The sequence below is a fragment of the Haliotis asinina genome, chromosome 9, assembly GCF_037392515.1.
Source record: "Haliotis asinina isolate JCU_RB_2024 chromosome 9, JCU_Hal_asi_v2, whole genome shotgun sequence".
NCBI lineage: Eukaryota > Metazoa > Mollusca > Gastropoda > Lepetellida > Haliotidae > Haliotis > Haliotis asinina.
In genome coordinates, this window is record NC_090288.1 from 58,931,311 (window position 1) to 58,997,750 (window position 66,440).

At 41.0% G+C, this 66,440-nt stretch overlaps 1 protein-coding gene across 2 annotated transcripts; it reads right to left on the reverse strand.

The window, feature by feature from the left end:
• Positions 1–607: 607 nt before the first annotated feature.
• LOC137296692 (sugar phosphate exchanger 3-like) lies at positions 608–37,915 on the reverse strand. Of its 2 annotated transcripts, none has more exons than XM_067828514.1 (17): positions 37,612–37,915; positions 35,532–35,646; positions 34,085–34,177; positions 33,298–33,329; positions 32,493–32,544; positions 31,686–31,831; positions 28,036–28,132; positions 27,665–27,749; positions 22,518–22,571; positions 15,824–15,948; positions 14,663–14,804; positions 12,353–12,378; positions 12,094–12,169; positions 9,606–9,710; positions 6,165–6,259; positions 4,653–4,718; positions 608–3,624 (listed from the first exon to the last, which is right to left on the reverse strand). In XM_067828514.1, the coding sequence occupies exons 1-17, from the start codon at positions 37,719–37,721 to the stop codon at positions 3,484–3,486; spliced, it is 1,560 nt and encodes a 519-aa protein (XP_067684615.1). In that variant the 5' UTR covers positions 37,722–37,915; the 3' UTR covers positions 608–3,483. The 2 variants fall into 2 exon arrangements, with proteins under 2 accessions (XP_067684615.1, XP_067684614.1); XM_067828513.1 differs by having other exon boundaries at positions 615–3,624; positions 22,452–22,571; positions 37,612–37,900.
• Positions 37,916–66,440: the final 28,525 nt, after the last annotated feature.

Consider the following 66,440-nt stretch of genomic DNA (forward strand, 5'->3'; position numbering starts at 1 on the left):
TTCTGATTGGCTAAACTGGTATTACACACACATTTCTTTGCAGTAAAAGAAAAAAAAATATGGGGAAAAAGTAAGACTGCAAAGGTGCCATCGGTAAAATTGCTTCTATATTGAACATTTGTAAACACCATTTTGTAGGAAGCCCAGGTACTTGTGGTGTAGTCCATACTTAATGATTCTTTTCGTAAATGTTAATTATTTTTTGTTTTCAGTAAAGCCAAGTGTTTTATATACTTCTTGCTGTACCCCCGTATTGAAACCGGAAGTGGATGTTGATTGTCGTGTGTAGGAGTAAAGACTGCATGGTCCAGTTAAACTATCTGGTTCCAGCTAGCCCACCAGACTGATGTGTCACATAGGCTAAAGTTTCAGCCCACTTAGAGTGTTAGAGGTGAACAAAATACAGAGGCTGACACTTCAAAATTTCAGTGGAAAGTCAGACCATTATGATTTGCACAACACTGGTGTTGATTTGTGATTGCTGTAATTTGTCTAGTCATCAGCATTTGTCATCAGTTGTCTCCCCATGACTGTGTTGTCTAGCAACTGATTGTCTCAAAAGTTCACACAATTCATTGATTCACACAACAAAGGAGGAACAGAAAAGTTAACAAACCTGAAACACACATTTTAATGAACATAATATATTATTCACCCATCAATAGGATGTGGTGTTACAGTATTTATTTGGTCAGAGACAAGTGAGTTAAATATAGTTCTTAGGGATTGTTTCAGCAACAAAATAACAGCCACACAACACAAACATGTGGCCACCATTGACATTAATATTTGGTGCATAAATACAGACAGATGTATTAAAACATAAAAATATACACACAACATAAATGTCATCATCAGAAGTATAAAAGTCACAGTTTAGCTTCCTCAGTATGGTAAGTTAAGTTTACTGAGGCAAAGGTTAAGAACATGAAAAAATACACAAAGGAACCCGAGAACCACTAAATTTCATAACATTTTAAAAGTTTCACCCTCAGCTATATTCCAGCGACAAGATGGCAGTCTGTAAATAACAGCCTGGAACAGAAACTCCAGTGATCAACAGCATGAGCATCAATTAATCTACACAAGAGAGATACGATAACACCCAAGCCAGACAGTCTGACCATCCTCTCCTGTTAGTTACCTCTTACTACAAGCACAAGTTACGGAAAACCAGTTCCAACATCAATATTCATGGGTACTTTGAAACATTAGTGGTGGCCTTTGGAAGTTTTCACAGTGATTGAAGTGTTAGTCCTGTTAGTCCCCTCTTATGACAAGAAAGAGTATCTGAAAACCAATTCTAACTGAAATCTTCATGGGTAAGCTATAAACTTTTCTCAGTTCAGATTGATTGAATTAGAATCTTGCTTGAGATGTTTTTCTCTCTCAGAGGTCACTGATTAAATGTATGAAACCGTGATCCAGAGTAGAGAGGATTCGGTCGCTGGATACTGCCAGAAAGATGGTCAACAACAACCAGCAATGTAATTATTTTATTGAATGGAGGGTGATGAGGGAAAGAGAATGATTCCCAGTAACAGGTACACACTCAATATTAATCAAATTTAACAACATCTGCACAAAACATTTCGCAATGTGGCCAACATAAATATCTAGTGACAGTATGTCAATATAGATATTGCATTAGCTATTTAACAGTACAGTACTGTAAATGTGCCAAGTATGTCTTATGCTATGGAACAACTGTCACGGCTGACATCAAGCACATGGACATAGTCGTTTATTTCAACTTGTAACAGATTAAAATAACTGGTGTTTTGAATGAAATATTGAAAGAGTTGACTCATCTGTATAGAAAGAGAATGACTCCCAGCGAGGGACAGGTACACATTGGGAGACAATGTACAGGTGAGCAACAGGAGCAGCCAGGAATACAATTGTTTGGTATTAAGAAGCCAATCAGTGGCAGGTAAATAATAAAAAGGAAGTGGATATGGAGATGAAAAAGAAGAATTTAAGTGATTTTGTAAAAGATGAAAATTAGAAAATCCAAGATGGTGGCCAGTGTTAATAAACCAACCAGACAAAGACATGACATAATATGGTTCTATTCCTGAACTCAACAGGCACCCAAGGTAATTTAATATTTCAAAAATTATATTGTGTATGTTTTGCTGGTTTTTATTTTGTTTTGTTATGTACTAAAATATGCATGAAGTGAGATTTGCCAGCAATGTAAAAAAAATACCACACTTTTATGTTTTTTCAACAGGGTGAAAACAACACACGGCTACAGGTACATGTGATAATAATACACATTATTTGTGTCTTGTGATAATTGCATTAATATAACCTAAAAGTAAATCCCAGTCTTGCCTGCATCAGAAATAATTAAGCTGTTGTGACCAACCAAATCACAACCATCTGATATTGCTTGATAATATTCCCCACAAACACAAGCAAATTGTGTGACTCAAAAATATAAGAACATCAACAGTGTTTGTCGACTGGTATTAAAAGTCAGATAAAATCGTCTGTAAGTTAATGCAGCCATTTCATGCATAGTCGGAAAAACTAAAAACAAAAGCTGTAAAATACTTATAATAAACAGGCTGTGACAATCCCGTGAGGAGACATTGTTATATACATGCTGAAATGGAAGAAGGGGAATTGACATGTCTAGAAAAGTGTAAAGTAATTTCAAAACACTGAAATAGGACATGACAGTTACATTTGATGGATGACTTGATGTCAAAACCTGAAAGCTCAATGGTAAATGTACTCTCAAACAACTCTCTCTCTCTCACCCTAACTCTCCCTCTCTCTCTATTGCACATTTTTCAAACAGAAAATACCATACAACTGTCCCGCAATAACACTGCTCGTTATTCCACTTCCTCACTGTAATATACCATTAAGAAAGCAGGTGATGTGGGATTTACAAACTTGATAAAAGGCAAATGATGAAGCAAGGAGGAAACAGATGATGAAGAGAAATGAAGGGAAGATGTGACACGTAATTCCACTCCTTTGGAAGGGTTTCATTTGTATATGTGTACATAATATATTACTCTTTCTCACATGCATTTTCATTGGCTAGTGGTATGCTCGTTAATTGAAGTATCGCTTACTTTTTTAATGGTACACTCTCTTGTAATGACCTACTATACTTATCATCAGATCATACTTTGGCACCATCAAACATTTCCTGATTTTACAGGATGTATGCTGGAATGGCAAATGCATTGATCCAATACTAATTCCCAGAATACTTCTCTGATCTGAGACAATGCTGGGAGGGAAAGGAATGCTGTTTTCATTATGCTAAACTCTGTGTTATAAAAATAATCTCTGGGTCTTGACACAGACCTGACTATCACAAAGTTGCATCTATGGAATATCGACTGGTGCTAGCCCTTCATGAGGTACTGTAAACGTGATATTCCTGAAATATCTCAATGCCAAGGCTAAAAATGGATTTGTCATCAAATTTGTTCACATTGAGGGTCTTCCACTGTATCACTCCCATGCTGCTTGTTCTCCCTGAAGGGAATGTGAACGTCGTTGTAGTCCCCTGTGCCAGGAGTAATGGTAGTTTCTACAGACGTCTTTCACTTCCCGTACAAACAGTGGGAAGATGCACATCCCCGTCAAAAAGGTCTGTGGAAATACAAACACAGGTAAACCTAGGCAGGCTTATGGGGGGAAAAATAACATTATTACGACCAAAGTTGAGAATTTCTTATATGTTCAATGGGGTTCAGAGGTACTTGAATTTTGCTTTCATATTCCATTGAAGGCAAAATGAAATAACAACATTTTCATTATATCAAATGATATGTCCAATTTCATATCTTTAGGCTTCAATTCAAAATCACAGTTTTCCAACTGTGTCTCCCACTTGTCATGAAACTATTGGAGTTGGTTTTGATCCTTTACATACAATTCATTATGTAAGTAAAAGATAATGCCACGCCCACAAAATAGGATGAGTTTATCATGATACTGCTGCAAATTTCACATATTTGGGTTTCATTTTCAACTGTGTCTCCTAGTTGCCAGGAAACTAATTTTGATATCTGGTAATAGACTCTGTGATGTGAAAAAGATGCTGCCTCCCTTAAACATTTGTTCTGATTTGAAATACTGCATTTTTCCTTCTCATACCTAGCTTTCACTGATGGTGCAGCAAAAGTAGCCAAGTGGCTAATATGTTCATTTCTAATGCCAAAGGTCTGAGTTTGATTCCCCACATGGCTACAATGTATGAAGTATATTTTTGGTATTCTCCACCATGATAATGCTGATGTAGTGCTGAAGTGGAGCAAAACCTCACTCACTCACTCACTCACTCACTCACTCACTCACCAAACTTTGGACAATGAACAGCTGCTTGGCTACTGATTCATAAATTTGCACAATAGGTTTTCATATTTCAATGAATCGAACGATAAAATACAATATTAAGCATGTGATGTAAATCTAAGCACTACAGCCTGTTCCTCTACTATTGTACTGCTAATGAATATACAATGATTTTCATTTGCTGCCGACTTGTGGCAAAATGTTGACCTTTTACTATTTTTATTTAAAACCTTGTCCTACTCATTCACCGCTCTACTTTGTCTAGCTGTGTGAGTTAACAGCTGTGTGAGTTAACATAGCTAGAAAAGGATGGTGCAACTTACAGAAATCATGAAGAGATAGAAGACAGCTTGCCAGCCGAGAGCTTTCTGTATCACCGGCACCAGAATCTGGAGCAGAGGATAAAATCAGTAACACAGGTTCCAAACTGGAATAGCCCCATAACCAGCAGGATCACATCAAATTCCTTCAACATATACAATGCAGTGTACAAACCTGGAAAGACAATATCAACTTTCAGTAGAAGAGCAGATGAAAAGTTGCTTTAGAGATATTACTCATCAATCATCATGATGTGTAAATTTATTCATCGCCTAACACCAGGGCATGGATAACAAGTGAATTATTCAGTGACTGGTTGTGCTGAAACTTGAAACCAAGAAAGTACGCATCTATCTCAGACTTTTTAATGAAATAATGTGGTAGATGTGACATGGAGATATCGAGTCAAGTAAGATGTATGTTATATGTTATGAGTCACTCTTTTCACTGCTGACTATTGATTTATTGACATAAGTGGAAGCTGTCTAAATCGGCACTCATCGGAATGAAGAAAGGTTTACACAATTTGATGGATGGTAGAGCGAATTGATAATGTACAAGACATGGACGGGACTGAGATTTTATGCCATTGATGACAATGTGCCAGATTTTGACAGCGTCCATTGTACAAGCATGAATAAATTTTCAATATACATCGTCAGTTTGCTTGTTTGATCCAGTCAACTGGATGCCTTGCTATCCATATGATTTCATAATGTGAGCAAAATGTCTGGATCAAAGGGGTTCAACTGTATGCATATGTATATGTACATGCATGTATAAAAATTGGGCTGTTCACTCAAAATCTGTGTGAAAGTATGTCTTAAACAACCATTTTATTCCTTCATGTATTACGAGGACAAAGGTTTATGTAATACAGGTTTTAATACAAGCACACATATATATCTGTGTTGTGTTATTTCAGAAACTACTTGTTATATATCTACAACTGTATGCTCGGTATTCTCATCTTTCTTTACATATATATATATATATATATTTTATAACCTGTATTATATCACCCTTTGTCCTCGTAATACATGAAGGAAAAAAAGGTTGATTAAGACATACTTTCACACAGATTTTGAGTAAACAGCCCAATTTTCCATTTAGTACTGAAGACTTGCAGCCAAGTTCATCATTGTTTCAGTCAGTATGCACAGTCAAAACAAGGCATCACATTGATAAATGGAGAAAGCAGGTCTGTAGGCAACTTTATTTGCATATTTCCATATCATGATATCAATTTCTAGTTTATCTGACTTGGATAAGCAAATGAAAACATATCCCTTTATGTCATGAAATGCATGATTGTTGCTCTTTTATTTTAACTTTTTATTAGAATGACAAATCTATCCTACCTCCTCAAATGCAAATACTTGATGATCAAATAATGAAAATAGAAAACACAAGCAGGAATATTGTCAGAAAGAGGAACATGATTGAGAGTTAATCGTAAACATACTTCAGACAGATGCACTTGAGACCATTATGCCACTGTCCATACTGCCTACCTGCCCAATGGCTGCCCCAAGACTTCCTGTTCCATCTATGATACCAGTGACGGTTGCCAGGGCCTCAGTGTTGCCCTGTATTGGGCCCTGGTTGCCTGCAGTGCAGGAAATATTGAATTATTAACACACAACATACCCACATGGCACCTGTATGACATTAAAGGGGCACTGATGCAGAGCAATTTCCGTGGACTGGTTGTTCCTTTTGTTATTGTTTTTCTCCCGTGAGTACCCGGATGATATCCCAGAATTCGTGACTGGTTCGTGACCTCTGCTGCACAGCCGTAAGTACAATTGAGAGTTTAATTATAGACAGATCAAGTAAGGTGAAGTCACTTTACATTTTACATTTTAACAAATGTATTATGAAAACAAATGAAACACTTTGAAGGTTAACCAGGACGGAAAAATAACGAAGCCAATGTACGTCTTCATATTTTGTCTCATAACCCTATTTAGTTTATTGTCATCCTTGTATGATTTTGAAAATTAATTAAAGAACACAGGGTCTGCTTATATGTATAGTAAATTTCTAACGTGACTGTAACATTTAAACATTTTATAGACTGCCAATGTGCATCTATTTCACACACGCCCTACATGCGAGCTAGTGTGTATTTTCTGTCATATAGATTCTGCTGAATGCTACAACAAATAAATCAAAACAAAATGCAAATAAGGAATTTAGAACAGACTAATGTTATAGCAACAATGTCAGGCTACTACCTTGTTCAGGATCGTATCCATCAATATCAACATAAAAGAATGATATTCCATTCATGTGCAGCTGGTAAATAATCCTGCTCTGTGTTGTGTGTCTTACAACAGTTAAATTTTCAAAAAAGTGACACATCGTTTCAGGTCTTTCACATTGGTGAAAACCTGATAAACCTCTCACTGGTCACCCAAGATAGCACACCTGGCAACTAATTGTATGATGTCCGCCATTCTATGTAATTTAGTTAACCAATAATGAGCAATCAATCAATCAACGCAATGGTGGTTAATTCTTTGAAGGGAGGATATTGTTTTCACAGTTGCACTTTACGACAGGGTGTAGTCACTATAGATTAGTAAATCTACACGCATGAACACTGCCTTTTTGACAAATCTGCTGTGGAAGTAATTAAACAATCAGTGTGTTATCAGTTAATCCTTTGATCGATGTTTGTTTTTGTAACTCAGCTGATAAACCCTCTTGCGTCACTAACATGCACATATTACATAACATACAATACATTTGCCGCTACAGACCTTTATTTATAATGTTGAGTATTTACTCCAGACAGGAGAAATACCAAATGGGAACCTTTGTTGAGTAATCTGAGAGGCATAACCACTAATTATACCTGTTATAAATTCATTAATCCTCTCAATGCTGCAGTGGAACCCATTCGACAGGAGTGCAGGATAATGACATCTCCAAATAAAACTTGCAATAATTATTCAACAAGTTGGATTTACATGTCATATGAATTATGTATGGAATGCACTAATTCTCAGCTTTATAAATATATAATCTTCAAAATGTATATGTACCTTAAAACGAAATGCCTGCAACTTAAAAATGTGATCGTCAAATTTCTTGGCAAGCAGTCGAAAATAACGGCCATTGTTGACTTTCAATCACACCACATCGAGTGGTACCCAGTCTAACATTTTCTTCATAACAAAATATTTTTTGATAGTTTAATCAATAGTTTTGTTCTTTGACGAAGAGAAAGCTCACAAGTTTCCCATTTTCTAAAAATTGGTAACTTTTGGCTTAAATAATTATAAACAAAACCAATCTCAATGTTACATCATCGATTGGACGAACAGGAACGAACATGGCAATGGCGGTAAACAAACAAGTCCACATGCATCGTGATGCCGAAGAAAATGTTCCATCCTTTTGATATATCCAACTATTTCATCTGGAATTAATTACATGGTGTGAATAGGTAAATGGTATTGCCTCTGCACAGAAATTGCCATATTTAGCGAGTTTATTTTGATTTTGTTTGATAAACCTTCAAGTGAATGATGACAAATAACATGTGTAGGTTTACACCATCGCTTGCAGCCTGAAAACACTCATGGGCCGAAACTATTTTCAGGGTACCAACGGAACTTCATTGTTACATAAGAAATACACACAGGCATTTGCTGTGTACTTGGATAAATTGGTGTAATCAATTTGTTTGATGTAAGAACATTTTCAGATTTCTCTACCAATGGCAAAGTCGATTTGTTTTTTACGAATTCAAATGAATTAAATGGTGTTTTTATTATCACAGATAATAAACCAGGATAGCTACCATAGCTACCACAATTTACGTATGATTTTTGCTGGGCCAAACCTCAAAACTATCTAAATATAAAACTTTGCAATCTTTCAGACACATATGAAACAAATGGCTTGCTACGTGCCTGTAGACATCATATTTTCACATGACATGATTAAACATAGAGGTAAAAAACACAGAAATAGGATCAAATTGGATCAGTCACTGTACCACCCAGGCATCAGAAAAAACCTACACTACAGGGATATTTTGTTACAATCAGACAAGGAATACCATGGATATTTTTAAATAATGGTATATGATGGGCATCCGGCCTCCTCACTTTTTAGGGTGAAAAAAGTCTGCTAATGTGGACAGGAGCCCAGTCCCTTTGTCCATCACTGTTGAGGGAGTGGGTGCTGACCAATTTGCAGCTTGGTTTCGAAATTAGACCGCTGGTGAGAAACATTATTTGCTCCGCATCAGTGCCCCTTTAACAACAAAACTAACTGTCAAAATAATTGATAATTTAATTGATATCAATAAATGAATTTTTTGCCAGTTTCTTAGCCACTTCTTGCTTGTTTGATGTTTGATGTTAATGTAAAGTGTCAAATAACATATCACACTGCGATACCTCCAACTCGCACCTTCGTGTACAGTTTTAGCCAGTGTGTCTGCAAGATGTTTGCAATGTGGCCAAGTCGTGGTTAGATATCTTGTTATTGTTCATTGCCTGGTAGTCTCACCACTTGTGCCTTGTGGTCGGCCTAGGCCCGGGTTCAATTCCTCACATGGGTACAGTGTGAGAAGTCCCCTGCTGTGATATTGCTGGAATATTACTAAAAGCAGCATAAAACTTGACACACATATTTGTAATATTTTCAATTTCATCACAGCAGTTTCTACTGTTGCTAAGAAATGTTTGACAACACAGCAATATTCCAGTGATATGGCACCTGTCTGTAGATAATCAAGCATAGAAAGACAATCCAGTGATCAACACCATGAGCATCAATCTTTGCAATTGGGATATGACATTTGTCAACAAAGTCAGCTTGTCTGAGCACTGGATCCCATTAGTTGCTTCTTATGACACGAGTTGCTGAAGACCAAATCTAACCTGTATCTTCACAGGTGTGAAAAATGCAAAAGGTAAGAGTTGTTTTCCTACCTAGATCTGCAGCTACAGCAGCGCTGATGAGGTTGGCAACTCCGCTGATGAAAAATCCAGCTACTGACATCAGGAATGAATTGACTGTCAAATTGGCTGGAGAATCTGGGGAAATTAGTACCACTTGATACAGCAATTGGCAAACACACTTTTCTCCAACCAAGGCTTGACTAAGACTGTGTCAGTTAGAAGCCTGCTTCTATCAATATTATCAGACTTTAGATTTCTTGGTAACACATCAGCATATGTGGCATATTTACATGTCATTGCTGTCTTAACACTCAAACACTAAACACTGCAATGTTTGACTAACACTGTGTCAGTTAGAAGCCTGCTTCTATCAATATTATCAGACTTTAGATTTCTTGGTAACACATCAGCATATGTGGCATATTTACATGTCATTGCTGTCTTAACACTCAAACACTAAACACTGCAATGTTTGACTAACACTGTGTCAGTTAGAAGCCTGCTTCTATCAATATTATCAGACTTTAGACTTCTTGGTAACACATCAGCATATGTGGCATATTTACATGTCATTGCTGTCTTAACACGCAAACACTAAACACTGCAATGTTTGACTAAGACTGTGTCAGTTAGAAGCCTGCTTCTATCAATATTATCAGACTTTAGACTTCTTGGTAACACATCAGCATATGTGGCATATTTACATGTCATTGCTGTCTTAACACGCAAACACTAAACACTGCAATGTTTGACTAAGACTGTGTCAGTTAGAAGCCTGCTTCTATCAATATTATCAGACTTTAGACTTCTTGCTAACATATCAGCATATGTGGCATATTTACATGTCATTGCTGTCTTAACACTCAAACACTAAACACTGCAATGTTTGACTAAGACTGTGTCAGTTAGAAGCCTGCTTCTATCAATATTATCAGACTTTAGACTTCTTGCTAACATATCAGCATATGTGGCATATTTACATGTCATTGCTGTCTTAACACTCAAACACTAAACACTGCAATGTTTGACTAAGACTGTGTCAGTTAGAAGCCTGCTTCTATCAATATTATCAGACTTTAGACTTCTTGGTAACACATCAGCATATGTGGCATATTTACATGTCATTGCTGTCTTAACACTCAAACACTAAACACTGCAATGTTTGACTAAGACTGTGTCAGTTAGAAGCCTGCTTCTATCAATATTATCAGACTTTAGATTTCTTGCTAACACATCAGCATATGTGGCATATTTACATGTCATTGCTGTCTTAACACTCAAACACTAAACACTGCAATGTTTGACTAAGACTGTGTCAGTTAGAAGCCTGCTTCTATCAATATTATCAGACTTTAGACTTCTTGGTAACACATCAGCATATGTGGCATATTTACATGTCATTGCTGTCTTAACACGCAAACACTAAACACTGCAATGTTTGACTAACACTGTGTCAGTTAGAAGCCTGCTTCTATCAATATTATCAGACTTTAGATTTCTTGGTAACACATCAGCATATGTGGCATATTTACATGTCATTGCTGTCTTAACACTCAAACACTAAACACTGCAATGTTTGACTAAGACTGTCAGTTAGAAGCCTGCTTCTATCAATATTATCAGACTTTAGACTTCTTGGTAACACATCAGCATATGTGGCATATTTACATGTCATTGCTGTCTTAACACGCAAACACTAAACACTGCAATGTTTGACTAAGACTGTGTCAGTTAGAAGCCTGCTTCTATCAATATTATCAGACTTTAGACTTCTTGGTAACACATCAGCATATGTGGCATATTTACATGTCATTGCTGTCTTAACATGCAAACACTAAACACTGCAATGTTTGACTAAGACTGTGTCAGTTAGAAGCCTGCTTCTATCAATATTATCAGACTTTAGACTTCTTGGCAACACATCAGCATATGTGACATATTTACATGTCATTGCTGTCTTAACACGCAAACACTAAACACTGCAATGTTTGAGTGCATGAGTGAGTCAGTTTAGTTTAGGCCACACTCAGCAATATTCCTGCTATATGGCAGCTGTCTGTAAATAACTGGGTTTGGCGATCCATTGATCACCAGCATGAGCATCAGTCTGCACAATGGAGACCCAACGACATGTGTCAACCAAGTCAATGAGCCTGACCACCCAATCCCTTCAGTTGCTATTATGACATGCATGGTTGCCTTTTATGGCAAGCATGAGTTGCTGACGACCTATTCTACCCCTGATCTCCATGGGTCTGCAATGTTTGAAATCAAAACTTCTGAACACTGATGTGAATGTTCCCAACTTATTGAATGACAAATACAATGGTACACCAATACTGAATTCAGACCAATGATTCAACACTGCTAGTTGGTTTAAAATTCATCTTGTCAAATACAGTTGGGAACTGTGTCAAATATCAAAGGGGGGAAACTCTGTATCTGGATCAACAATGCTGAACTATAGTGCACACACTGGAGATAAATAAAAGTAGATACTTGCTAGTTTTATACTTACTACCATATATAAACAGTGATGGAATGGCAAGGCCTAGCATTGGAATAACAACTAGAGCTCTCCTCTGAAACCGGTCCTGTAATCAGAAACAGATATTAAGAAATTAGAAGCAAAATCATATAAACAAAGTGCAGGCATTTTGCCAGATTCTATAATCTTGGCACCATCAGAAATATTAGTCATACAAGTTGAAACGTATCAGTGACATTCATATCAATATTCAAGGGGGAATAACAGTTATCCTGTTATTTATACTTACTGATATAAAACCACCAATAGTTCCCCCTGTAACAGAAAGGTCAGTCTATTAATAGGGATAAGGTATCCAAATGATATTGTTCAGAATAGGATAGGCTGATTGTTAAATTAAAGAATGGGCTACATACGTTAGTTAATCATACACACTTAACGAGACGAGACGAGAGAGTGTTTGGCAAGACTAGAAAGAATGTAAGGTGAGACAGGAAAGTGTTTGGCAAGACTAGAGAAAATGTAAGGAGAGACTGGAGAGTGTTTGGCAAGACTAGAAAGAATGTAAGGAGAGACTGGAGAGTGTTTGGCAAGACAAGAGAGAATGTAAGGTGAGACTGGAGAGTGTTTGGCAAGACAAGAGAGAATGTAAAGAGAGACTGGAGAGTGTTTGGCAAGACTAGAGAGAATGTGGGGTGAGCCTGGAGAGTGTTTGGCAAGATTAGAAAGAATGTAAGGAGAGACAGGAGAGTCTTTGTGGACACTAAAGAGAATGTAAGGTGAGACTGAAGAGTGTTTGGCAAGACCACAAAGAATGTAAGGAGAGACAGGAGAGTGTTTGGCAAGACAAGAGAGAATGTAAGGTGAGACTGGAGAGTGTTTGGCAAGACAAGAGAGAATGTAAAGAGAGACTGGAGAGTGTTTGGCAAGACTAGAGAGAATGTGAGGTGAGCCTGGAGAGTGTTTGGCAAGACTAGAAAGAATGTAAGGTGAGACAGGAAAGTGTTTGGGAAGACTACAAAGAATGTAAAGAGAGACTTGAGAGTGTTTGGCAAGACAAGACAGAATGTAAGGTGAGACTGAAGAGTGTTTGGCAAGACTAGAAAGAATGTAAGGTGAGCCTGGAGAGTGTTTGGCAAGACTAGAAAGAATGTAAGGAGAGACTGGAGAGTGTTTGGCAAGACTACAGAGAATGTAAGGTGAGACAGGAAAGTGTTTGGCAAGACTAGAGAGAATGTAAGGAGAGACTGGAGAGTCTTTGTAGAGTTTAAAGAGAATGTAAGGTGAGACTGGAGAGTGTTTGGGAAGACTAGAGAGAATGTAAGGTGAGACTGGAGAGTGTTTGGCAAGACTAGAGGGAATGTAAGGTGAGACGGGAGAGTGTTTGGGAAGACTAGAGAGAATGTAAGGTGAGACGGGAGAGTGTTTGGCAAGACTAGAGGGAATGTAAGGTGAGACTGGAGAGTGTTTGGCAAGACTAGAAAGAATGTAAGGAGAGACTGGAGAGTGTTTGGCAAGACTACAGAGAATGTAAGGTGAGACAGGAAAGTGTTTGGGAAGACTAGAGAGAATGTAAGGAGAGACTGAAGAGTGTTTGGCAAGACTAGAGAGAATGTAAGGAGAGACTGGAGAGTGTTTGGCAAGACTAGAGAGAATGAAAGGAGAGACTGGAGAGTGTTTGGCAAGACTAGAGAGAATGTAAGGAGAGACTGGAGAGTGTTTGGCAAGACTAGAGGGAATGAAAGGAGAGACTGGAGAGTGTTTGTCAAGACAAGAGAGAATGTAAGGAGAGATTGGGGAGAATTGGGCATGACTAGAGTGAATGTAAGGTGAGACTGGAGAGTGTTTGGCAAGACTTGAGAGAATGTAAGGAGAGACTGGAGAGTGCTGGGCAAGACTAGAGAAAATTTAAGGTGAGACTGGAGAGTGTTTGGCAAGACTAGAGGGAATGTAAGGTGAGACTGGAGAGTGTTTGGCAAGACTAGAGAGAATGTAAGGTGAGACTGGAGAGTGTTTGGCAAGACTTGAGAGAATGAAAGGTGAGACTGGAGAGTGTTTGGTGAAGGTACACAGAACGTAAGGTGAGACTGGAGAGTGAGTGGTGAGACTTGAGAGTGAGTGGTGAGGCTAGAGAGAATGTAAGGTGAGACTGAAGAGTGTGGTCAAAATAGGGAGTAAGTGAGTGAGTAAGAGAGTGAGACTAGAGAGAGTGATAAGACTGGAGAGTGTGTCACGAGACTTGATAAAGTGTGGTGAGACTAGTGAGCATGTTGAGACAAGGGAGAGTGTAAAGTGAGGCAAAAGTGAGCTTAAGATGAGATCAGAGAGGATGTGGTGAGACAAGAGAGAATGTAAGGTAAGAATAGAGAGGGTGTGGTCAGACTATAGACAGTGTAAAGAGAGACTAGACAGCATAGTGAGGCTGGAGTGAACATAAGGTGACACCAGAGAAAAAGATTTTATATCTGCCCTATAATAAAGTGAGACTAGAGGTATTGTGGTGAGGCATGGGGCAGAGATGAAGAGCTAGGTGAGAAAGTCACAGACAACAGTATGTGTTGAGAATGTGTGTGGTGAGAACGTTTGTGATGGGACTGACCTACAATTCCGCCGACATCGTACCAGATGGAGATAGAGTCTGCGACTGTCTCCTTCCAGTGGTAGGCACTGGCTAGGTAGTATGGTAGCCAGAAGAAGAAGGAGTAGTTGACTAACTTCAGGAAGGCATAGGAAAGGGAGTACTGCAACACACATTGATCAGTCACTCATTAACTGATATGAGGAGATAGTGTATAACCCATCTAAACCAAAGTTTGCTGACAAATATAGATGAGAATAAGGTATTATTGTTGGCATGACACAAGTTTCATCATTAAGCTGGTGATGTGATGAATATTTTAAAAGTGTATTTCAACTCAACAAGTCATAGAGAGTGATATATTTACAAAATGACAACATGAAAATTCACAAGCCAGTCAGGGCAAGTGACTATGGAGATTTACTGACCTATCTCAATTTATACTAGTCACTGTCAAGAGGGTCAGTGGTCATTTTGCATATTGAACAGTATAACACCAGACAGGAGGAGATGGGGTGTAACTTACCAGTATCATACCAGGAAGGAGACGGGGGAGTAACTCACCAGTATGACACAAGACAGGAGGAGATGGGGTGTAACTCACCAGTATAACACCAGGAAGGAGACGAGGAGTAAATCACCAGTATGACACTAGACAGGAGGAGATGAGGTGTAACTTACCAGTATCATACCAGGAAGGAGACGGGGAGTAACTCACCAGTATGACACAAGAGAGGAGGAGATGGGGTGTAACTCACCAGTATAACACCAGGGAGACGAGGAGTAAATCTCCAGTATGACACAAGAGAGGAGGAGATGGGGTGTAACTCACCAGTATGATGCCAGACAGGAGGAAATAGGGTTTAACTCACCACTATGACACCAGGAAGGAGACGGGGTGTAACTCATCAGTATGACACCAGGCTGGAGGAGATAGGGTGTAACTCACCAGTATGACACCAGGCTGGAGGAGATAGGGTGTAACTCACCAGTATGACACCAGGCTGGAGGAGATAGGGTGTAACTCACCACTATGACACCAGACTGGAGGAGATGGGTGTAACTCACCAGTATGACACAAGGAAGGAGATGGGGTGTAACTCACCACTATGGCACCAGGGAAGAGGGGATGGGGTGTAACTCACCTGTTTCACACCAGGAAGAAGATGGGATATAACTCACCAGTATGACACCAGGCAGAAGGAGAGCTGTACAAAAGCTGATAGCAGTAGGTCTGAGGTCTCCGGACACTTGAACACTTGACTTGGCATCATCATCACTTTCTTCAGTGACACTCAACAGAGCTTCTGTAAACACAAACCAGAGTTGCAAGTTTCAGACTGCAATCAGGAAATATCTACACCAAATTTGTACTACATATTCCAAAAACCAATCATTTGTAACAGAACATAGCCCTTCTCACGAGTGATCTTTCAGGTTTAAATACTCCTGATCACAGTCAACAAAAGTGCTTTTAGGTGAGCTGGCTAAAGTGTCACGCATGTGATCCAGCAAGGCTGAGGTGTCGGATCCAGCCTATCTGTGACCAGGTGTATCAACTTACAAGAGGCCTCAGATTTCTTATTTCATACTGGCCAGTTAATGAACATTTTATTCATTTTGGCAATGATGTAATACTTATAATGACTCATGCTTATTTATCTCTTCTCTCTGTGTGTAGATACACCTGAAATCCCTTGAAGCTCCCTTCCCTTGAAGCAAATGTTCAATAACACTCATCCACGGAGAGCCTACCTGTTTCCTGCCACATCGGTCACATGACCAGCCCTGTCTGCCACTCTCTATGTAAGTCCATAAGACCAACATGAGAGTGAGTGAGTGAGTGAGTGAGTGAGTATTCCAGCTATATGGTGGCGATCTGTAAATAATCGAGTCTTGACCAGACAATCCAGTGATCAACAACATGAGCATCGATCTGCGCAATTGGGAACCGATGACATGTGTCAACCAGGTCAGCAAGCCTGATCACCCGATCCCATTAATCGCCTCTTACGACAAGCTAGTCGCCCTTTATGGCAAGCATGGGATGCTGAAGGCCTATTCTACCCCGGGAATTTCACGGGTCTCCAACATGAGAACTGCAGAGAATCTAATGTGTCTGAGTGGGGTGGTAGGGAGGGCTTGACATCGTGAGTCAGGATTACATATTTTTCCTTATCTGACTCGTGCTTCTTTGCTTACAGAATCTGAAGGAATCAGCGGTGGGTCAGATGGATTCTGTTGGCTGCCATATAAGTATGTCCAGTACTTCTGTTAACTTTCTGTAATGGCGGTAATTCGGTCCTGTTCTTTCAATATTCATCCGTGAAATGGGGAATCACATCCAGTTGAATGTCTCCTCCTGTGAACTGAACACTGATGATATATAGTTCAGCTAGCATACTGTTAGTGCCTAATGCAACTGTATGTCAAGATTTTTTCAAGACCAGTTGCGACTCATTAAGAGTACTGGGTCACAATCACTCATGCTAGTCTGTTTGAGATGTGCGCATGGACTCTCCACCATTTAACTCTGCAGAGTGTCTTGTTCTCAACAAGTCATGTGATGAAGAGTGAGATTTTAGATATATACTAGTTTTTCCTCCAACCAGCTATATATAGCAACTCTTTCTTCATGATGTCCTTATCATAGAGTTGTGACCCTTCTTCATGTACAAGTAACTCCTTTACAAGTACAGGGTCATCATCACTCTTGATAAAAAAGGGGTGAGTGAAACATTTGTGGAACTATTACTTGTTGTGGTACAAGTGGCCTAAATGGCAGCAACGTTCTCAGTGGTGATGTCTCTCGTAGGTAGTGACTGTCAAACACAGTGAATGGTGTCCAAATGCAGCCCTCCATTAGCATTGTAAGTAAGCTATTACCATGTAGAGCAGGTGCAACGTCAAGGCTCTTACTTCGCATGGATTGGATGCTCGCATATACATTTTCAATGTTTTGACTGGGCATAATGATAAATCCTGGGTATCATGAGGCCTGAGGACGGTACATAATGCCAGGATGTGGAATTGTCATATTGGTTGTCCAGGTAGTTGACTTTTTGTGATAAAATCCCTTCGCGCAATCTCACGATGATCAGTATCAAATCGTGTTACAACTGAAGTCCAGAGAATGTATTTTTGACATCCATATTGCCATTGTTTGGGCAAGTAGAAACAGCATTTCCTGTGTCAATACTTTGAAGGATGTCTGATCTAGAGGCTCGTAAATGTCAGTGTTGAGACCTTGGAGTACAACATTCACATCCAAAGCTGGCGCCTTAAATCTGCAGCTTGAACGAGCGTAGTAAGGTGTGTAATTCCAGCACTTTCATCAACTTGATATCAGATCTCATAGAGACAAAGCTGAGTGCCGCTAAAAAGGTCCATAGTGTAGAACTTTTAAGTCCTCTAGTATGCCGTAGGTGAGACAAGTAGTCCACTACTTAAGGATGTGTGGCTTTCGATGCAGTGACGCCCTTACGTTAAGTGATGGTTGTCCTAGTTCTATGATCAGTACTGGGAAGCATTCTCTCACTGGCAAGGAGTAGCGTCCAACATCTGTTGCAACATCGTCATCTATTTTATCTTGAGCCTGGGACTGAGCTGGAGCTGGGAATGCGAAAGCGTTCATTCCTTCCACCGAGATGCTGAGAGCACCTGTCATCCATGCAAATGAATCCGGTACTGGAGATCTGTATCTATAGAACCTGGTGGAAAATAGGTCTATTTGCGGTGATGCAAATGTCTGACTGGTGAGTTGAAATGCCTCCTGATGTATCCACTGTTGGAGATGATTGTAGAGGATGTGATATAGCATCTGTCATGGTGTTGCATGCCCCTGGAATGTGGCATGCCATTATGTAGAGATTCAAGTTGTCGATGATGTCAAATAGTGTAAATGTTAGCTGTATCAGCAGTAGAACGCTACTGTGGAGTTGTCTGTGTGGAATATCAGTAGTTTGTTCCTCATTGTTTGGCGACCAGTGTCGTACTGCATTGATTACAATTTTCATCTCCAGTTAAATGATATGCAGAGTGTTTTCGTTGCTCGCCCAATTTCCTGCTGCAACCTTGTTTTCCAGGTGGGCACCCCAACCTTGTAGTGAAGCATCTACGTACAGATGACTGTAGCAGTTTTGCTCTGTCAAATAAGTCTCTATGCAAAGTTGTAATGGGCGTAGTTGTAGTCTTTCACTTCAGGTCAAATGCTGCGCTGAAGTAAGTAGACAGAGACGACACTGCCACTGTTGTAGTGATAATGGAGAGAGAAGAATTTGCAGTATCATGGTTTGAATCTTCCCTCAACACTTTTGTGTTGCGAAGATTCTTCCCCGGAATGTAGAACTTGTGTCAGATCCAAGTCTGACTTCATCCATAATCTTCCAGTAATGCGATACTGTTCTGTGTACACAATGCTTGTTGTTGCAGTAACGTTTCAGTCAGCTAAATATACATGAAGACAGCAGGTGATGTACTACGAAAAGGTACACGCTTCATCTGTAAAAAGATGTTGGTATCAGAATCACTTCGTCTTCAGATCTTCAACACTGCAAGTTGTGAACGAGCTGTCATCCATGTGAAGTCTATTTATAGTTGGCTGAATGTCACAGCAAAAACTGACATCTGTTGATGCAAGCCTCCGGATATACAACGATGAATCTGCTGTTAGAAGATCTCATGCCTCGTGAAGAAAATCGAATGCTGCTGTAGACTGCTATCTGGCTTGTAAACATCTTTCGAATGATGGAAGGGTTGTTTTCATCTGTAGATGACTTCCTGACATGAGAACACTAACCACATTCTGTGCAGGGCATTGTCCTTCAAAGACCAATCAGATTCCAGATGTGATATCACCGGTGCTGCAGCCAAAAGATCATCACGAAACTTTGTACAGTCGGTGATTCCCTCACTAGCATTCGGGTTTGTCTCGGAGATACACAAGTGAGCATGTGTACAGATGACTGAGTAGAAGTGTGCTGAACCTTCCGCCGCTTAGGTAGACTGACCTCCTTGTCCTTGTGTCAGTGTTCTTCATCTGAAGATTATACCATCGTTATCCTATACAGATGCTGCGAAGCAATGCCCACGCTTCCCCTCATTAGTACAGGTTGACCGTAGTAACCAGGTACCATGAAGTGTCCAAATAATTTTGTTGAATTTCTCGCTGTTGGTGCACGACAAGCTGATGTTAGTGCCAGATGTTTGGATATAAATTGCTGATCCTTCTTAGTAGTATGTAGAGTCGATAAACGCCTCTTATCTTCTTCGAAGTTGGAAACTTCTGGAATTAAACGGCTAATGTTGGTATTCTGATTCTGCATGCGTTGGTCTAGTATGCATGCACCTGTGAAGAATGAAGATCTGTGTTCAACGGTGATGACGACCTGCATCTCAAGCAATATTGTCCTGATAAAGCATACAGGGAACCCTTCCTGCTGAAATGCTGAAGGTGCTTGAGTGCCATCATTGAGTCGGTTGTTGAGTTAAAATCTGAGCGTTGAAGTACAGGATGTTTCAATGCTCATACTTCGTTGCAGTATAGGAAATCGTAGATAAGTTGTCTGGTACCAAAGATATCAGTGTAATTGGAGATATCAGGTCAAGATGTCAAGTCAGCATAGATCATCTTGGTGGTGAGGGCATTGTTGGGCTCCTTCAATGGTGAAGTGAGGTCTAGCCCAATCATAATCCAAGATGTAATCTCTGAGTCCGAGAAGACAACTTCCTTTTCCCTCTGATGTAACCCGGCAACTCTCTCATGAGGCCTCCACGCATGTATTGGTGACTGGTCTGAAAGGGTTCCTGCGCCTTACATCTTGAAGATGATGAAAAATGACTACATCTGTGATGATTGGGGGATACAGTCGGTGAATCCTTGCGGCTGTAGCAGGATACGGGCCTGCACGCACTCGCAGAACTGATGAAGGGTGCTTCCTCTATACTACGTTGGGATGATACAGCTGATGGGGAAGATCTTCGTGAACAGGAGCATTCACACAGTGCATCCTCTAAACTGCATTGAGATGATACAGCTGATGATGCAGATCTACATGAACAGAAGCGTTCACACAGTGCATCCTCTAACTGCATTGAGCTGATACAGCTCATGGTGAAGATGTTCGACTTGAGAGAACCTACATAAAGGTTTTAGCATGTATTTGAATAGTAAACAAATACAAACAGAATTCTTACCAATTTCACAGTGAACACTGGAAGAACAAATAACTGTGAAAGGAGGACATACCAATACGGAACAGTCGTAGACAGCCTTAACCTACACCAGCAGCACGATTTCATCAGTGAAATCGTAATCTCACATGATGAAATACATGTTCAACTATATAAAAAATATGCAAATTTATCAAGTGTTTCATATTGTAATGATAATTAATACAGACCAAAGCATCACTGCTACTAAATTTTGTGTAAAGCAATGAAATATAAAAGGATATGAAACGCTGTATAGGGACACCAACCATCTCAGAGAGGGTTCCAAACAGGGCTGTTGTTACGAGTGTGTACATTTTTGTATATTTTGTTATTAATTCAGTAATAATTATTATTGGGTCACAACATTTCGAGTTTTGAATATTAATTATGATGGGTCACATTTCTTTTTAATAGGTGGACAACACTTTTAGGATTCTGGTTTTCCAGAATTTATCTGCTCCTAGTTTTCAATGTGTTTACTTCCAGGAGGCCATTCTACAGTGTTGACGATGTTCGTTTGTGCCCGAACTTTCGGGAAATGACTTAGTAAATACCTATAGAGACTGGTTGCCGTGTTGAGGGCGACACTCATTCATATTTGCTGGAGTTACATCACTGGCATGCTTGATCATCAAAACCCGTCAACGTCTGACCTAGATTATCTGCTGTCACACCGATTGCTGTGTTGACATTCTGCATAGTTGATTACCTCTTGTACTGAGACTTTGGTGAGTTCGATATATTATATTTTTGTGACCCATTGACTTAGATTTTGTCTCTCTTGAATTGTATTTGTAATCAGCATTGTTATATTGACTTGTGAGAACAAGAGTCATCAGAAGATGACATATCCCCCCGGCCCCCACATATTTTGAAAGGACAAATCATACGACAATTACTTAAGTTTTTGAGGTCTGCTCCGGAAGCGAAACACACCTCTCACTTTTGAGACTAAGTCAAAAATGTTTCCATGTAAACTGAGAAAATGATAAATCACTAAAACCTGGAAATAGCAAAAGGCACCACTACAGGTTCCGACTGTTATATCTACCAAGTTTTGCTGAAAAATATTGAACGTTTTGTGAGTTCTGCTCCGGAAACGAAGCCCATCCCTTCCATGGAAACAGAGAAAATAATGAATCAGAAAAACATGTAAATAGCAAAAGGCACCACACTGGGGTCGGCCACACATATCTACCAAGTGTTGCAGAAAAATACTGAACAGTTTTTGAGCTCTGCTCCGGAAACGAAGCCCACCCCACCATTCAACTAACACCCCAAAATGTTCCATGGAAAAACAAAAAAAATAAAAATGCCAAAACTCTGTAAACAGCAAAAGGCACAACTATAAGTTGAGATCATTACATCTATCAAGTTTGGTCTAAAAATATTGAATGGTTTCTGAGTTATGCTCCGGAAACAAAATGATTATGGACGGACGGACGGACGGACGAGGCGTCAACTATATCCCCCTGCATTACATGCCGGGGGGATAACAATATACCGATAATCCTCCTCAGCAAATGCCATGTAAAGACATTCAGTCTGCTATGTGTCAATATCTCTATTATGGACCCCTCTCCCTTCAAAGCATTACCCTCATCAAGCAAGTCTTCGATCAGGGGTTGGGTGAGAGAGTTGAAAGACGTGTCTCTATATCTACCTCGGTCATCTGCAGCAGAGGTACTCCTGACATCCTCATCCGCCGCACTAAGACCTGAAGAGAGTAAGCATACATAATACAGTGGATGCCCTCTAAACTGGCATTCATTGGTATAGGGGCATGCCGGTTTAGAGAACTTTCAATGTTCAAACTGAGAGTGATCTTTTGTGTGTTGTAAAAGACTGTGAACTACTGACAAATTGTGATACGACAACCAATTTGTAATACAAGTGACATGTGTCACTCACCAGTTTATTTAATGAGGAGTTAACCTGTAAAGCTGATGGTAATCCACTGTGTTTTTATTACAACCAATCTACAGGAGAGCCAAGATACCCGACGCTGCCTTACAGAGTGTTACATGTAATTTTCTGGATAAAATTGATATTTTATTCTTATCCTGACTCAAACTTATTGCTTATCTCCTCTTCCCTGGCGAAGGTAGTGGAATACCTGAAATCCCTTGAAGTTCCCTTCTAAAAAAAGCGGACACAAAATACACTCACCCACGTGTAGCCTCCCTTTTTCCCATGCAAATGGTCAGCTGACCAACCAAGCTTGTTACTCTCTCCATGTAAATTGCATGACATGAGAATTATAGCAATTCAGTGTGCCTGTGGGGGGCGGCTGGGAGGGCTTTTGCCATGAGTCAGGATAAATATAAAATATCATTTTTATTCAGAAAATTACATATTTTTCCTTATCATGACTCATGCTTATTGCTTACAGAATCCGACGGAAACGGTGGTGGGTCAGGCCATGCTGGATTCTGCTGGCTGCCAAAATTACCTCCAATAATCCCCCCCTCCCCCCTCCCCCCCACAACGGGTACTTGTAACAGCAATAATCCGGTCCTGCTCTTCTAATATTCATTGTAGATTCTGGGGGATCACATCCAGTCGAACATGTCTTCAGCAGAATGCTTTGTTGACTGGAATGTGGTGAAATCACAAGTAACCGGCGTCCTGCTAGTTTCTGAGGCAACTAAATGTCAAGATATTGTAATCAAGACTAATTGCGACCCCTCTCCATGTACAAGTATCTACATTACAAGTACACGGTCATAATCACTCAAGCAAGTCTATTTAAGACGTGTGCATGGACTTTTCACAATTATACTCCGCAGAGCGTCTGGCTTCCACAAGTCACGTGACCAAACTGGTGAGTGAACTCAGCAACTCCATGGAGACGTTAGTTGCTGCCCAACTACAAGAGGCCTAAATTGGTGAATGCCAGTGACTATTTCTCATAGATAATGGTTGACAAACACAGTGTTTGATTTCCAAAAGCAGCTCTCCATTATAGTTGATAGCGAGCAATTCCCATGTAGCGCTAGAGTAGAGGCCAAGGCTCTGACTTCATGTGGGTTGGAGGCTCGCGGAGGTTCCAATCCTGCTGCTTTGTAGGCTCTCAGTGTAATGACTGTGATCTTCAATGCTCTGACTGGACATAATGATAACTCTTGCGTATCATGAGGTCCAAGTATTAAAGACAAGGCTGGTATGTGGAATTGTCTGTCCGGTTGACCTGGCAGCTGTATGATTTTCTCGATGACTCTTGGTAGCAGCACTGGAGGGGGAAACGTGAATGTGTTTAGTCCTTCCCATGAGATGCTGCGAGTATCTGATGCCCAAGTTAACGGATCTGGTACCGGTGACACAAAGGTTGCTGTCTGTTAGTTGAACGTTGTTGTAAATAGGTCTATTTGCAGTGATCCGAACCTCCGGCTGATAAGTTGAAACGTCTCTCGATAGAGTAGAGATGGAGGTGTTGTTGATCCTTGTTTACTTAGAAGGATACTGTTGTCTATCAGGATCATCAGTAGCTTGTCTATCAGTGTTGTAGACCAAAGATGGATAACATGCATCACCACTTTCATCTCCAACTGGTTGATGTGAAGAGCTCAATCTTCCTTCTTCCAGAATCCTCCTGCAACCTCGTTTTTTAGATGGGCACTCCATCCTTGGAGAGATCATGTCTACCTAAAGATGGTTGTTGAATGCCAGCTCTAATATGTAAGTTCCTGCGCAGACATTGACTGGCAAGTCTACCATTACAGGTATGGTCTCAAGATGTCCAGCGTCGTAAACCGGTCTGGACATTGGACCAATGACTCATTAACCACTGTCATAGTAGCAGGCATCTTCGTCTGGTCATATCCTGAGGTGACGTGAGCAGATCGAGTAGACATTATCACTGACATAGTGATAACGGAGAGAGTAGAACTTGTTCTAATCATCGGCTTGAACTTTGACCTACCAATCCTGGGACAGCGATGTATTTCAACGTAGTGATGAATTAAATCAAAGTCATCTGAGCTGAGTTAGTAGCCTGATAGTGAAGTCCAAATGTAGACTGAGTTGACTTCTCCCATGATGAGCTTGTATGCCATGCAGATGCGTCATCCTTCGTCTCCAGATCCTCAACACTGTTCATTATGAACGAGCTGACATTCCAAGGAAGTCTATTTATAGCTGGATGTCTGTCCGATCAGAAACTGCCATTCATTGCTGCAAGCCTCCTGATTGTCAATGTTGAGTGTGCTGTTAGAAGATCTCTATGCCACCTGAAGAATCAAATGACATTCTTTGCAGGGCGTTGTCTCTCGGGGACCAATCAGACTGTAGACGTGACGTTACCGGTGTAGAAGACAACTGATCATTGTGAAACCTTGTTCAAATGGTGATACCCTTGCTAGCATTTAGGCTTGTCCGTAACCATGTTGTTTGGCGAGCATATGTCTAGATGAGTAAAGCTTCTGCCACTTGAAGCTGATGTAGACAAATTGTTTTCCAGATGGATATGTTGGAATTTTCCCACCGAAGATAATACCGTCATCTCTTGTGATCGGAGGTGTAGTTTGCAGTGGTATGTGGCAGTTGTCTCAAAGAATCTTCTTGACGAATTCATCGTTGAGAATTCCCCACTTCTTCCAGTAGAGTTGAAGACATTCACCCACTGGAGACGGTTGTATGGGAACGGTTGAGGGTGGAAAACTCATTCGGACCCTGATGTTCAGTGTTTACCTCCTGGATGCTCCAGTATTAAACTTCTTATCTCTCACTCTCTGGACTCTGGAGAACTTGGACTTGTTAGTATAACGCTGACTTGTCTGCTTGAGCATCGTTGTCAAGGTGTCGATGGACTTGATAATCATTACTTCTCTGAAGTCTTGGGCGATCATCCTTGCTACCTCTTCAATCTTGTCAAGGAAGTAGATTCAGTCCCGCAGTAGTTGAGACGAGGTGTTCGGATGTAAACTGCTGATCCTTCTTCTGAGTGAAGCCCTTCCGAAGAAGGTGTCAAGCTGAGCAAGCCGCTTGTCGGCTATCTTGTAAGATCTGTTGTGGGGACTGCTGATGATTTTGTATGCCTCGTCTACATCTGGTGCTCTGATGGAGGGCTCCACAAGGTGAAGAGGGAAGCAACCAGCTTTGAAAGGTGGCAAAGGTTGCTGTTGAAACTTGGTTGCTGGCTTGAATGCCGTAGATAACTTCTCAGAAATTGTGGATATTGGAGCTATCGGCGGAAACGTCAACACATGCCTTCCTTCTTCATCCTATAAGTGTTGGGTTCGTTGGGAGTCCTTGGATGGTGAGACTAAGTCCAGACTATTCGTGATCATGACATGACTTCCGAGTCTGAGACGAGAGCTTCCTTCGGAGACGATCGGTAATATCTGTCTTCATCCTCCCATGAGTGTGACGTATTCGATGGATGCTGATGATCCTTCTTATGTGAGTCCAGGTCTGAAGGGGATGACAAGTGCTGACGATGCCTTCAACGAGTTGGGAAGACTGCTGAACATCCTTTCTGTTGGCGAGTAGACCTGTCGGTGCACTCACCCATGTGAGCTTCCTCACTCACACGAGCGTAGTCACCCACGTGAGCTTCCTCACTCACACGAGCGTAGTCACCCACGTGAGCTTCCTCACTCACACGAGCGTAGTCACCCACGTGAGTGCACTTGCCTGTGCGGGTGCAATCACTTGATGTAGGAGGATCTCTCCCCAAACTCTGACGGGATGATAAGGACGACGGTGACAATGTTCCTGAACAAGTGCGTGCATATGCCTCCTCTTCATCCTCTGGAGTGAGTGCAGATCTAGTTGAGAGCTCATCCGGAGCAGCAGTCAACAAAGTTGAAGATTATAGTCTTCATTCTTCTTCAAAATGACCTTTTCCAGACTCACGTTGTATGAAGGCGCATCAAACGGCTGACTCATAGAGATGTCTGCTGTGATGACCGAGGCTGCTGACGAAGTCTGCATTGTCTGTTGACCCAGAGCGATGACGATGCAGTTATGGTCGATCTAGGAGCAGCAGTCGACATAGTTGAAGATTGCAGCCTTCATTCTTCTTCAACATGACTTTTCCAAGCTCCTGTTGCAAGAAGGCATCTGTGCTGAACGACTGCGTTGAATGAAGTCACTAAGTCACAGGCAATAAGGAGAGAGTGACAAGCATGGTCGGTCAGCTGACCGTTTGCGAGGGAAAAGGGGAGGCTACACGTGGGTGAGTGTATTTTATGTCCGCTTCTTTTAGAAGGGAACTTCAAGGGATTTCAGGTATTCCACTACCTTCGCCAGGGAGATAAGCAATAAGCATAAGTCAGGATAAGGAAAAATTTACTGAATAAGCAGTCAACTGGGCAGTCTTTTTTGTGCTGAAATGATGAATAGACTGATGCCAGATTTGAGGGCATGTAAATGAATTAACTAGCTTTTGCCGGGACCAAATTCCAGAGCCGATTTTGGCGGGATACGGCATGCCATTTTTTAGGGCAGTTGGTTTAGACGGCTCTCACAGTACACATAATCTGTCTAATGATGTCAAAACACGAAACATGCTCCAATCATTGTACAGAGGTAATCACACATTGCCACTAATACTGCTGGCTACAAGGAACTCATGCATTCTATGTTTACCATCTGACAGAACTAGCTGTATTCATATTGAAGTTGACAAGTAATAGATGAACAATACACATTTCATGTGACTAATTATTTCAGTCAGATTAGGTAATAAATTATAAATATTTACTGCAAATTCGGCAGTGTTGTAGCATTTGTTAGTTGAAGTAACCTGAGGTTGTGTCAGTGTGTCTGCCAGGGAGAAACTGGTGTCCTTGAGAACCTACATCTTACCTAACTCTCTAGGACTTGTGACCAGTCCAAAGAAGTTAATAACTCCTCCCGCAAACAACATGGATGATGTGAAGAGGAAGGCATACTGGAACAGCAGAGCAAGGTGACGTGGGTAATATGAGATACACAGCTTGCACAGTTTTACCAATGTTGTAACTCTGTACTCAACATATTCAACAGCTATTTGCCTCCACCTTATCAGAGATATTTAGTCCTGAACAACCAGTGACATCATTCAGCAAGGTAATGAAACACACGCTCCCCCTGTCTTTTATCAATCAATGAAGAAAGTAATAGATTTGAAAATATGGTATTAAGCACAGAATGGATAGCATTATCCAATCGAATGCTGACATGAACTGATATATTACCTGGTAACCATAGTCTAAGACTGCAGACACCATGAGAGCTCCTAGAATGTTTCCGACAGATGCACAGGCACTCCACAACCCGAATACCAGTCCTCGGCTAGAGAAAACATGCAGCAGGAAATATTTGAAAAAGATGTCAAGGACAAAGGCAGTATTGCATTTTGACTGACAAATATACATTCAAAAAGAAACTGGAGATTCAACTGTTTATTACTGGCTAGGTGAGACTCAGAAGTATTACAATATTCTGACATATACAAGGTCAGCAGGACTGACCACCTGACCAGCACTGGCTGTTGCAGATTCTAACCCTGACCTCCATCCGGGTTTGTGGTGGTTTCGGTGAACGAATGGTTGCTTCATGATGGATGAATTTAGACAAACCTGTACACGTTTCCAATTCTTTGAAGAGAATTGTCCTTGGGGTACATATGTGCATTTTCTGCTGCCAGAAAATGTCACGTGACAGTTGTATCAATGTTTTAATAAAATATTGTACAATAAACAAGAAGTCTTTTTTGCTCATTATACGGCCCCTCACCACGTGGAGTCAACCCTCTGCTGCACATGTGCAGGCAACCAGGTAAGCATCCAAGCCCCTATCATCATTCCTTCTGCTGCATAATGCAGTGAACAGAATTATTGTGGGGAGGTGGGTGGCCCTACCCCAAGGATGATTCTCTTCAAAGAATTGGAAACCTATACAGGTTTGCCTAATTCCTTTTCATAGAGATCGTCCTTGGGGTACATATATGCATAAGCTCAGACTCCCAAAGACCGGAGGCTAGGGAGGAGGGAATTCTAGTTCAGTACGTAATTATTGCGATAGTAATTACGAAAATTAACTTACACAAAAATTCTAACATGTGTACTCCCAATGAGCTTCTGCGAGAGGCATTATGGGAGAGAACCGACAGGGAGCAACCGCACTGATACCGATCTCAGAGCTAAGCATGATACAAATAGCACTGTAAAAGTGCAACCATAACCCCGCCCACATCGTGATTTCTATAGAGAGCACTGTAAGGGGGAAAACCCAACCGAAGACTCACAACAAATCGATCTAAATCACAGTCGTGTGATATGTTAACGGTGGAGATATGCACTTATACACAGTATATCAGCAGTGTCAACTGTCAATCAGCCAGGACTCACTCGGTCAGGGTGGCAGGACACTGTCCACTGGAGAGAACAATATGGCCAAACCGTGCAGGCTGATGTGAGTACGCATCAAGCTGATAGTGCTTGATAAACCTGGACTCCAAATAGCAGTAGAGCAAATCTCTTCAATGGGCAGTTCCGATGTGAATGCTTTGGAAGCGGGTACTGCCCTGACCGAGTGAACCTTCAACCCCTGAGGGGGAGGCTTGCCCTTAGCCTGGTACGCAGCACAGATGACCGAAACTAGCCAGCAAGATAGGGTCTGTTTGCTAGCTGGCAACCCAGCCTTCCCACCACCGGTAACAGCAGAACAGATGGGTACCCGTACGGATCCCTTGTGTTCGATTAAAATAGACTTTGAGGGGCTTACAGACATCCAATGGGCATGTGCTCCTTGCAGACGTCCTCGATGTAGAAGGCTAGGTGAGAGTGGGAAGTCATGGAAATCGTGCTGTCACATGGAAATCGTGATCGATCTTCGGATGGTAAGAATCCGGGAGGCAAACACTGACATGGTCTGGGTGGAACACAGTCAGCGCCAGGTCTGCAGACATGGCATGAAAAGGGATCTGCAATCCCCCTATCTGAACACCAGCGCGCAAAGCGGGACCACCTATCCTCATACTCAACGTTTGTCGAATCCTGTCTTGAAGCCAGAATTGTGTCTGCAACTGCCGCAGGAATTCTGCATGCCTTGAGGCTAGAGCTGACAGAGGCCAAGCCACCCACTGTATCCATGGATTGGGGTGTGGCGGGCAGTTCTGAGTGAGAATGTCCGGCCGCAAAGGTAATAGAACAGGAGGCTGAGCCAGAAACCTGAGAATTACCGGAAACCAGCTCTGTGACGGCCAAAGCAGTGCCAGAAGCACAAGCAGCCGAGCTGGCCGGGTGGACAGGTGGGAGAGGACCCAGGGAATCAGGGGAAGTGGCGGAAACACCCACAGAACCTGCCCTGTTCCATCCAGCAGGAAGGTGTCTGACGCCAATGCTCTCTGGTCCAGTATTCAAGAGCAGATCACGGGTATCTTATTCGTCCCTCCAGACACAAACAGATCCACCTGGAACGATCCGTACAACTGGGAGATAACTCTGAATATCCGCCGATCAAGCATCCACTTGTGTGGGGCCAGGATCCGGCGAGAGAGAGCGTCTGCTCGTATGTTCTGCTGTGTTGCTGCTGAATAACGAGACATCAACAGCCAAAGCTTGAACATCAGACATCTGACGTAAGAGAACTACATTTGGGGAAACATCCCCATAGTTCTCTCTCGCCTCCAGGGCCGACCTCTGTAATGAGGAGAGGTAAGCTGCATGGACCACTACCCTAACCTGCTGAATGGCATTCCAATAGACCTCCTCATAGGTCCGGTATGCCTGTCGCAGGGGGGCCTAGCTAGTTGGCCTGGGAAAAAGCCATATGATGACGCACCTCCCTCAAGGCCGAGGAAAAACAGAATGCTCCCTCGGGCTCCTCAACCTCCCCAACATCCACAGCCTCGATCTCTGAACCCGAGGCCGATGCAGAATCCTCTCGAAAAGAGGACCCACACCCAGACCCGGTGGATGATCGAACCACAGCGGGGAAGGAAGAGCCCAAGGCACCTTCCACTCCAGTCACCGAACCAGTACAATCCAAACCCTGGTCCTGGGACGCAGGAGGAACCTCGGACAGAGTCCTCCGCTCTCATGGGGAGGCATGGCGCAGAGACCAGAACCCCAGGAATCCTCAACAGACCCTGCGCCAAGACCGAGAGAGGGACTGGGAGCGAACCCTCCCTCTCTGGTGTAGTCGAGGCTTATGGACCCGAGGCCAAAGGCAACGGATCAACAGACATCTTCACAGACAAACAAGTTAACTCTTGCTTTAAATAAACATTTCGTTTTCTCTATTAACAAACAAATAAACAATACATACAGTTGAGGAAGACTCAGACATCTTCACAGCACACATGAGAAGAGTGTAACTTTATCTTTTTTCCAGCACATTCGTACAGCACGGTGACAGCAGAAGGAATAATGATACGGGCTTGGATGCTTACCTGGTTGCCTGTGCATGCGCGGCAGAGGGGTGACTCCACGTATTGAGGGGCCGTATAATGAACAAAAAAGACTTTTTGTTTATTTTGCAATATTTATCAAAACATTGATACAACTGTCACTTGACATTTTCCGGCAGCAGAAAATGCACGTATGTACCCCAAGGACGATCTCTATGAAAAAGAATGATGGATGGATGGATGAATGGATGGATGGATGGAGCACTTAGCAATATTCCAGTTCCAACCGAACTTATTGCACATAGAAAGGAACACCTTAATTGTAAAATAGCATCCAAGTTCATTTGGTCAACAAATTTACATTCTTGCCATTTAAAGTGGAGTACTTTCATACATCTATTGGCCTAGAAGCAGCCATGTGGATTTGATATAAAGTCTCATAATTCATTCCACGCTTTAATTTGGTCATTGTGTATTCATGAGTGGCAATACCTAGATTTTCCAAACCAGTTGCCCATGATGGCTACAACAGTTGGCCAGCCAGTAGACTGCAGCAGACCGTTGATGATCCACAGGAACACGTAGAGGTACTTGTTGTAAAAGTGTACCCACTCCAGAACACACCCAAACAGGAACACCTGGAACAGCACCACTCAATGAGGAGAACATCAACATGATGATATTTGTTGTGTAACACCTTGCTCAGCAATATTTAACCGGATGATCTGGCATGGATTGATTACATGATCAGTGTCTTCCACTGTGATGCAGAAAATTTGTACACATGTTCAGGGATGCATGCTGTTCCATATATTCCATAATTTGGATGAACTTGACCATGTAATCATAATACTAATACACAGTCATGTTTTACAAACTATTAGAATTTTGAATTAGTTGGGAAATTCCATATCTATTCTTGATGAACAAGCTCAATCATGCACAGTCTTGTCACTTGTGATTTGCTCATAATTACCCCAAATAACCCAAGCTGCCTATTACGTGCTAGACAGTTACAGTCACACAACTTATCCCACCAGGTACCCACTTTCTGCTGGGTGAACTGAGGCAATTTTGAACAAACTCACTTGCCAAAGGTGAGACCATATGTATCACATGTGTTTCATTGTGGAGCAGGACAGAAATCCTAAAAACTCTCAGGAGTCAAGCTGGTAAACTCAGCCACCCTTCCAAGGGTTCTCTGTACACTTAACTTCAACTGATTTGTGACCTGAGGTCAATGCACAGGATCATGCACATAACTGTTCCTGTATTGAGTAATAAGGGACATTGACTTACCGTCAGTGCTGTTGAACACATGCCGAACACTAGGACGTAACGCATGTTCAGTCTGTAGACAGAGTGAAGATACCTCACAACACGATCTCTTCGAAACATTACCAGAATCATACGAGTACATATATAACATTAGAATAAACTAGTGTATATATTGGCATCAAACTTTTACAAAATTTTGTGGTCACTCCTGTATAACCTACATTTTACTCTGTCTTACATATTCTCAGATCAATGAAGGTCTGGGGTCAGTAACCCATGCTTGCAATAAAAGATGACTATGCTTGCCTTCAGAGGCGACTAACAGGATTGGGTGGGCATGCTCACTGACATGTCATTGGTTCCCAAATGCACATATTGATGCTCATGGTGTTGATCACTGAATTGTCTGGTTCAGAATCAGTTATTCACAGACTGACACCATATAGCTGGAATATTGCTGAGTGTGGTGTGAAACTACACTCACTCACTCATTACACATTCTCAAAAAGGCTGAGTGAACTGGTGGATGAAGTGAGAGTGAGGCTGAGTGAACTGGTGGATGAACTGAGAGTGGGTGAATGAGCTGGTTGATGAACTGAGAGAGTGAGTGAGTGAACTGGTTGATACACTGAGTGAGTGAACAGGTGGATGAATTGAGAGAGCGAGCGAGTGAGTGAACTGGTGGATCAGTTTGGAGACTGAGTGTGTGAAAGTGAGAGTGTAGAACATTTAACCCAACAGTCAGTCCAAGCAATATCATATTTGCTGGTACAAAATGGATACCTGGCTAGATGTGTCTCATAGGGTCCATGTAAAACAAAATTACCTGTCTCCGACAATCCCACTGATGAACAGACCCTGGAACATAAGAAAACACCAGTCACAGTTATTGTGTATAGCTTGAGTAAATGAAAACTTCATTATATCACCATAATTTATGCACAAAAGTATCAATGACACTATTTCCGTATCAATAACCACTAACAATTTTTCTTATTACAAATAGTCTTGATTATTGACCTATTATGCCATCCGTAGGGTTGGTACAAATCATCAGCCACCAAATATAAAGCCTTGATATGGCTTTTCAAGGCCCAGTCAACAATATTAAGGAAGTATAGAAAAATACAAAACACAGAAGCTGCTGAATATACAAACTGTTGGGCAAATGAAGGGGACTGACCATCAAGGGGAAATAACTCTTAGTGACATCTGTGCACTAAGAAAGGTTTGTTTCATTATAGAGATTTATTAACAGTGCTCCCTGAAGAAACAGACAGGGGTGGTGGGACCATTTCTAACTTGCAATTCCCATTGTGTATAATCAACTGGAGTGAAATGAGAGAGCTCAGTCTTTTGACACACTCAGTAATATTCCAGCTATATGGCGGCAGTCTGTAAATAATCAAGTCAGGACCACACAATCTAGTGATCAACAGCAGGAGCATTGATCTGCGCAACTGGGAACTGATGACATGTGTCAATCAAGTCAGTGAGCCTTAGCATTGATTCTACTAATCACCATTTACGACAAGCATTGGTTACTGAAGATCAATTCTAACCCGAATTTTCTCAGTTTAATCAGTTAGAGGGAACATAGTGTTGGAACTGACCACTCCATAGGAGATCATGAAGGCAGCATCCAGTATTCCCAGGTATGGCTCCACGTCAGACGGGGAGGAAAACATGTTCCGTGTATTCCAGATCTAAAGATGTACAACAATAACCATGGTTACAATAAACAACAATGAAAACCCAACAATTAATGAGTCGTCTCACTGGTATTGCAAACAGATTCCTATAAAGCGTCAGCTGACACACACAGCTGTAATGAAGAACTCTACTGAAGGAGAAAGTTACAATTGCTGAAACAGATGTCTTCTTTATATTGATCACTGCATTTATTTCATTATGCATGTATCAAGGCTTGTTGAAATTACCTAATACTATCAAAAATCACTCTCAACCAAGATTTTTATGATGAAATGAGTGATGTGTTGTTTGCCATTAACACCCGTAAATAGTTGTTGATTTGTACAGTTCATTAATTGAATGAATTAATAATCAGAGCTCAATAACTTTATGAGGTTTCATGCACATGTTAATAGTTAGAGTGGGTCATAACACATTTCTTTGGGTTGAGTGATGTTGGTTTTACATGGCTTTTAGCAAAATTAGAACAATATCATGGCAGGGAGCACTAGAAATGAGAATCACACATTGTACTAGCGTTGCAAACCACCGTCTGCCCGACTGTCCGGGATGGTCTGTTTTGCGAGCGGATGGGCAGTTTTAAAAATTTGCATGCCTAATGGTCTTGGACAAATCTGACTTTGAGAATAATGACTAAAGCCTTGCTTGAAACAGATTTGAAAACATTAAGCTGTTTCCATCCCCTTTTTTACCTCATTATTTTTCTTAGGCCATAAAATTCTGGACTGCCAACTTTCCAACAGTCTGGTAACTTACATTTTGGTGAGTTTACAACACTGACTGTACCCATGTGGAGATTCAAAATAACACCTCTCTCATCACACCTGATTTGCACAGAATAACAAAACTGAGAATATAATTCACAAAAACAAACATGTTTGATCACAGACAAACTCTGAATATGTGTGTTCTGCTATCAGTTTGGATGTAAATTTTCATTCATGAAGATGGGAAGATGGAGGTTCACTTACTTTGAACATAATTTTTTGGGTAGTAGGGGGTGGGGCATTGGTCAGTCACATCGTACATACTTCTCCATGAAAATCATCACCCCTTGTAATCAGTTATGAACTGTCCCCTAAAACAATACAAATTTACATGACAGAAGGGAAGTGTGCACAAGTAGAATGACAAGCCGACATTCGTGCCTTCTCTTGTTACTGTGGAGTGGAATAAGTTGACTAAGTGGCCAGTGAAATATGGAAGACTCCCATTGTTGGTACTCCCAAAGCACCAAAAGGGCACTGGATTTAAGTTTTCACATAAATAATGCAGCCTTCACCTCAAGTGCACACCTGCTTAGTAATTAAATCTTATGTTTACACCTCCACATTTAACTGTACTTACAGCATCAGGTTTTGTTTCACAGACAGTGGCATTGTGAAAGCTTGGTGTCCACTCCTCTGAGATTGTAGTTTTCACATTACTGAATGTTTTTCTGGATGTGTGGAAGAAGGCATAGCTGAAACAACAGAGTGAGTGAGTCCAGTTTCATGCAGCACTCAACAATATTCCACACATATTTCCAAGGGTATTTTATGATAAATTGATGGAGAACAACAATACCCCTAAATCACTAGAGTATTGGAATACTGTCATTAAACATGATAGAATTTGGAGAGATGAATTCAAATACTACAGAAAATGTTCAATTAAGCTATTAGACTTCCGACACAGATTTATTTACAGAATAATACAGATTCATTAATGTCTCTGTTTTGAGAGATTCCTTAGACTACTAAAAGATACATGTACAACCACAAAGTATTTAGCCAGGAAAAACAATATATCAGATCCCTTTATATGGAAATGGAAACATTTATCTGCTGTTCAATGCATCTGAGCATTGAAATGGTATATATATAAAAAATAAATAAAAATAAAAATATTCCATCCATACACAAATTGTTCTTATTACGAAAACATGAAGTGCAATATCTGCTTGCCACTCAGGTGCAGTCTTTGATTCTGCAACCATAAAAAACATTTAGAATTCGACATTTTTTTAAAATCTCCAAAGTTACGAAAATTCACATACATTTTCAAGATTTAAGCATAAAAATTGCCATGTGCATGGCACATCATGCAGAAGTAGTGTTGTTTCTTTTCTGGCTTGAAACAAAAACTAATAACAAATAACATTATCCAGAATATATAGGCAAGAGAATTCTGTTGAAACAAACAAGCAAGAAAGAAATCCTATGATATGCTTTACCTAGATTGTCTATTGCAATATTTGCTGGGAATAAATTACTTTTTCAGAAGCCATATGCCACGGGGTAAATGATGTTAAGAAAGTAACTTGTCCTGACTAATGCTCCACTTGCCCTGATTTTTATGACATAACGATGATGATGTAATTATGAAGGAATAAATCGACAGAATATTTGATGTTCATGTTTACGGGACTATGTATCGAGAAGTGATAAATACCAAAGAAAGATACCTCTACTCTATTATCAGTGTGAAATTTAATAGCTACATTTTTAGCAGATATGAAATGAAATCCATGTTTATTTGCAGTTTGAAATGGTAATTGTAAATTATCCAGTAGCCACCGGACAAGTAGAAGACTATTAGTTGATTGCCCGAAATGAAAACGGACTTGTCTCGGGCGTCAGGCGATTGGATTTTTTAATCCCTGATTTGCCATAAATTCCAATGTATACAACTAGAGTATTAGTTTACTTATTCATACTTTCATCTGAGTTATAACCTGATGAAACATTTACATCCATTATACATTATATAGGCAGAGAGAGATCCTGTAGCGATGTCACACACCAAATCAGTCACTATTGTCCATTTTCAGTCAGCTTAATATAAGTGCTGGAATCTGTACTTCACTGAGAATGTGTAATCACAACCATAACATGTGTTACATTTGATCACTTCCTAAATGGCATTGCTCGTTCAAAAATAATTGTCGTCAAAAACATATAACAGAAACAAAATCTTAGAACAAATTTTAGAACATTGTATCACAACGAATAAGGTGTTTTTTGAGAGTGTATAACAAAGGGATAAGTGTCTATAAATCATGGTGAAAAAGGCAGCCATAAATGCATGGGGTGTCATATCAAACTAAAAGATTCACCAATGTGAAAATTAACTTACACAAGCACTGTCACACTTGCTGTTTCTGTATTGATTTTCAAAAAGTAATAACGTCGTGTAATACTATGCTTAGCATCTAACTGATATCATAATAGAAAGCCATAAAGGCTGATGTTACCACATATAATATAACATATCAACCAGCTAGTAACTAGACGCAAATGTGGGCGACAGATGCTTGACTATAACACTTCTCCAAACAAAAACGGCGGAAATCATGAATTAATATCTTGCTGTACCGTGACAAAGTCCTCGTTCATGATATGCTGAAGTGATATTAGAACAAAAATAAGTTAGCAGACAAACACACCTGAAGAAAGTGAGGACGAAGACCACAGGGTGATACAGGCTGAACTTTCTTCTTTCCATCCCTCTGGATTTGGCATTGTGTGTTGATTTAGGTGTTTCCGTGTTTGCCATATCTGATTAATAATTAAGGCGCTTGGGACAACCTACAAGTGTCGTGATTTCTAATCAACTCTTTGGATGGATGCTGTTGATAATACGTAATGAGTAAGATATTCGTTGAGTCGAGTATACGCTTTGATAAGAGCCGTACGCCTTGTTTTGACTTTATGTTTTCATGCCACAACATTAATAAGGGAGGCTACTCTAAATAGATGCTGTCTTATGGCAGACCACGAGCAATTACAAATCCAAGCGCACACTGGCTCTAGCTGTTTGAAGAAAATAGCCAAGAGGGGTTATACTATTAGCCCTGTGCAGGACACTGGCTTAAATGATTCTTGGTTAACCTAGTGGGATTATCAGACACGTTAAGTATTTGTGTGATACAGTTTGTATCTAATGATAATAATCATGGTGGCTGATTAGGGTATACTGTCTGATTAGGGCCATCGCTTTCTCACCTTAAAATTTGGAGTCGAGAAAGCGATATCACAAGACGAGAAAGCGATAACACGAGACGAGAAAGCGATAGCACTAGACGAGAAAGCGATAACACGAGACGGGAAATCGACAACGCGAGACGAGAAAGCGATAGCACAAGACGAGAAAGCGATAGCATGAGACAAGAAAGCGATAACACGAGACGAGAAATCGACAAAGCGAGACGAGAAAGCGATAGTACGAGACGAGAAAGCGAAAAAGCGATATAACAATTCGAAAAAGCGATAAAGCGATACAGCCACTAGAGAAAGTGATGGAGCGATGAAGATATATTTACCTTAATTATGCCCCGTCTGCACATGTCGTTTTGCCTGCGTATGACTTAATCCAACTAAACCATTTGTTTTAGTGTTTTAGTTTTAGTTCCGTTGCCTAGTTTCTTCATACACCCGATAAAGGGAATAAAAATATATGCACCGTAACATCGTGTTCCACAATGCAGAAATATTTCTCTTTGTGTATTTTACTGGGACTTTCTATTCCATTCCATGGGCTAAATTATAAAGCTACACATTTGCCGCCCTAAAGAAGAGTGTCAGCTGAATCACCATTCGTTTTAGTCACATACAAAAATGCACATGCTTTCAAATTCTATGGCATGTTTGTAATTAATCTTTTACGTTGTCCCGACCACAATCCAACAATAACTCCAGAAACCGAGGTTGTTTTTTATTGAAATAAATAAGATAAGATAAGAAAGGATAATACTTTATTATCCCGAGGGAAATTTTGGTTACATCGTAAACAAACACTGAATCACAACGTACTTTACAACAACGTTTTTTGAAAGCCTGTGAAAAGAGTAACAGTCATTATTGTTAAATCAAATGAGACCTGGATTAATTCCTGGTTCACATTTCTCTACAATCCCTGGCTTCCATTTGCCCATCCGCCCTACCAGTTTAGCGCTAATTAACTACCGGCTTCCCTTGTTATCTTATCACGGTTGTTTCAAATGTTCGTATATAGCTTTCCGTTTCCTAGTTTCTTCATACACCTGATGAAAGGAATAAAAATATATGCTCCGTAACATCATGTTCCACAAATGCAGAAGTATTTCTCTTAATGTATTTTACTAGGACTTTCTATTCCCTGGGCTAAAGCCACACATTTGACGCCCTAAAGAGTATGAGGATATGAGATAATACCCCGCATGCAAAGCCTTAACAACCAGTACTTTCCTACTCCCATGTTACCGGGGAACAAGATCGGGGTTACATGCGTCTTCAGCACGTCTCTTCGTTCCTCGGGTGGGAGCGATTTTGGTTCATAAAGATTAAGATCGTCAGTTAATAATGTTTATTATCTTTAATAAGTCAAAGAAAGTACAGCTGTATTTTTGATAACCATGAAAAACATAAACGGTTCCATTATTGCTAGGAGCGACATAAATCGAATCTAACTGTTTTAATGTGGGTTGTGTGGATGTGGTTGAACATACCGTATTAGGTTGTGTTAGTGGTATCAGAGTGCCCTATCTGTCATTGACCAGAACATTACTGAAAACCATTTTGTTTCTATGCGACTAAAGCTAATGGTGATTCAGTTTCCTGTTGGATTAAGTCAAATATTTCTTTTTCGCTTTATCACTCTATCGCTCTGTCACTTTATCGCTCTATTGCTCCATCGCTTTATCGCTCTATCGCTTTCTCGCTCTATCGCTTTCTCGCTCTATCGCTTTATTGCTCTATCGCTCTCTTGACTGGCTTCACCGCTTTCTCGCCCTAACACTTTCTCGCCTTGTTATATGGCTTTACCGCTCTATCGCGCCGTCGCTTCTCGCTCTACGGCTTTCTCGTCTACCCTCGCTTTCACGTCTCGTGCTATCGCTTTCTCGTCTCGTGTTATCGCTTTCTCGGCGACTAACGGGATCCGGTGGTCAGGCTTACTGACGTCGTTGACACATGTCATGAGTTCACAATTGTGCAGATTGATGCTGATGCTGTTGATCACTGGATTGTCTGGTCCGGACTCGATTATTTACAGACCGCTGCCATATATCTGGAATAATGCTGAGTGCGGCGTAAAACTAAAGTTATTCACTATTTTGTAGACAACTGCAGGCTGGAGACGCTCTTCTTAGTAGGTGAAGCGGCAGTAAAATATGGTTTCAATGACGCCATTTTTTGAATTCATATTACCTTCATTCATAAGAGCGTAAAATCTAATAGCTATGAATTTTCACATCATGCATGAACAGTCGCATGCATGTGCAAACACACTGAATTTCCCGTGCATATCTAAGTAAACATCACAATCGCAAATAACGCAAACATCCCAGTACAAGAGGCTAAAGGCTGAAATGCAGGTTATGCGGCCTAACTTGCCCGAAGTTTTGGCAAACCTGAAGGTGTAATACTTGACGGTTTGTGTACCAAGAATTATCAACTAACCTAACCTCATCTGGTTGCCCTAAGAATTCTTAACTTTGATCGTAGCCAATGTGTTAAGAATGGGCTTATTAAGTTCTTCGGGCTACGAACGTTTCGGGAATAGCTAGCACGATGCCTAGATGAAACAGAACCAGTTTGTCAAATATTTAGGACTGTACGGTATTACCATATACCGGTATTTCGATACGTTTTACAAACGATACGTATTGCAGTATACTTTTTTTCTCAGAACCGACGTATTGGATAAAGAACATATACGAAGTTTTTGTGATTATCTTTGTGGTTGGAACGCCCATGTATGCAGATCCATCACGCGACACTGCTGGATTCACCTATCATTGAAGGCGAGTAATTCTAGACCCTCTTATAAAATACTTTGGATGCCAAGGCACGAACTAAAGCAAAATCGTTCACGTAGTGGTATGGAGTTAACTTCTCGCCAAACCAAGATGTGTATGAACGCCTATTTAAAACATTTCTGTGATTGGCAAATGCTTTGGCAACATTACGTAAAGAAGAAATTAGAAAGGACAAATAATATAATTGGTAGACCACGACGGAAAGAAGATTGTTAAATTAACGTTTGATGTCCATATATAATGCATAGTAAAACATCAAGCCCGTGCAGATAGAGACGGAAATGCACATTTGATCTTGATTGTACTATCACCAAAGGTTCAATGCCCTCGAGCAGTTCCGCATTTTCACCTAACAAGCGAACGCCATGCCCCCGGCTCTGGGACCGCCATGTCAGTCGGTATAATGACCCTGACACCCGTGGCGTTCGTGACCATACAAATGTAAAGCATTGATTGTTGCGAACATTAGTCTTAGGTGAGAGATTTCATTGCAACCATCATCAGAATGGAATATTAACGTTCATACCTGTAAAACATACTGTTGGCCTCAGTTGTTGGAGTGGTTGAAGTTTATATCTCTCCTGTTACTTATCTTCCCTATTCTTTATGGGCATTTTGTCGTTAAATAATAATTATAAAAAAATCATTCTAGTATCCATCTGACTAGTTGCTCACTGGACGCTGTAATCAGAATCTGATTATTTTCACCTCAGATAACCCAAGCTGCGTGTTGGGCGCAAGAGGGTTATCTCCACGTTAATCAGCTAGGGGATTCAGCTGACAATAAGGATGGCTGCGCTCCATATCTTCAAACTGCAGTCCAGATGATGTCGCGGTTCTATTACAGACTACCATATGGTACGAGAAATATGCATGGATATACTGATAACTTAATTGTAGATGATGGACGATAATATTCTTTTCAGCATTTCCTGTCCATGAAGTACTATGGCATTTTATGCCACGGACAATATCCTCTTGCACAACCGTTATCGCGATATGCAAGAGAAAAGAAAAAGAAAAAACCCAAGAAACATATACTGAACCGCAAAAGAAACGTCACCCTACTAAAAGTTTTGCCGGATATGTTTCATCTTAATTTTAATTATTTTTTCACTGTTCGACATCGTCGTGCTCCTCTCCAGTGGGCCACACATCAACGGAATTGGCGTTACCGGGAGCGGCGAACTGTAGTTATCGCTGACGAAAACTGGTATTGCGTTTCGACGGCTGATGGCAGAGTGAGAGTGTGGCGACGACGCCGGGAGCGTTTTGCAAATGATTGTGTCCTGGAAAGAGACTCGTGATAGGAGGTCCGAGCATTATGATGTGTTGTGCTATTGCCCTCAGTTGCCAACTAGGCCCTATGGTGTTCCAGAATATTGGTCCTGGTAGAGGAAATGGTGTAACATTGCCCGCTACATTGATCAGGTGCCGAGACCCTTCGTCGTGCCACATTTTGGTCGTCATGGAAATCACTTTTTCCAGCAAGACAACGCGCATGCTCATACTGTCAGAGCAATTGGAGACTTTCTCCGCCAACACGGCATAAAACTCTGTATTGGCCTGCTCTCATTCCAGACCTAAACCCGATAGAACACTAATGGGACGAGATTCAGAGGAGGCTCATTGATGTGGGACAAGGCCGACGACTGCAGCTGAACTCTCTCAGGCGTATCATCGAGTCTGCGCGCAAGTTCCTGTGGCCTTCCTGTGCAACGCTGTTGTCCACGCCCAAGGAGGCCATACACGTTACTGACTTTCGGGTGGCACTGTCGCGCCACCTGTTGTGGAAATTGGTCTTTACGTATTGATGATCAAAGTTGCCAATTTTGAAATCTTTTCGACAATTGTTATGTTATTTATAGGTGTTTGCTTTATATGGATTACAAATGCCAAAAAAGAAGTAATGTTGTTTTTTTTTTGCGGTTCAGTGTACAGTATACATACCCCGTACCCCGTGAGCGAGTGGGTTTGCTTTTACCAATATTCCGGCAGTATCACGATGGGGACGCCAGAAATGGACTTTGTACCCATGGATGTGGGGAATCGAACACGGGGTTTCGGTAAAACAAGCGAACACTTTAACCGTTACGCTGCCCCACTGCACCCACGCGCCTTGGCGAAACACTCGAGCACTTGCAAGGTGTATATAGACAGGGATATGATATCTTAGGACCATTCGATACTGTCACCTTGGACAAATAAAGACGAATGTGAGACTGTGTATAAACGAAGAGTAAGTAAGCCATGCAATATGGTTTGTAACCAGATTGATTGGCTTAATTTGCGGACAAATCCAACGGCAAGGTTGGTGTCATATATTTGTGATAAGGGATATTGACTGACTAACCAAGAAGGCAGATGCTGACTTGTCCACAAATCGCTCATCCTGGTGCGACCATACTCTATAGAAATACTTTTTGCAGAGTCCATGCGTGTGATGGAATAACAAATATATTTTTCAGATTAGTATGCACAGTTTGTTGTGAATAAACTTGTAGGTTCATTTAGACTACTTGAGAAAATATATGTGTCTCACAGTTCGGAAATGAGTATTGATACATGCGCAAGCAAGTTTTTTGTGGAATAGGGACACTCCTTGTATCAAATATGTGACGATAACCAAACGGTTAAGAGAGATTGCTGCAAGCGCTAATTAAAACAATCCAATCGTTTTGTTGTTGCATTTTGTTGTTTTAAGAGTGCGTGATTGAGTGAGTGAGTGAGTGAGTGTGTGAATGAGTTTTACGACACTTTACACACTTAATCCAGCTGTGTGTCGGCGGTCTGTAAATAATCGAGTCTCGTCTCGATCAGAAAATCCTTAAAAATACATAAGACTGAAGTTGTTGAATATAGTATATATATTGTCAAATGAGGTATAGAACATCAAGATAAAATGACTCTTTGTGACATCTGTGCAGTGGGGAAGTTTTGCTTCATGATAGAGATTAATTACCAGTGTTCCCTGAAGGCAGACAGACAGGGACGAAGGGGCCATTTCTATCTTACAGTCAACTCGAGTGAGTTGGCTTAGTCGCTCTCAGCAATATACCAGCTATATGGTGGCAGTCTGTAAATCCAGTGACCAACAGCATGAGCATCGACCTGCGCAACTGGGACCCGATGACATGTGTCAACCAAGGCAGCGTGCCTGCACGGTACTTTAAATGCCCTGATTGTCAAATGTGGAAAGTGCAAGCATCAAAAGAGCAGTGGGATGCAGGCTGTTATTGATGTCGCAAGAGCAATGGGATGCAGGCGTCGCAATGTGTATAACTTGCGAGGTCGTCTACAATAAACTGGCACCACTTCTGATCGCCCAAGGTCGGGTCGTCCACGTGTGATGTCACGAGCAGAAGACCGTCAAATCGTCCTACGTCACCCACGTGACAGATTTCGGGCGACGGGGTTGCCCAATGGTTAAAGCGTTCGCTTTTCAAGCCGAAGGTGTGAAGCCCATTTCTCGTGTGCATCGCTGTGATATTACTGGAATATTGCTAAAAGCGGCGTAAAACCAGACTCACTCACGCACTCCTGCGTTACGCAGATTCAATCACCTAAGGGAAATGTTGTGCAAAATCGTGGCCAGTGACGCTTTCCAAATTTCCAACCTCTTACTGCATGACCAAAGCCCTCGTTTGACTTATGTGACGAAAATGAAAACCCAACCAAAGACTTGTTTGATTGTTTATTTTTTTCTTGTTTAACTCGCATTCAGCAAATGCAGGACCATCAATCAACGCAAATTCGATACGATGACATGTGCCAACCAAGTCCGCGATAGTGATCACCGGATTCCGTTAGTCACCTTCTGCGACAAGCATGGTTGTTAAAGAGCAATTCTAACCCGGATCTTCATGAGGAGACAAGCATGGGTTAGTGATGGCCAATTCTAATTCGGATGTGCATGCAACGAACGACACTAACGAGACATTAAACCTTTAAGTTGCACTCTTCCACTCACTCCAGAACTGACGTTAGGAATTCACAGAATGTCTCACTCTCGGGGTAACCCACTTCGAACACTTTCGTCTGCATTTCTCGGCACCACGTGTAGGACTGGGTACGGATGCTTTCTTCGCGGACATTCCAAATTGTACGGGTATATGATTGTTAAGATGAATATCATCAGATAGCGTACTCTTTTCAGCTAAATAACGAGTGCCGCCGTATAGATCCATCATCCCTGATTGATAGTGTCTAGTGATGGAGTAGAACATTTGACAAGGATTGAACCTACAAAATGTCCACTTTCTGTTTCAAGACATGATCGAGCTGGCTTCTCAAGACTGAACAGAGTTGTGAAGAGGTTCAGTCTCCGCCATGTGAAATAGTCTCATTGAGAATGTAGACAGAAGGACGTTGTGATCATAAGATGAACAACTTCTGGATCCTATAGTACAGCGGGAGAGACAAGCATTGGTTGTAATCTTCACTTGCTGGATAGCGACGTGAGAACCTACATCGATCATCCCTTCCATTGCAATAGGGAAGTTGCTCATGCTTCCTTACAGTGCCAGTTTCTAAATACTCCTCTAAGAGTAACCCTCAAACACACCACAGTTAAGCTCAACTCTCGTACTCCTCTCGTACCTACAGACATGTCGTTTATTCCACAATCACTCACAGTCTTATGTACCACCTCCAGCATGTCTTCTCTCCTCTCCTGACCTGTTCGTGAAGACCAAGGGTGAATTACCCGCGACTCTAGCTCTGTTCCTAGATCAACAGTGTGAGGTATTTAAGGCCCTTTAGTGAGACAAAGAAATTGCATCTAGTCAGGAATGCTCAGCCTTGACGTCGTTGAGGTCGTTGTGAAAGAGGTGTACTTTGCAACAAAAGCAAAAGTTCTAAAACATGTGTAGACGCACATGTGCCAAGTGTTAATGTTTAAATGACTGGTTTTACGCTGCTGTTAGCAAAGTTTCAGCAATATAATGGAGGAGGACATGAGAAATGAGCTCCAGATATTGTACCCGACGATTGAAATAATTCCAGTTACGGGCAATATTACTCTAGTCCACGGATCACTGTCATAATCAGCTCATTGAGTCATATTACTATCCTTGTCCACAGAGTACCCAGTACAAGTGATTCGATGTTTTTCTGAACAAAGGCAGACGTTGAACAAACACCTCAGTGTCAACATTGTCAGCTTGGTACACCAGAAATTTCTTATGGATGTGGATAGGTTTCTGTGGCCTCTATTTCCCTACAGGAATACTGCTTCAGCATTATCACGCCGTGTCAACTGTATGCATGAGGAAAGGATGGCGCCAATTCTCGCAGCTGACATGCTTAAATATAACCGGGAACGAGGTTGATATTCGAACTCAAGCGGGTCCTGAACGGCCAAAGGGAGGTAACTATTACAGAATTGTGTAGCTTGGTACCGCTGGTGCACCTCTGTTCTAGGTGAAATAATGAGGATGGGAATAAAAGAGGAAGAAAGAATGAAGAGAACCGTCGACGTTCGTTCTCAGACTGATGAGTAACCTGAGGATAATTGAAAAACATCGTTAAATTGGACTAAGCCAATCTGTCATCCCCCCACCCCTCTTTATATACCACGTACATCTCATACTGCCTTTTAATGCCATCATGACAGATTTAGATAATGGCGACCTTATATGGAAATCAATAATGAATATAGTACATTTTTTGGGGCAATCGCAAATGTGATTATTGAACAGATGGTACACGCTGACAATATCGGTCACCTCCCCTGATATACAATCGGCCACGTGGAATATGTTCCATATACCTTGTTAAATTAGTTTTAAATTGTAGACTTTGTGCAAATTCACGAGACGTCTTCTAGACAATTTTACTGTCTCTTCATGTTGATCATAACTACACTATTCGATAGAGGTTAAAGGCGGATATCAATGAATTTTCGTAATGCTGGCAAGTCACTGAGGGTTGCAGCAAGATATATTGATTATCATCCATGCATCGAATATCAGACAACTAACCAGAAAACACCAACAGGCTAACCCAACTGTTCAGTTTTTAGTCATGCATCACAGAACATCCATTCGTTTCTTGAAATGGTACGTTAGCAAACTGAGTGAATTATTCTATAATTAGCATTCAGATATTTATAGTGGGAGAGAGCGATGACTCCATATATCATTCAGTACATATCTGGAATGCGTTATGCTGCCTCTCAGATGAGTTATTACTATTTAAGATTTTCACTTTAGGTGAGTATACTTGAGTATGAACTTTCACAGAGTGAAAAACAACTGAATAAACGTCAGGGCATACTCTAACTAGCTCACACAAAGAGAAGCCAATTTTGAACAAATCATAAAGTTTATACACATCCTTATACACTAAGGAAAGCATCATAACTTCTTGTAGAAATGCTGTTTCAGTATTTATAGGGTTTACCTAACCAACGAGCCGACGAAAATAGTTCTCTTATTTCAACATAAAGCTTCAAATAATACCATCATCAGATGGTATCTTACAAAGTGCCTCAGTGCGTGTAACTGGGCGTAGTCTTAAGGCATTTGAGGCATTGGGAAAATTGGAGGGCGCCTAGAGGGCCGGGAACCAGCTTACTGGTTACAGTATTTCAGGCACAGTGGCCTCTACTCTTGATGCAATACGTAAAAGACAGGACCACAAAATGAAACTGCTAACACGACACGTGACGGGGGAGATTTCCAAAGTTGCTGGCAAATCTGTGTCGATCATTAATTTTATTCATTGTTGATCATTTGGCCAAAAGGCTATGGAACAGATTTCTCAACTAGATATTGTGGTGAAGCTATAGTTACTGCACGCATGCCTCATGCCAGGTGATCGTACTGATGAGTCTTAAGTATAGAGTATATTACGTCGTTATAATAGGTCAAAACGAGGATATTCATGCAAGAACATGCAATCAAACTGTCTGACTGATCCTAATTTTTTGCTAAAACCTAAACCTGAAAAACGTGTGAACTTCAAAATGTGTCGTTCATGCACTTGACCTGCCTCTGGTCAACTGGAAAAAACCGCATATCGTGGACGCTTAACATTCAAGTAAAGTCACGGGCTAAAGAAACGCTTCCGTAGATTAAGAACCCTATTGTACAATAACCACAAGAGATAGATCTCCAGGACGGCGGAAAACAACTCTGAACCGAGAGAAGCGGCTTTTATCCGAGAATAGTACCCTCTGCAACTTGCTGCCATCTAAGCCTCCGTCGACGATGTTGGCCTATCAACTGCTACCCCCGGAAAGGTCTGTAAGCCCATATGCCATAGGACCTAAGTCGTCTTGTCACACCGTAGCTACTTACACGATGAGACTAGCCATGCGCCGTTGATGATGTCACCATCATGTGATGGTGATTGCAGCTGTAACTTGTAACTTTTGGTATTGTCAGTTTCAGAGTGGTAACGTTTCTTTAGCCCGTCAGGTTATTATCATAACATCGTTTCTTTATTCTCCCCTAAAACTGGTCACTGTACTTTTTACACAAATGTTAGTTGTTATTCCCGTACAAATGAAAGAAGCGTTGCAAGAATGATTTCCGAAGATAAACCGAATCTCAGCCTTATTCAAATTCACTGGACGACGTCTGTCATAATTGTTTTTGCAGAATGCCTGTGTCGTAACTAGAATTGAAAGCTACAGATAAACATATCCCAGCTACGAAAAAGGAACCTACCGTCGTCAAACGTCACAGTCAAAAGGGGATCGTCTCAAACGTTTGTTAAAAATAAATAAATAAAAAATAAAAAAAATAACAAAAACTACCGCAATTTCCACCTTGTCGTTACCCTATCACCAGTTACCTATTACGATGGCCGTTACACACTGTTAGGAGTGATGTACCGGCAACCTCACGTTACACAATCGCTTGGTCCGTCCGGGGCTGCTACATTTAGGAGTGAGGGGTCTGGCGACCGGGACTCCCAACAACCTCATTGCATAGTAGCACTCTGGCATACAAAGAATCACTCAATCATTACAATGTGACGTGGCCTGAACAAGACAGGGCAAGCTCTCTACCAGATAGGGAACTGATCGACCGCGATGTGAACGTTCTGCTGACTTTCGCACCACTTTTCAGTGCTGATGTTGTAAAGGTGTTCGGGCCTGCTCCGCCTTTGTCACATGTCTAGATGTAATCTTTCTTATTCGTTTAAAGTTACACGACTCCATGGTCTCATGTCGTACCTCGTGATCGTACATTACTGTCAACTACTAAGCTGCAATTCACCGTTAATTGCTACTTTAAGAGTCTTTTATGTTCTGGTACCGACAGTTATTATGTTCTCTATCCCCTGGTTTATTACCAAGCAATGGTAGCGTCAATTCTGTCACGAAATAAACGCGATTCTCTGTAATGTATTTGTGATACTTTTCTTGCACAACAGATGCATTCCAAACCTTATAACACCTGCAACTAAAGACTCATTGAACTGAATATGATAGTAGAAATTCACTCCAGACGACCTCACATCAGGGGAGGTAACTCATACCCTCAGCCTATGTTATATCAAAATCTGTTGCAAGGAGTTGGCCACAGTTGTGAGATACAGGTACTACCTGCAGACTATGTACAAACTTGGACCTTCTTTAACATCTGGTCATAAAATTCGTCGTGGTGAAAGGCGTGGTGTGGTTATTTTTTCATCTCACATACATATACACCGTGGGCTAAATTCTTCTGAGTATTATACATAAGACCGTCTGTTCTAAGTATGGGCATTGCAATTCGTAGACACGTGAAAATATCGAACAGTTTCTAATTACATGCCGTAGGCATAACAACATAATTCATAATCTCAGGAGTGCTGTACCTGAGGATGATGTATTTTCTTTAGAAACAACTGGGCCCCAATATCATGTATGTGTCTGTGCAAAGGGCAGTTTTAGATTTTCTCTCGTCTTATGGAAATTGTAATGTAACCTAGACAGGCTGCCAAATGGCTCAGATTTAGTTCTGTGGGTTTAAATTATTTTAACACTCTGCCATCTGAATCTACTGTTTTTTGTAAATGAATGGGTATTTCATGTGTCAGAAATGGAAGTGATTACTTAAGGTTACACGAAGCCGAGGTTATTCGATATATGTATACATCTATCCACATTAATGTTTGTGTTGGGCGCAAATAGGCGTCTTTTGGGCACATGTCGCCCTAAAACTATAAGACGACACCCTAAAAGTATACGACGAACCAACTAACCAACCAACCAATCTATGTCATTGTGTCTAATAATCAAATTTATGACAACCCTAATATCTGCACCATACTCATTACGCATTTCGTGAAGGCCGTCATGATCTAAATCTGTCAAGGTGGCATTAGAAGCTAAAATGAGGTGCAGAGGCACACAAAGCGGAGGTTGACTGATCGGTCTGATCAAATTAATCGATATTTATGAATCATCCTCAGGTTAGTCACAGGTGACGGCACACGTCAGTCTTGCCCCTGCTGCAATTCGGTGAGAGTCGAGCCCATATGTTTGTCCAGGTTTATACTGTTAGAACTCGCCATCTTTTCCTCACATACATACAGTTGCTCCGAATCGAAAATACTAAGTGAGTGAGTTTAGTTTTAGGCCACACCCAGCATTATTACAGTTATATGGCGGCGGTCTGTAAATAATCGTGTCTGGACCAGACAATCCAGATACCAACAGTATGAGCGTCGATCTATACAATTCCGGACCGATGATACTTGTCAGTCAAGTCAGCGAACCTGACCACTCGATCCCGTTAGTCACTTCTTACGACAAGCGTGGGTTACTGAAAGCCAATTTTCTAAACCGGATCTTAGAGGGTTCCGAAAATACAGAAACAGTTTTCGAAGGGTAATGGGAAGCATTTCCACTGATAGTAAAACGCATCGTGATAGGTTACATTAAACTTGCGTGATTTATTCATATGTACACGAGATCCTTAAAATTTCCTGAACACCTGGTCTCAAATTTAACATGCTTGTTTTCAGACCTTGATGCACAACGCCACTACACCAGTGACCAGCAACTTCTGCTCTCTCTCTCTCTCTCGCTCCCTCTCTGTGTATCTCTCTCTCTGTGCATCTATCTCTCTCATACACACACACAACACACACACACACTCTGTGTGTATCTATCCATCTCTCTCTCTCTCTCTCTCTCCCCCTCTCAACCCTGTCCCCTCCTGTACATAACACAGCTGGAATATTGCTAAGAGCGATGTAAAACCTTAACCATTAAGTTTAAAAACAGTGCAAACAGCAAATGTACATATTCACATATAATGCTGTCGACTTTCATTGGAAATGCTTTTGGTCTTGTTGCCAAGCCTTCCTCTGTGACAAAGCAAACACCAAGGAGGTCATGTTTCAACATTCCTGCGTAGTTACTATTTCTCTGTCTGACTAAAGCCCTAAAATACCTCACGCTTGTGATCTACGAGTCGCGGGTAATCCACACTTGGCTTTCACGAACAGTTGAGGAAAAGATAGAATATACTGTGGGTGGTACACGAGACTGCGAGTGATTGTTGAATAAAAGAAAATGTCTGCAGGTATGACAGGAGTATGGGGGTTAACTTAATTGTGTTGTGTTTAAACGTCATCTTTGAGAAGTTCAAATAGTCGGGAAGCGTTAAAACATATGCTTGAGCAACTTCCCTATTACAATGGGAGCGACGTTTCAGCGTAGAACCTAGAACCGTGACATGTCAGATGTTGATATCCTTACATACCTATCTTCCCTTACTGTTTGGAAATGATGATCAAAATGTATCGTATTTGGGTGTGGATGATGACTTGGTAGAATTGCTTTGCCAGTGAGTGGGCAGATAGCAGAGGTTTCATGTTAGCCGTGATTCTGTCTGACTTGGGGTCATCTGACATGGCTAAATGTAGTAGTAGCATCAGTAGTAGCAATAGTGGCAGTTGCAGCAGTAGTGGAAATAGTAATGATAGTAGTAGCAGTAGTAATGATAGCAGTAGCAGTAGTAGTAGTAGTAAAGAAAACAGTAGTAGTAGTAACAGTAGCACCACGAGTAGTAACAGTGATAGCTGAAGTGGTATACTCTTCATTTCCATCATTATAACATGGTGCAATAATTCTCGCAAATAGACCATCGACCAATCGCTCTGTCTACATTCTCCATGGGACTATTTCACATTGCAGAAACTGAACCTCTTCTCAGCTAGCTCTATTCAGTCTTGAAAAGCCTGCTCGATCATGTCTGGACATTTTGTACATTTTACACCGGAGGACATTCTGTAGGTCCAGTCCTTGTCAAGTGTTCTAGTCCATCCCTATATACGATCCATCAGGGATGATGTGCCTATACGATGGCGCTCGTTACATTCAACACTGGGGTTATTTGGCTGAAGAAGAGTACGCCATCTGATGACATTCAGTTTAACCATTATATACCCGTACAATTTCTAATGTCCGCGAGGAAAGCATCGGTATCCATTCCTACATGTGATGCCGAAAAATGCAGACTAAAACGGTGAAGGTAGGTAACACCGACAGTGTGAACAGTGTGAATTGGGGCGTTGACGCTCTGTGAATTCCAACTCTCATTGTCGAGTGTGTGGAAGAGTGTGAGATAATATGCATGTCAGTAAAGAAAAAGTAATGTCTTGTTGGTGTCATTCGTTAGAAACCCGTGAAGACCCGGGTTGGAATTGGCCTTTTCCAAACCATGCTTATCGTAAGAGGTGACTGACGGGATCGTGTGGTCACTCTCGCTGACTCGGACGACACATGTCATCGTTTCTGATCGAGGATAAGGCCTTTGATCACTGGATCGTCTGGTTCAGACTCGCTTATTAAATGTCAAAGCCATAAACAAACACGCAAAGAAGTCATTCGTTAGATTTTCGTTTCGATGCTTTAGGGTCATGCATTAAGGAGGTGGGAATGTCGAAACATCATTACACAGATTTTGCATTTCACTGACTGAATCTAGTTCATACAGCAGTCAACAATAACATATGTTATAAAATCAAGTGTTATGGAGGACAGCCAGTGACTGACAGCATGAGCAACGATATCCAGCACCGAGACACGATGAAGGCATTCAGGGAAGGCACCTACCCTACATGTCAAGTCCACATGCACAGGACTCAGCAGACCTTCCCAGAACCACTCAGAGACTCACCCTTGAACATAAATGGTTTGCAACTGTCCCTTGGATAGTGGCAATCTTTCCTACAAATTCTATAATAGACATCCCAAGCCAAAGATCCGCTCTGAAAGCTTTATCTCTTTATCTGATAACCGTCCATTTAAATTTTCAGCTATCACGCTTTGACAGAGTGTATTTGATTGAGATGAATTTCTTTAAACAACAAATGTAAAGTGAATCGGTTTGCTTCTTCATCGGCTGTAACTGGTTTTGCTAGTTTAATTACTATTGACCAATGTGATGGAAAGGTTCTAAAAGGTCCTCACCTATAGTGTACATGTGGACGTCACTAGTCTGTGTTTTCTTGTTCATTTTCTCAGCATACAAAAGGATAAAATCCCAGTGACAAAGGATGTAATAGTTCACCATCTACACTTAAGTTATCAGTATATCCATGCATATCCAGCATATCGTCATCTGAAATAGTCATGACAACTGGAGTGCAGAGTTGGTCATGCCGTGAAAACCGCGACATCATCAGCCGTCTGGACTGTAATCTGGAGATTTGGAGCACAATCACCTTCGTTGTTGTCTGAATCCCAGGGAAGAGACAAGTAATTCATTTAATATGTTCATTAAGTCTATCACTTCATTTCCCACCAGCATAGGTAACAACAACGGGAATGTTAAAGAGAGACTACAAAACCGCAAATGTGTATGTATACAGTCTACTCAAATCAAAACATTTCCTGTTGTGTCTTTTCAGTGGTGTTCATCCACCGCCTGTACTATGAGCGAGTTCACTAAGTGCGAAAATCACAATATGAAGAAATACTGTAACCAAAACTGATGTTTATGACTGATAGGAGCGATAATTTGCTTAAAGACAAATACAATAAGGGTGAGTTTTCACATGGATTTAATGTTTCAGAAAATCTTACAAACTACAGTCGAACCCTAAAGTCCCGAACTCGGTTGAGACGAACTCATCGTTCACTGCCGATTTCTTTATCTGTATCATTATTCTATGATGACGGATGAGTCAAACACTCGGAGAAGTCGAACTGTACTCTTGGTTCGGAAGAGTTCGACACAGCGGAGTTCTACTGTATTAATGTCATATGTGCATAGGGGGTGTTGAGGGTCTTGTAGTAAACGTGACGATATGCTAAGTACATGGTAACGACTAGTAAGCAATGTCTGAAAAAATCCACACACCAAGCCCGGAGATCCACATGATACATGACCAAATCCTCACATACATACAAACAAATGTACACATACATAATGTGGTCATTATTGAAACTTCGACGGAGTGGCTGGATGAGTAACGATGTTTGAACGTATCTCAGCCGCATCACCCTTCTCTATACGACAAAAATACCCATTAAGAATGAAGGAGATAGCCGACAGGGGAGATATAAGCATAAACCACGCCAACAATTGAGGCCAACAACATATTTTACAACATATGAGCAGCAATATTCTAGTATTCTATTCTGATAATGGATGCAATGAAATCTCTCACCAAAGACTTATGTTTGTAACAATCAACACTTTCCATTTGTATGGTCACTACCGCAAAGAGTGTCAGGGTCATTATAACGACTGACATGACGGTCCCAGAGCCGGGAGCATGGCGTTCGCTTGTTTGGTGAAAATGCGGAACTGCTCGAGGACATTGAACCTTTGGGGATAGTATGATCAAGGTCAAAAGTGTATTCCAGATTCAATCTGCACGGGCAGGAGGCATAAACATGCACCTAAACCTATATGTGGACATCGATGCTAATTTAACCCTCTCCTCCCCACAAAGTGTGTGTAGGTACGATTTATCCAGTCCCTGTGTCTATTACTTCTCCTATCTGTTCTCCTTTTATGCATGCGGTCATCAACACCGAAACGTCACTTACAGTGTATTAAAGAAGTGGCATAACCATTATAACCATACGCCCAGCCCCAAGAATATCTGCCTTGGCAACGGCTATTGACAGGAATGTATTGGTGACTTCAGGAAATACCGTCCGCGTATCACAAAAAAAAACAAAAAAAAACCCCCAAAAAAACCCAACAACACAAAAAAACCTCCAGGCGAAGAATGAGGTCCTTTCACAACCGTTGAGGTATGATATACTTTGAATCTCATTTCTCTAGACCGGGTTTAGTCCCAATCCCATTTCTAGATTTCTAGGCCCAGGTATGGAGACCAGACTGGTTCCGGTCAGTCCAACTCCCCTATCATCTTTCACCTGATGATTGATTTGTTCATGAACCCGTGCTTGTGTCATAGCAAAGAATTCCGTACAATAAAAAGATTGTAACATAATTCATGGTACAGTGTTCCATGTTCATCTGATGAGACATGTTATCGATCTGAACTAAATGTTATCGTGCACGATTGATATGACATAAGTGACGACCGATGATATTAATCTGATAGGTGATACACCCTACTTTGGTGGACGTCATTCTCGAATTGTACCCAATATGCCTAGTCCCGAGTCAAGGACAAAGCAACGGTAACGAAACTGGAACTGAGAAGATGACTTTGCTTCACACCAACTTTTGACTAAACCAAACCATTCTCTTTGTTTCTTCTGTTTCCTTATGCTGTTATCTGATGGGCGTGTTTTGGTGTAGCAAAGTGCACGTGTGCACACTTGATGCAGGAATCAATCACGCTAAGGCATCCACAACAGAACAGTTTGTTGTTGTCCAACCACTTCCATCGAGTTTCCGAGAATCCTTAGCGCAGCTATTTCAGTGTGCAATCCACCAAACATGACATGACATGAATTCAGATTTAGGAAGGTTCCATTGAATTGTTTCAACATCAGCACAGTCCTGACCTGGATTTAAGAGTTCAACAGCATTTTTCTTACCAAAGGCAATGCATTCTATGTCATAGAGACAGAGGATATACATTCTAGAAACAATGACTCAGGATCAACTGCCGTTGGAGGATCGGTTAGACACTGCTCGTTTGCCAACCTCTTATTGCTTCCTGTAGTTCCTTCGTGTGTTCCAACCACTCACACTCATGGTCAATCTGTGTTAGATACGTTTTACAAATATTGCATATATTTTCGAAGATGCTATTGACAAGCGTAATGTAATGCATAAATCTGTATACAGCGATTAATGATGAATAAATTACTTAATCAAACCAGACCGCATGCTATATTAAGTATCTATTAAGATCACTTGATATTTGGCAGCCATCTTGGATTTCCACAAGCGGACGCTGCTGAGTTTGATACATCTTCAAACAGGCTCGAAATGGTTCAGTGTAGAAGATTTCCGAAGTGCTGTTTTCTTTTAGCCCCAAGTGCGAAATTTTGACGAAGTCATGACTTTTATTACGGGAAAAGTCATTAGGCTTACTGCGATCGACGGTCATCTCTGACGACTGAAGGTTGCACACGTGGTCGATTCCAACGAAAAGTGTACACAGTAAGGTTAAAGGTGCCCAAAATAGAATTGCCTGCACCTTGTAATTGTGTTTATCATGTAAAGTCAACATATTTGGCACTTATGAAATTCAGCTTCCGTCACTAATCTCTAAAAGTGACAAGTTAGTGGATCAGTGAAGTTGAACGCCCATTTTCTGAACAACCTACAAATACCAGCAATATACGTTGTATATCCTATGATTAGAATGATTGAATGTATTGTTACACGTGTGTATTTTCTGTATATTTTGTTATTAATGAAGTAATAATTATTATTGGGTCACAATGTTTAGTGTTTTGAATATTAAATATGATGGGTCATATTTCGTTTTAATATCTGGTCAACACTTTTAGCATTCTGGTTTTCCGGAATTTATCTGCTCCTAGTTTTCGATGTTCACTTCCGGGATACTGTTTCTAGACCATTCTACAGTGTTGACGTTCGTTTGTGCCCGTACTTTCGGGAAATGACTTAGTTTATATATAAATAGGCTGGTTGCCGTGTTGAGGGCGACACTCTCATTCATTCATATTAGCTGGAGTCACTTCCAACGCTTTTGATCATAAAAACCCGTCAACGCCTGAATCTACAGTATCTGCTGTCGCACCGATCGCTGTGTTGACATTCTGCCATAGTTGATTCTCTCACACACCAAGACTTTGGTGCGTTTGTTATATTGTATTTTGTGACCAACTGACTTAGATTTTGTCTCTCTTGAATTGTACCTGAAATCTGCATTGTTATATTGACTTGTGACTTTGTGTACCTTGCTCTCATAACAATAGAATTTGAACGTAAACAACTTGTCTTTGTTCTGTTTTGCTGGTTTACAAGGGGACTTCTTAAATTGTTGTGACGGTAAATTCTTAACCGTAACAGTATCCTAACACCCAAGTTCACAGTTGTTCTGCATGCTCAGTATGTTAATGACTATAGAAAGCCTGAGGCAATATCATGGTTTCGTTTATGTTTCATAAACCCAAGCTTTACGAAAATAAAACCATTTTGGTACCTTTGTTTGGTGTAAATAAGATAGCAACACTTAGTGTTTGTTTCACTAACAAACCATTATAACATATCCATCTTATTCATTTGGGAGACAACTGGTGGAACGTTTTGTAAGTACAACAATTTTGAAAATGCATCAAAAATAAATTTTGGTTAGAACATTAAAAATGTACTTGTAGGTAACAGATATTCCTAATACTAATTATTATTATAATAATCCCTTGTATTTCATAAATGTTCATGTATGTCAAACGAAATCATGATTGGTATATCAAACTATCGATGAGTTTGGAAACTGTTTATAAAATTGCGTAGGACATGTAAATAAAAATTGTTTACAACCGGTTCTCAGTATTGTTACAGCTGGGTTGCTGTACTGGTATGTGAACACATAAGCCTCAACCCTTATTGGGGAGTGAAACATTCTTCTTTATTCCACGTGTATGTATACTTGACACCAAAAAAACTATCCTCTTTTTTTTTACTGGAGTTTTCTCCCTTTTTGTACATAATAAAAGACGGAAAAGTAACATACTTAACCGAGCAAAACCCATGTACTGGTAAGAAAACTCTTGACGGGTTCACTTACCCGCCACATCACCCTCCCCCTAACGAAAGGATTTGTGATTAACCAAAATTTAATAATAGGTCGGAAGTATGATACCAGTCTAACATCAGTGCAGGGCCCTTGCACTAGTGTGAGATAAGTAGGATACTTAAAACTTTACAGATCAAACATGCTAAATTACCGATGAAATGTTGTGAAATATCTAACTGAATGCAATGGATGCATCAATTGCCTTCATAAAGAATGTATGACACATGTAAGAAACTAAACGATATAGGTGAGAAACTTGAAGTATGCATACAATGCAATGTCAAAATGATTAATACTGGATATTGAGCAAACGTATAGTATAATAATAATACTGTTTAACTGAGTACTAGTAGATAGTGTTTGTTTCGAAGGAAGCAAACCGACTAGAAAAACAATATATCAAATTGTATACCATACACTGCATAGGTAACCAGAATCATGATAGATGCATAGGTAACTAACAGAGTATGACATGATCAAATATTTACCAAATTTGTTCACAACTGCAGTATTTCACAAGGGTTCATGGTCAGTCCCTGTGATCCAATGAAACATATACAATGTTGAATTTGGCATTTGATTGCACCATCATGTTCTTGGTAAAGTCCGAGACCATTGGAAAATAAATGGTTAAACATATTCAAAATACCATTCATTGGCTTTTTGTTTCCGATAGGGAAACTGATTCTTCATTATTAGTCATGTGTTTCGAATTCTATTCATGATCCACCATTTTCTGACAATCGGGAGAAAGATCACTGTACGAAATCCAGAAGTTGTAGGATTGGTCAAATGATAACCATTTGACACGGTAATACCACTGTCCATGTTGATATTTCTTGGAAATGATCTTTTCTATCTCATAATATTGAGGATTGTCAGACATGTCCTGGACAGTCTCGGGTGTTTGCAAAGTGTCACAGACAGTTCGTCTATCCTCGTTCGGTTGGAGATCATGGGGCGGGATCTCGTCACCAGACAAGATAGCAGGTGGCAGCTGGTCTGAGTTACCCGGAGGTTCGTGGTCATCTGGTTTATTGGAACGGATGGTGGACTTCTTCAGTCGCTCCACATGCAATCTGTTCCTAATCAGTTTCCCATCACATTTGCGGCGTACACGGACATGAGTGTTTGAAAGTTTCTCTGTGATATAGTATGGACCAGACCAAGGCCTGGCCAGTTTTCTTGTTTGGCCTGTGACAATCACTGGTTGGTACACATACACCGTGTCCCCAACCTTGAAATCTGGTAAGTTTACTTTACTTGCAAATTTGGCACACATGGCCTTCTTTCTTTCATTTAGAAGTTCTTCAGCGACTGTCCTAGCATGTTCTAAACCGCTCACTAACTGAGATGCATAGTCCGCCGTTGCAAGAGAGCAGTTAGGGCCTAGATCGAGTGTTGTGTCACTGGGCAATCGAGGATGGCGTCCGTGAACAAGGAAGTAGAGAGAATAATTTGTTGTGTCAAGGGACGGTGTCGTGTTGTAGGCAAACTGTATGAAAGGTATATGCAAATCCCACTCATTATGCATTTTGTCACAGTATTTGGAAAGTGAAGCTTGGACAGTAGACATGAACCTTTCACCTTGCCCGTTACACCTTGGATGGTAGCTTGTAGTTTGAGTTTTCTTCACTGTCATCAGCTTACAAGTTTCTTTCACAACTTCAGAGAGAAAATTTGAACCACGGTCACTATGTAGATATTTCGGAGTACCATGTCTACATATGATGTTGTACACTAACTTATTTGCCACAGTCACTGCTTTCATGTCAGAAACAGGGAACAATTCAACACATTTGGTGAAGTAATCTACAAACACTAATAGGTATTTGTTTCCAGTTTGTTTGTTCAGTGGTAAAGGTCCAAGAAAGTCGGTGCTAACTCTCTCAAAAGGAGCAGATGCAGTTATGGGTGTAATCTGGGCTCGCACTGGTTGAGATTGCTGTTTACGTTAATTACAAACATCACATGAAGTCACCCATTTTGTAATATCTGAACACATACGAGGCCAAAAGTATTTCAACCTGACCTTATTAATTGTTCGATCAATTCCGAAATGACCACCAGCAAGGGGTCCTCATGGATTTCTCTATGTATCTGTGGCGTCATTGAATCTGGGATGGCAAGCTGAATAGATGCCATGCTGTCGTTCCTTGTCCGATTCTCACGGATCCACACATGGAATAGGATATCATTGTGCAGAAACTAAAACCTGGAGACATTGAAAATATCTTGCTTCCTTTTCTCATTATCAGGAAGAGCACCTTCTTTCAGATACTTGATCATTTCTTGATATTGTGGATCATTGCACTGTTCCACTTGTAGTTTATTGAGCGTACTGTCTGACACTTCTGAACATACCATGTCTGCAGAGTTAGTATATCCAGTTGTTGCCACTTGTGGAATTCCTTTCACAAGACGTTCAGGGTCAGCTTGTCGTGTTTTCAATGTATTGACACAGACCTCATTTGAAGCAGTTTGCTCGATTTCCGGCAATGGATGTTGCTGAATCAGGGGCGAGACGGTTGTGGTATCTGGAACGTCACAGGTAAGGATAGAGTGATCAACTTCCTCATTCTCCAGAGATTCTTCAGCATCCGAATATGTTTGTCTTGAGATGGCATCCGCATTGCCATGCATTACTCCTGGGCGGACAACAACAGTCATATCATATGACATGAGATATGTCACCCATCGTGCAATGTGACCAGTTGGCTCTTTTACAGACAACAACCACTTTAATGCTGAGTGATCAACTACCACTGTGAACTGAACATGTCGAAGGAGATAATCAAAATGTTTTATGGCAAAAATAACGGCTAAACATTCTTTTTCTGTGATAGTGTAGTTTCTCTCGGGTTTGTTCATAGACCTTCTCGCATACGCGATGACTCTTTCCACTCCCTGTTGTTCCTGACATAGAACGGATCCAACAGAAAATGAACTGGCATCTGTGTATAAGACAAAGGAGGCATTGTAGTTTGGATATGCAATTACGGGTGCCGTCATGAGATTCTGCTTTAGACATTCAAATGATTTTTGACACTCTGTAGTCCAGGTGAATGGTGTATCTTTCTTGGTCAGCTTGTTCAAAGGATGAGCAAGTTTTGCATAGTCGCCAATGAATTTTCTGTAATAACCGCTGAGGCCTAAGAATGCCCGAAGATCTTTCAAGGTAGTTGACTGAGGGTATTCGCGAATAGCAGCTAATTTGTCAGGGTCTGGAGCGATGCCTTGGGGAGTGACGATATGGCCAAGATACTTTATTTTGTAATGACCAAAGAAGCATTTTAAAGGAGAGAGTTTCAGGTTTGCAGTCCGCAATCTTTCTAAAACTTCTCTGATATGAGTCATATGTTGACTGAAGTCCTTGGAATATATGATGACGTCATCTAAATAGATGAGGCAAGATTTCCATGTCAAGCCTTGCAATACTGTTTCCATCACTCTCTGAAATAAGGCGGGAGAGTTCTTGAGCCCTATAGGAAGCCTTCGAAACTGGAAAAGTCCAAGATGACATTTAAAGGCAGTATACTCTCTCGAGTCTGGGTCGATCATGAGTTGGTAAAACCCACTTTGTAGGTGTAAGGTGGTAAAGAACTTCGGTTGTGCGTGGCCAATACTTTCAAGGCACTCATCAGTGGTTGGCAAAGGATGGGCTAATAGTTCCGTGAGTTCAAATTCCTGTAGTCCACAACAAATCGGTATTGGTTCTTCTGTCTCTTCGTCACAAGAAAACATGGACTTGCCCAGGGACTCACTGAATCTTCAATGTTTTGATCCTTTAAATCATTGATGCATGTTTCAAGTGCTGCTTTTTGTTGAGGGCCTAATCTGTACGACCGTGATCTAATTGGAGCTTGATCCTGCTTCACTCTGATTTTATGAGTAATAATGTCACATGATCCAACCTTGCCATGAAGAGCAAACACATCAGAGTATTCGTCAATCAAAGATGTGAGGTCCTGTCTTTGATGTTGGCTGGAGGAAGATTTACGAACCGAGAAGCTTTATCTGAATCTTTATCACAAAGAGAGATAGGTATAGTTTCATTTGCACCTCTGTTGACACTAAACCCCTGTTCATCTGCACCTTCGTCACCAAGGTAGTACAAGCTGTCATCCTTGCTGAGACACACAAACTTCCCGATGTAACTACCCTTCGAGATGCCAACTGATTCATCAGACAGGTTCACTAGGCGCTGATATTCATGATTGTCCTTTACATGACATAACACTTTGGCACATAAAACACCTTCAGGATAAGCACAGTTACCATTCTCGCTAATGCCTAACACAGTGTTGGGAAGAGGGTTGCCTATAAGCAAGAATAGCTATCTCTGAGCGCGGAGGGATAGTTACATTGTCTGCTGCAATAGTCTGTCTTATGGGGTCAATAGACAGCTTATTGTTGCTAAAATCAAGCAGTGCATTGTGACTTGACAGAAAGTTTAGACCTAGAATAAAATCTGTGTTCAGACCGGGAAGAAGGTAAAATTTCACGTTTAAAATTGTCTGATTGAACCGCACCTGTAACGTAACAGTCCCTTGAATTTTTACCTTTTCATCACTTGCCGTAACTATATATGTTTTGTCAGATTTCTGAATTGGTGCAAGATGAAATAACTTCTTGGTAATGGTTTCATATTTGGCAACACAAAAATCCGCACCAGTATCAATGAGGGCATAGTGTTTGTCCTGACCTATTGAAATTGGGACAAAGTTCTTTAAGACAGGTAAGGAAGTCGTTGATAGCCTAATGGTATCACTTGTTTCACTGAGTCCACCTAGAGCCCCATTGTCCTGGGTGGACTTTGTTAGTTTTCCTGACTAGTAGTGCACTGACTTTCAAAATGACCATTCTGGTGGCAACGTCGACAAACAACTTTAGACATTGGCTTTTTCATGTACTTGGGGCAGATTCTCGCTGCATGGCCAACTTCGAGACACAATTGACAGCTAACTGTGGATGAGGTCACGGTGTTCAGCATGTTCACAGGGCCTTGTTCTGGGGGTTTGGCCTTCAAGGACATGATAAGATCCAGCATGGTTGATAGGGTTTGGTCCTGTTTGTTTACCTGTTCTTCTAACTTTCTCAGTTTAATAGAGCTCTGGAGCGATGGATTCGGCTGCTGTTCTATCCGATTGGATGGCTGCTTGACATGCTGTGGGTTGTTATTGGATTACAAATGTTCGTAAATGTGGCAAGATGCCCCTTACAAAAATGCGCATCTTTTCATCGTCTGGTTTTGCCATTGTGCTGCATTTGTTTTCAATGGCATTTATATAGTCTTCCAGAGGCTCACACTCCCCCATAACCCTTTCAAATAATTGCTTTTCAATTAACCATGGTTGTTGAGAACTCTTGAAATGTGTGATAAACCGATGGTACAATGCTTGTCTATTTTTCTTGTCCTCCTCGGACAGGGTTTTGAACCACTGGACTGCCCTCCCATCCAGCATGGGACGGAAAACATTCGGTGTATCACTATCTGATAACCGGGACAGTTAGCGCCATGCCTCGAATTTCTCCAACCAAAGTTCGGGGTCCTCAGAAACATCACCAGTGAAACAATAAGGCTTCAAGTTACCGACCCCAGAAAATGGCTTAGATGGTTTGACAGTTTCAAAGTTATCGTCACTAATTTCTTGATGTTTTGATTTCTTGGGCAGCATGGTTGGCAAAATGGCGGCGAACAAAGATACACAAGGGAATGGAAAGTTAACTCACGTACACATATGGATTGAATGTCCTTCATACTGCAATTATCGGGATCATTAGCATCTCCACCATATATGTTACAGCTGGGTTGCTGTATTGGTATGTGAACACATAAGCATCAACCCTTATTGGGGAGTGAAACATTCTTCTTTAATCCACGTGTATGTATACTTGACACAAAAAAACTATCCTCTTTTTTTACTGGAGTTTTCTCCCTTTTTGTACATCATAAAAAACGAAAAAGTAACATACTTAACCGAGCAAAACCCATGTACTGGTAAGAAAACTCTTGACGGGTTCACTTACCCGTCACAGTATATGTCGGAAAGTGGCAATGCCATTTTGACTGATAGAGAGACAAATTGAACAAAAATCTTTACTTCTTAAATTTTATTCACCAAATATTGCAACTCTCATTTGTATTAAAAGAAAGCACATCACAAAGTTTCAAAATACGTGAACTATTACGACAGTCCACATACCGCTATGTAGGGATAAACATGTCACTAAAGCAATCAATACATTATACGTCTTACTGAAATATAACTATGCTCCAATTATCCAAATTTTCCGATGACAATTGTAGTTAGACATTTACAGAAAGCTTCAAATACGAGTTACCAACGAATATGCCATACCTTTGACAAATCTAATTACTAAGCACATGCATGCAGCCAACTCCCACTTCTGATGTTACCTACAGGCACGGAATGTTACCAACAAATACGTACTTTATCTACAAATCTACCGTGTATTGTGTGATATGATGCAACCCTTTTACCTTTATCTGCAAGATCAACTTGTTTCTCACATTTCAATAAACGAGAATTCGTTATATTTCTATAATAAAGTATAACCACTAACTGCAGTGCATCCCTGAATAGAACATTTCATTGAACGATCAGTGATGTAGCCATTTGGAATTCAAAGGAACCATTTCCATCTATTAATAGCCTAATCAGTTTTATGCTGTGCAAAACCTATCAGTTATGATAGAGCGGGCGTATTGTGTTCTTTATTTCATTTTATTAGCAACGAATACATGTTCGACAAACACCGTGAGCAGCAACCGGGGAAATTACAGCGGGCACAATATCTTACTAGTTAATAGGTCATTTCTATATCCAGTTATATAAGGCCTTTTTCATCATAGTAAGGTTTAAAACTTGGCTGAAATGTTGGCCAGTTGTAACCGGTGTCATATGCCACTTATGTTATTGAGACGTGGTTGATTAATATCATTCTAACAGAAAAGTAAAACACACGCAGTAATCACCAAGGTGTTGTTTGGTCTCATCTATGAAGAGTACCAAACGGAACACATGTCACGTGTTGCCATCCTGCCTGAATATTTGAATGTAATCAGTTGTTGTTAATTGAAGGTAACATTTGTGAATCGATATTTACTTACGGATGCATGATATTTTGTGTGATATCTTCGTAAAATCAGCACAGAAAATGTTCAGATGTGGCACAAGTATATCTTGTGGCCCTTTGCACTTGAAAATAGGATACCATTCACTAGTGTGTTCGTCTGTGGAAACAGCAACAGATTTAATGGTATTTGTAGGTAATGTGATTTTTTTTAACAAATCAGACTTTGTTTTTCTAACATTATTTTTAGATTTTTATATGTTTAGATGTTTTGTTATGCAACACCATGGCAGTTGAGTGCTTTACAAAAAAAAGAAACTTCACAAAACGTACTTTCTAAAAATAATGAATAATTTTTCTCTGATGATACATCAATGTATCTGAAATGGGATTCCTATCTTTCGACTCTAGAGAAACGTTAGCAAAACCCACTCAAACCCATCCATTCGCCGTGTAAATGACGTTTGTGCCAAATCAGGTTTTGCACGTGTAGTCGATCACATGATCTTCGCGTTGGAGTTTTCTTCATTTGCACGTATTTGCACTGGCCCAAAGCATTGAAAAATACAGTTTTAAACCACAGTCCTAACTTTACTTTAAATGTCAAATTGGCAACGTGAATGTGCCGTTTGCATGTTGCAAGAGGGAAGATCCGTTATTGACGTCGCAAGAGCAATGGGATGCAGGCATCGTACTGTGTATGACTTTCGAGGGCTCCTACAACAAACTGACACCACTCCTGATCGCCCAAGGTCGGGTCGTCCACGTGTGGCGTCACGAGCAGAAGACAGTCAAATGGTCCTACGTCACCAACATGACAGACTTCTGCCGGCTACACGAACCAGTGCTGAGATGTTGAGAGGTTTACTGTCTTCACAAACCATTCAAAATCGGTTGCAGGCTGCCAAATCTCCATTCTCGACGTCCATATTGTGGGTCAATATTGACACCGTTTCATCAACGGCAACGTCTGCCGTGGGCCCAACGTCACCTCCGATGGGCCCAGAGAGACTGGAATCGATCGAGTCGTCTTTAGTGATGAATCCAGGTTTACCCTCAGCTTCGCGGACGGCAGGCCTAGTGTCCGGAGACGACGTCGTGAACGGTATGTTGTGTGCAGGAAGTTGACAGAGTCGGGGCGGAAGTTGCATGGTGTGGGGTGCTTTCTGTGGAAACATCCGTTCCCGACTTCTGGTCATCCGTGGAAATCTCACAGCTGCTGCTTACCG

Coding starts and splice junctions, on each gene's coding strand:
- LOC137296692 (XM_067828513.1), bottom strand. CDS start 37,721: ATGGCAAACACGGAAACACCTAAATCAACACACAATGCCAAATCCAGA. Junction 32,545..33,297: donor AGTGGGATTGTCGGAGACAG/GTAATTTTGTTT, acceptor CTCTGTCTACAG/ACTGAACATGCGTTACGTCC. Junction 15,949..22,451: donor CGAAGACTTGCTTGATGAGG/GTAATGCTTTGA, acceptor TTGTGTTTACAG/AAGCTCTGTTGAGTGTCACT.